General features: G+C 42.9%; 1 long non-coding RNA gene across 1 annotated transcript; it reads left to right on the top strand.

The window, feature by feature from the left end:
- The first annotated feature begins 39509 nt into the window (after window positions 1-39509).
- Window positions 39510-49381, top strand: LOC139678611 (uncharacterized). The gene is made up of 3 exons (XR_011699053.1): window positions 39510-39615; window positions 46387-46587; window positions 48435-49381. It is a non-coding gene; the product is annotated as an uncharacterized lncRNA (long non-coding RNA).
- The last annotated feature ends 22708 nt before the right edge of the window (window positions 49382-72089 follow it).

Below are 72089 nucleotides of genomic sequence, written 5' to 3'. Positions count from 1 at the left end.
AATGCATCCTGAAGGACCAGAGAGCCACCTGTATAATGCGGATGCCTTGTACCCAGTAGAATCTCTCCATGTATGTGAGGTGAACTACTGACCAATAGTGTACTGTTATGTTATATGTAGGAGTAGATAAAAGTGAAGCTGTTACTAAAAATAAAGTCCTTTGTCTTCGGTGAGCCTTCTGATCACGCTGCAGCCTGAGTGTCTCTGCCTCCTCGACTGCCGCAAAGCTGATCTACATTACCCCAAGAAAGGGTGATCACAATAGTTTTGCAGAGGGAGTATTTTAAGGAGCCACTGTCTTTAGATACCATCTTTCTTTAAATAAGAAACACAGAACCTGGACTGTCAGGGAGAAAAATAAGCAGAAGAGATGACCAAGAATTAACTGCCTCAGATGGAGAAAAGCAGGACCAGAGGCACAGCTCTCAACAGGAGTCGTGAAAGCCTGTGGATCCGAGGGGAGATGAGCGGTTCCACTCATCAGGTTGTGTTAGTGCCATCGGGTTGCACTTTGCTGCTAAGTATCCTGCTGATGGAGCAGAGAGGTCCTGAAGTCCTCTAACTTTATTTTCTGGTTCATCCTCAGGAATAGTTGTGAAAAGAGAATGATTTATCATGACTGTTATGGTGATCTACCTTGATTTAGTGGTGAAATTACAATGATGGATCATACTTAATTATGATCATTAAAAGACATCAAAAATGTAATCGGCTGTTCATCATATGCCTTATAAAGGAAAAAATACCTCAGGATTTTAAAGACTGAGACTCTAGGTGTTGATAAAATTAGAATATGTTTTATTCATGCTGTGACACAGCGTTCTTTCTCCACTGATCTCCTTGTCCAGGCGTTTCTCTTCAGAGTCATTGGGGAAGGATTTGAATAAGACTTTAATGAAGTATAAACAACTGTGGGTCCCGGTTTTCCACGGGCCCGTTGGGGTGCAGGTCATGCCCCATGTTAAGGAAATCAGTGGGTCTCCATCCACAGGGAGGGGTCATGCAACAACACAGACAGCAGATCAGCACCCAGGCATGAGCTGTTTGGATTCTGGAAATGCAGATTTGCCCCCATTTGACCTTGATTAAAGTCTAGCACAGTTTAATGAGGCAACATAAAATGCAAGTCAAATGCTCAATAGGGAAAATCTTGTCAGACATAAGGAACAATTGGGATCAAGTCAGTCAGGGCTTCCTTGGGCTTTTAATGACCTGTTAGATTCAGCTTTACTGAGGGTTTTGTAAAAAAAATCAGTGATAATGACTGAAGGGAGCATCATTAGTATTGGAGTGAAATGGCTAATGGCTCCAGATTGCTCACAGGTGTCAGAGAAGAAAAGTTTCTCCCTAGGCAGCAAGCTCTGTGATCACCACAAGCGTTATTATTTGCACTGCAGGAGTGCCTATCAAGGTTAATAGAGACAAGGCCCCCTTTTTGCTGGGGAACCACTGGAATGTGTGTAGAAGAGAGGAAAAGGGAAGAGCAAGCTCAGTGCTGGCAACCCTATTTTGGTGCAAAACCCAGTGAGGGGAGTTTGGCAAGATCCGTGGAGGAACCAGATGGCTGAAGGCAGGGACTGGAACGTTTGATAAATATTACTATTAGAGTGTGTTACTAGCATAATTCAGTGCCATAATAGAAAAGTAAGGTGTTCTTTGATCTGGTGTGTAGCTGTCTGAGCAGCAAACCTTTTTGTTGGACTCCACTACTCAGCAAAGTATGGGAGTCCATCCAGGGAGCTGAACACAGACATATCTGTCTGTGATGGTAATTAACGTTGGCACCATTTACCACATTTCCTTTGGATCCTCAGAGTCTAGCTTTGAGCAAATCAAAGCAGGATACATTTTCCAAGAGGTTTGCTTTGATTGAAAAGAGAATTCAGGGAAGTCCAGTGGCCTCTATTATACAGCACTCCAACTCAGATGATTGCTTATCCTATTTGGCTTTAAAACCTGTAACACATTATCATGCCCCAGTTAACAGATGGCAAACTGAAGACCAGAGAAGATGTGCCCAAGGTCGTACAAGGTTGGGAGACTCAGAGGGTATGGAAAACATCTGGTAATTGCATGTTGGAGTGAAATAATGCCACAGAGAATCTCTGCCAGTGGTCAGCAGGAGATGCAGAGAGGGTCCTTGTGAGGTCTTCACGCTCTTTTGCTCACACAGGAGACAGCTGAGTACCATGTAAAGGCATTTCTGCCTTTGTTGAAAAACAGATACAGGTCAAACAGAGTGGGACATCGCTGGTTCACTTTTTGCCCTTATTCAGGGTGAGACTGTGGCTGGAGCTGGAGTGTGAATGCACTTGGTGCAGGGCTGGACTAACTGCTGGGTTGGTTGCGTGTGAGGAGAAGCAACCTCTCTTCCTCTTCTTGCCCACCTGAGACAGCTCTAAGTCTTGGGCTGGAGCCTGAGGTGGGGCGTTCCCAGGGAAGCTGTCATGGAGGAAGGACCATCACGGTGTGCTGAGGCTGACTCAGATATCTCCTTTCTGGAGGTGAGAGGGGTTGGACTCTAATCTGCTCTCTGCAGAAATCCAAGTCCTAGACAGTGGATGTACAGTAGGATTTTGACCTTTTTTTGTTTAGAAAAGCTTCCCTTCTTGCCAAAAGGGCAAATACTTGAAAGTGTGCTTCCTTCCCTCCTGTGGGCCCAATATGCACGTAACACACCTTTCATCCTAAGAGCAAAGTGTTTTTGCAGAGACAATTGAAAGAAATTAAGAATGGCACATCGTGATCATTTATATCATGTGTATCTCAGAAAGTTCATCAATTCATATTACATTAGGGAATATGTAAACTAAATGTGCACTCATTTGGCATAGTCCTCAGAGCAATTATTCTTCAGTTGATTTAGTACACTTGATAAAAATAAAGGTTAAGGAGGATGTTAATTTGGGATTTTATTTTTTTTGCTGGTTCTTATAAAGTATTAGAATGCAGATTAATTCCAGAATTTATAATACTGCATCCAAGTCACTATCATACAAAAATAACTTGCATAAATCAGAAGAGCAGGCCTGATCCTTGTGCTCTAACACTCACAGGGAATTTTGACATTGACTTCTATAGGAGTAGGCCCAATGTCAAAACCGAGATATAACATGAATCTGTGCCAGACACGTTAGAGCTCTGTTAGGAACATCCTCATTGGAGCATAATAATTTGTGAGAGAGAGAGAAACACTGTGAGCACTCCTGGGATTGGGGGCCCTGGGCAAAATGTTGGTGGCAGAACTAATTCTAGTCTAAGGAAATGAGAAAGCCAGTGTTGTAAAATGTTGTGGCTTCCAAATCTTGGCCCACCAGACTACCAAAGACCCACATTTTTCTGTCCGATTTTGGGGGTGGGGAAGTGTTGGCAGGACATCCTCTGGAGACGGTGAAAAGAGATAAAACTACTGAAGCTTTCTTTTTTCCCCCCCTAGTTCAAGAGAGAGAAGTTAAAAACCTGCCAGAGCTGCCCTAAAATTGCTAATGAAAGAGAGTGAGAGAGGCATTTGCTTCAATATGCTCAGCCAAAATGGGATTTTCAAAGGAGTCTGGATAAAGACATCAGACACAAAGAAATCAGTACCTAATAAAAGAACTTACCTGAGTCAATCCTGCTGATTGGCTTCAATAGCAGACATGTGGGTGTTGAAGCAGAATTCACTGCAGAATTTAAAAAAAATAAGAGAATGAAAAGGCAAAAGAAAAATAACATGTAAGTAGTAGGGAATGCTAATAACATGAGTAGGAAAGTGTTCTTCCTCTGCAGGGTTAAAGGACTGCTTCATAGCAGCTGGGAGGAGTGGTGGTAGTCTCCCTCAGGAGTAAATCAAACCTATGTCCTGATGTGGATCTGGGGGCAGAAAAAGAGAAGGAAATCTCCCCAGAAGAAAAATGGGATTATAGAAGTATTAAATAAGGAATTACATGGGAGTTATATATGGAAAATTTCACTAGAAAAACGGGGTTACATATATAAACCTGTGGCTTAGTTCAGAAAACTCTTATCCATGGCTTTCTGACTGAGGAATTGGATGTCTTCATTCTTTTTTTATTGCCAGTCCCTGTAACCAGTGCTGTGGGAACAGACTTTGCATCCCGAGAGTTGCCTCCACCCATTGCAGCTGTGGGAAAAGTCTCTGTGAATTTTTGCCCTAGCACTGATGCTGCACCCCTGGGGCATTTGGGGTTTGCAGAGACCCATTCCCCCTGGCGAATCCCAACAGCAGCCACACAGTTCCAGGACCAGTCAGGAACCCGCACACAGGGAGTGAGAGCTGCTCGTCATCCTTTCCCCATTTCTTGGCATCACTGTCCTGGGAAATCTGTTCCCAATGGTGCTCTTCACAACTGTGTTTTCAGAGGGGTGGGAAGTCAGCTCTTCATTTTATCCTTTATTCATCACCCTTCTGTTCTGTGCCCAGGTGGGTCCAGGTTCTTGCAGTCACATGCACAGAAGCAGGGAAGATTTTATTTTGCTCCTTTCACATAGACTTTATTTGGAGTTGTATATGTAGGAGACAGCTGGATTCATGAGACATGCCAAGTTTCAGACTTCCTTGGTCCAAATCCTGTTGAACCATGTGCATCCAATTCTCCTCCCTCCCCCCTGTCCGTAGGAGCGGGGGAAGCACTGGAAAGCCCCGCGTGTGCATCACCGCTGAAAAGAGCCTTGTCTTGGCTCAGGAAACAGGCCCTATAATTAGGCACAGATCTTCTGTCCTAAACACAATGTTCTGAGGGTTTATTTCTATTATTTGTGCATCCTTCGGTGTTTTTCAGTAGTGGTCTCCAAGTACAGGCGTAAGGGATTCCAGTGGGGGTGGTTGGGAGCTCCGGTCTACACAGGGGCTTTGCTTCATATTATCGGGAAGCACAGGCAGGACGTGGTGTCTTATTTCCATTAAGCTCATTTTTTGGACCAATGAGTAAAACTACACATTTCTACATTTCTGTAATAAGAGAAGCATGCTGAGCTGGAGTTCTTGAGATGCCAAATGTGATTTCACAGCCACTATCCAGATAGAATTGCCCTTTAACATCATCCAAGAAGATCTTATACACCAAAATTATTCTGTCATACATAAAATAGCCCAAGTAATTTGGAGCAAGTTATTTAATAAACTTTGCCTTGCTGTAATCCATGAACAATTTATGATGTTCTTGAATTTCCTCATAATTCAGTTATTTCTTGCTAGATAAGTTGGATGAATGAGTTGTGGCCTGTCGACTGCATGCAAGTGATTAATTAATTGCACATTTCTGGTTGCTGGAGTTTAAGTGTATTGGTCAGTTTAATCGGATCAGTAGGTCACATGGTGTACTTCTATTCTCAGGTTGGATGAATTCTTCTCCTTGAAAGACTCCTCCAAGAATAAAAATTCCTGATCAAGCATTTAAAGCAGGCATCCTGGCTGAAATGCCAGGATGCAGGCAACCACAAACTCAATCAATTACGTGAGTGCTATTGGCATCCCGGAAAGAAAAGTGCTGCATTGTGCAAGCCTTTTTCTAAGAGAATTTCAGCTCTAGAAAATATTCATAGAAGTATTACCTAATATTCACTTTGCCAAGTTTGCTCCTGCCAGTATGTTCAGTTGTTAAAACACGTGTAAAGTACAAGCTCAACTAAAGGAAATTTCTATGAAAATTATGTACAGCACATGCTTTCATCCGCTCTCCTGAGCTCTCGCAGTGCTGATATTAAAGGGATCAGCAACATCCTCTCTTTGCACCATGTTTATTGCAGTTTTCTATAACCTGAATGCAATGTACATTCTGGTTCTGTCATTAATTTTAAGCTAGGTCAAATTCATACATATTGGATAATAAGCATTTTTAGTCCCCAAATGTGTGCGTTAATTAATTTTATTTCATTCAGTGTAATTGTCCTTATAGCTCTGTGCTCATTAAAAGAAGAGGTTGAGTATCCTCCTTTGTGTTAGGTTTAATTTGGGTGGAAATCACTGAAGCTGCATTACGACTTCTCTGTCAGTGTAGATGAGTTCTGACTTGCAGGCAACCCCCCTTCCCCCCCACTATTACTGACTCAGGAGTCATTTTCAATTCCTCCGTGTAAGCACACATCACTCGAAGGAGACAGAAATTACATCCAAAGGAGTAGAAATAGCCAGGAAGACCTAGTTTTGTGTATTTTCCTTTTGAAAGATCTGAGCACATTGTACTGAATGGAAATAACTACAATGAAGGAGGTGCTAGAGGGCCACGTGTCCATCTCCCTGTCATCAATTTAACTTGTCCAGAGGATAAACACTGGCAAAACTGTCCTCTCTGGTGGGCACTGAGGGTCTCTCACAGTGCATGTGCCCCATTCAGTAGGTTTCTAAGTTGTGGTTAACAACAAGTATAGATACATGTGCACTGATAGACTGATAGATTATAGTTTATAAGCAGCTCGTGGGTGATGAGGTAGACCTTACAAGTATTTTTTTAAATTAATTTTATTATAATCTAGTGTTTATTAGCAGGGTTTGTGTGCCCTAGGCTTGTCTTTTCCCTTCTGCCCTGTCAACAACTTGAGCCTTGAGACTGCTGCTGTGGTTGCTGTTCATTAAAGAACCTATTTGTCATTCATTAGGAATTTATAAGTGAATCCTGAACAGACTGGTCTCTAAGTACATCCTCCAGTGCTGGTAGTGCTGGTCCTCTTGTGTTTATGACTCATTTTCACTATGAGAGAAGGGCTCTTCAATGGTTTTGGTATGGAGACAGCAGTTGAAATGATGGATTTATGCAGGAGGTGTAGGTCACACTCAGCTCTCACAGATCACAGAGAAGATGAAGGTGTTCAGCACCTGCTTGGTTGGTGAACATCCATCCCCTGGTGAAAGGCTGCCCACAGCTTCTATCTCCTGTCCCCCCACTTTTCACTTGCATTTGACATCTTTCCTGAGTTGACCAGACACGTAAAACTGAATAACACATTTTAGCTCTGAGTTAGCTACTTTGAGGTGTGTCTAAAAAATGTATGAAGCTCTGGCATGGGTCTTGGCTTCTTCAGTGACCTTCTGAAGATGTGATCAGCATGGAAGTATTTGAGGAGGAAGCAATCCCAAAGGGCATGTGTCCCTCTCAGAAGGTGATCCTTAGGGAATATAAAAACTCAATCTCTCCTATAAATACACCGTTTCTCCTCATCTGAAGATGGCAATGAGATGTGCAGTGTGTCCTGGTGATGTGCACAATTCCATAACCAGAGGGGAAAAAGCAGTCTAAAACCAGAGGGCTTGTGGAGACTTCTCTTCCAGATAATAGACTTTCACAGAAAGTGCCTCTGATGGCACCGCACAGAAGAACCCGCCTTTCTCCAGCCCTCTTGAGTTTTTTTTTTTTTTTTGCACTGTTTTTGCAATGCTGATCTTCTGAGCTAATGCCTTGAATTCCTCTGTCTGGTAATGCAGTGTGGTCCTCTGAGACCCCTGGGCCTATTTAATTTCATGCATGTGTAAGATACCTTTTCCCTTTTGGCACCATGATACCAGCTGCAGTCACTTTAAACACTGCCAGTCAATCCTAGTTATCAGAATCTGTACAGGGGACAGGAGGAGGGAGAAGATAATGGATTTGCCTTGAAAGCTCATCTTGAAATCCAGCCCTACACAGCAGACTGCCTATGTAATGTATTACTTTTTAATAATGTAAATATATTAACATTAGAGCGGTCTTCTCAATCTTCAGTACCTAAACATTACATCACTATCAGGAGCAAATGTAATTAGATATCATAAATATGAAAAATATTGGGACATTAACATAGAGAGCACCAATAAGTTGCTTTGCTTGTCATGTAATTGAAAAGCATTAAGGGTGCACTCTGCTGTGCGCGTGGTGAGCAGAGATCAAGCCTAATGCGAAGGGACAGCTCCGGTATGCAGAGCCTCACCCGAAATAACTTCACAGGGACACTATCAAGGGTTTTTTAGGTCTGAAAGTTAACATTTCTGTGAAGTTGATTAGTGCTTGCAAATGCTCTGTGCTATTTTCTAATCAGTGACATTCGCTCTCTTGGTTATTTAATGGTATTAGCAGCAGCAGAAGTGGAACCATTTGTTTCAGGCCAAGCAATCATAATCCTGCGCACTCTGGATGCTGGTATTTAAATATGCGTGGGATGCTGTTTTCATCCCACACTCCTATTCTGTAAGATTTTTGCTTTGCAAAGTTTTCCAGTCCCTTGGTCTTCTGCTTAGCACCCTCCAGGTAAGCCTGGAATTGAAGAAATGTCAACCATTTTAAATAAGGTACAATGCCAAAATGACAGATGAAGATTTTAAACTTCCAGAGCAAAAAGGAATTATTTAGCATGGCTCTACTGGGAGTAGACTCATGCTGAGAAAAAATGGGATGCTTTGAATGACTTCTTGGCAATGAAATCTGTGGAATAGCCAAGAGGGAAATGTTGAGTCCTTGTTTCTGGGATAGATTAGATCCACACTAGAAGATACCTAATCTTGACTGAAAGACAAGTCAGTGGTGCTTACCCATTGGCCATATAAGGGATTTTCTGGGTTGGTCCTGAGCTCCTTGGAGCACCCAGTTTCACATTATCCAGGTGCAGGGGAAAGGCTTGGCTCAACACTCTCTCAGCAAGGACAGGACTTGGAACCAAGAGTGACATCCTCATGACACAGAGAGGAAACGGAGCAGTACAGCGTGACTGTGTGCACCCAGGAACAGCATCTGGCCTTAGATAAGGTTGTCCCTCCTTCCCTCTGCCCTGTGCCAGGTTTCTGAGGCATCCACCATTTCCCTGGTGTGCAGAGTTAGCACCCACTGTGCTGGGATGAGCGGGGTGCTGGGATTTTCCTGATATGGAACACCCCTGAGCTCAAGCCTTGTCCTGAGCTGCTCAGTGCAAGCAAACCCAGCCAATGGAGTGTCTGATGGGCCTGGACTTACCTGGGCTTGGAGAGTCAGAGGTGCTCTGTCAGGGGGGGCTTCTTTGGGTGTAGGGTGGCAGAGGAGCCCCCCAAGACCAGTGGCAATGGCTGAGCTGGCTGCTCTGAAGAAGTCTGTCACTGTCATTTCTTTGTGTTTTGTCTCCTGGAATTATGCTTGTTGTAGGTTTTGATGACAAATCCTCTTTCACCTTCCTCTGTTTCTGTACACACCTTGTTCTCTAATTAGCTGGATTTCTCTCTCTGCTTTGCTTCTCCCTTAGTCCTTTTCCCAGCTCTGCTCTTATCTCTTGCTTTTCTTTACTTTTTGTCTGCCCTCTCATGGCTGGATATTTATTTGCTTATTTTAATTTCTCCTGTGGGAAAGCCTTTTCCACACTACATCTTGTAGACATCAGAGGATTTTCTAGGCCCCTTTCTGTCCTCCCCATCCCTGTGCCGGCATTTTTCCTTTGCTCTCTCCCCCTCTGTGAGTTGTGCTGTTGCTCTGCTCTCACTGCCATGGTAACTTCAAAAAGACACGGCCATTTGATATACCAGAAGAAGTCCGCAGGAGTGAGTGCATGTGTGTGTGTCAGGGGAGGGAAGAGAACACCCTTTTTCTTTCTCTTTTCATTTTTAGGTTCAAAGCATTTCATTACAGCTGCTGGAAGGAGGCAGTCCAGCTCACTGTGGGACAGGAGCCATGCACCCCATCCTGCTGCCTATCTTGGGGCTGGGCATGCTCAGCTTCTCCCCAAGCCCTGCTCCAGGCACTGTAGCAATGGGAGGGGAAAAAAAGAGGCGGCAACATCTTAAAAGTCTAAAGCATAGTAAGGAATAGCTCTGCTCCTGAGGGGAAACATATGGGGCATTAGGAACACTATCCCCAGCTTGCACATCTATACTTGAAAGTTAACAGTGAAAGAAAACAAGCACAACAGCTTCAAACCAAACAAGCTGTAGGGGATCCTGGGCTGCAGCAGCTGCCGGGGTGAAGCCAGCAGCACATTGTGGTAGGGAGTGGGGACCCACTGGAGCGGCTCGGCAGTACATGAGCCACGCCCCAAGGGTGAGGTGTGGTGGAGCTTTCACCAAGCATTTGGACTGGAAGGGGTAGCAGTGAGGCCAGCCCTGTGCAGGTGGGAGTTTCTCAGTGCTATTGTCCCAGGCGAACCTGCTAATTCCAGCTGGGGGTGCTGCACCCCACAGCCAGACCTTGAGGCTGAAGAAGCATTGGTGAAGGCTATCACTGCAGCTTTCATTCCCATCCATGCAGAATGGGTAGCATCATTAACCCATGGAATCATAAAATCATGGAATCATAGGATCATAGAATCATATGATCTATGGATCTGTGAATCACAGAATGGTTAGGGCTGGAAGGAACCTTTGAAGATTACCTCATTCCAGCCTCCCTTCCATGAACAGGGACACCTTCCACTAAACCAGGGTGCTCACAGCTCCATCTAACCTGGCTTTAAATACTTCCATGGACTTCCCCCCTCTACCTTGCCCCACAGCAGGCAGTGGCACCCTGGGTACTGATGTGCTGTGTGCCCAGAGACAGCTGTGGATGAGGAACTGGAGCTGGATTCCTCACATCTCTGGCAGTAAAGGGCCCCATCCAGCACTGGGAAATACAATTACTGTTTTGGACTTAGTGTATATTTTCTCCACAGTCTCATTTTACAAACAATAATGATCTTTTCCTCTCCCCTGGGTGCCGGGAAGCAGCTTGGGAGTTAGTTGCTGAGAGGGGCTGTGGGGACCAGTCCTGCCTGGGAGGTGCCTGCAGTGAGGAGGAGGAGCAGACCTCTGCTTTTGACTTCCCTAGTTTGTTACCAAAAGTTAAAAAAAAAATAACTGCAGAAATAACTCTGTGTCAAGATGTTCGTCTGCCTTGCCCAGCAGGTGGGCAGAAATCAATCCCACAGGTCAGGGAGGGAGAGGTGCAGCTCAAGCATCCTGATGGGGTTACAGAGCCATGGGAATCCCATGTGCCACCAAAAACAGGACAGAGATATGCCCAGGGTGGAGGCAGTGCAGTCATGTCTTTGTCCCAGCTCAGGCAGGAGTGGGATCATCACTGCTAGGACTGGCACAGCTGTCTGCATGAGATTTTCTGCTGCATGGAGCTGGGGAAGAACAAACCAGATACTCCACAGAGACCAAGCAGGGGATTCTCTGCAAAGATTTCCTCATATAAATACCTTCCTGTGGCTTTTAATATGGCTGGGGAGGAGGGAAGAACAATCTGGGCCAGCACAGCTAAAACCTGGCTTTCTAATCTGTGAAAACCAGACAGAGAAAGAACAGAGGGAGGAAAAGAGCAGTGGTGACCTCAACGTGTATCTCAAAGGAGCAGAGAGGTCCCTGAAATGATGCTCTGTCCCGCTCACCTGTCCTTGTCCCCCTCACACATCTAAAGCTTTGTAGTACACCTTTAATGACTGCATGAGGGATGGGGCAGCTGCTAATGAAGCAGGATGTGGTTGAAGCCTGCTCCCTAATGCAGAGAGAACTCACTCGGGTCTGTTATCTTTATTGTAATAACATTGTGGCCAAGCTATATTAATGCAGAATACTTTTCATTTTCCTGGCATTATCAAGTTATTCATGAAACGTTTTGACCAGATGCACATATTCCTGCTCCCTGGCTTGGTGGAAGGGACAGTTTATTTTGTTCTTACATAGAAGATGCATCTTGAGACATGCTGGAAAGAAATGCAGACAACCTTCTTTGGCACTGGAGGGAGAGAAGGGAACACCTGGCCAGGCAGGGCTGCCCCCAGTACTGGCCATTCTGTGATGCTTGATGAAGGCTCTGAGTTCAACTTGAAGTAGTTCAGGTAGGAACAGAGCCATGTAAACTCCTTGGGCTTGGCTCTGTGTCCTTGAGCAGAGCAGCAGAGCTCCCTGGAGAGGTGAGAGCTGATGGGGACAGTCTCAGAGGGAAAATTCAGTGAAAAAAGAAATTGAAAGAGGAAAAGGGAAATGTCATTTGGGTTAATATTGGTTTGGTTTTCACCTGAAAGCATTAAAAACATTGGAGGAAACTTGCAAATGAATTGATGTTCTGAGCTGAAAAGACCTGAAAATCTCCCAGTGAAGGCTTTGACTTTTGTTTTTATTTTTTTTTTGTAAGCAAATAGCAGATATGTTTTGATGCTTAAGCTCATTTATTTCTGTTGGAATGGGTGTTTGGCTGTTTGGTTTTGTTTTCACTGGCTTTATATTGGAGAGAAAACATCCTGGATGCAAATGTGTGATCCAGGAGGGAATCTGTAAGTCTGCCACCATACACATCTTTTCAGTACAAAATGTCTCCAGCACCAGAATCCTGGGTTAATTTGCCATTCTTCCTGGGCTAAAGACAAACTGTTTAGCTGATTAGAGATATGCAAACACTTCCACTATCGTGTACACTGATGCTCATAAACTGATAAATAACAGCAAACCAGAGTCTGGTTTTTCCTCCCCAGAGCAATTTAGTTTTCTTCACCCCTGCCCAGCTTCAGTGCCTGGTGTAAATATCAGCCTGTCTTACTCAGAAATACCTTTATCTTTATGACCTCTTGCGTTCACTTTGTTTTCTTGCTGCCTTCACCTTTCCTGCCTGGTCTGAAGCTCCTCAGCCCCAAGCAATGTTCACTATGTGCCCAATGGCCTTAGGGCTTCTCTCCAGCTGTGGAGCAGTGAGGAGCTGGACCAGATTTGGGCTGGACATGAGGAGTTATGAGCCCCCCTTGGAAAAAGAGATTGGAAAAGATGGATTTGGCATGGCTGTTGGTGTGGTTTGGGCGGTGGCAAGGGAGAGCTGGTGCACATGCTCCATTACAAGCAGCCATGGGAAGATCTGCTATGTCTGTGAAATGGCAGGCTTAGGTAGGTTTCATTGTACTTCCCTTGTGGGTATGCATCTGGATGAAGAGTCCATATGGGTAAGCATGTGCATGGGAGAAGGTGGAGGGATACTTATGGTCTAGGGTGTCCAGAGAACTCATGCCCATGGGTAGGTAAGTGGAAGGACTCTCCAGATGGGATGTTGTAAGGGGATGCAGGTCTCTGAGTGCTGTGAGAGCAGGGCTGCTCCCAGCAGCACCCACCACAAACCCTCAAGTGCAAGAGGACCACAGCACTGACCCTCTCTGGTCCCCAGTTTTTTGGCCACCCCTTTACCCGTGGCTGTGGGATCCTGCTGGGGTTGTTCTCACAGGGGAAATCTTGCTGGCCACACAGATGAACTTCTTGTTGCTGGAGCAACGTAGAGCACTGTGAGCAGCCCTGAGTACCTGGTTCCTAAAATACTGCTTAGCATTAAAGCCCTATGGTATTTATGAGGCAGCATTACAGGGAGACACATGTATAGCCCTGCCTGCTCCCAGTCCTGCCCATCGCTCCTGCTCCTGCCCTGCGTGGAACAAACAGAACCCAACTTTTCCTCTTCAGGAAAATGATACCCCACATATCTTCTTGGTAAAAATAAGTTAAAAAAATATTTAAATAGAACTCATATTTTTAAAAAACTTCCTTTCTCTTTGTCCTTGAAGAAAGTCTCTTAGTTTCCTCTCTCTGGAACCTGCAAATGAATTTCCTAGCAGGGACACCTTGTCAGCTTTTTTTTCTTGGGCTTGAATTCAATGTTTCAAATGAAATGCCTCTTTTAGTCTCATCTACTTCATCTACAAGTAGATGGGTGAAAAAAAAAATCTATTTTCTTTCTTCTTCTTAAAAGATTTCTGTTTTCCCTCCAAGTGGCCTTATGGCTCCTTTTAAGAAATTATATAACAAATTGCAAAAATCTGGAAGGGAACTGGTAGTTTGATTTCTTTAAGACTCTCCCTTCTGCCACTAAGACAAAGAAAGGCAAAATAACATTTAGTAGCAAAAAAAAAATAAAAAAATCAAACTTACTGTTTTGCTTTTGAACAAGGTGCAAATTAGTGAATATTTGTTAAAATTTGAGACAGCAATTGTCTAAGAAAAATAGTTTCAAAGAGAAGAAGGTTGTTTTTTCTTCTTAAATAAAAAAGCCCCCAAACCTTTCTTTCTTTTAACTTCAAAAGGGAGCCAGATTGCAGAGGAAGAGAGAAAAGTCTTAAATCTCCTCTGAAGGGAAGCAAGTAACTTAGTCAAAGTGATCTTATTTTGGAGGGAATAATTTTCAGTTCACATTTTGGGTTTTTTTTTTAGATCATGATCAAGTGCCTCATAAATTTTAAACTGAGCTCTACCTGCAGAGGTGTCAAATGGTCATTTATTTGAGGATGACTGGATTATGCTGACCTGCTTGTTTCTGAAAACTCCATCAGCAGGCATGAAGCAGGAGTTTTCCTTTGGCTTTGGGTAGGTGTTTTCAGTGGTACAAGACTCCAGGAAAATGCTTCCAGCTCCCTATGATGGCGTTTTGCTCTTGGTTCTGCATTGATGCAGGTAGGGGCAACACAACCCTGCTGAAGGTTAGGCACGGATCCAGGGCTTGGTGGAAGATAAGTGGTGCCTGTCCTGCCTGGCACTTCTCACAGCCTCTGCATTTCCAAATAAATAGGAATGATAAAGAGGGGTTTTCAGATGTGACCCCATAGGTATTTCATGCTTATGCAAGTTATGATCTCTGGATAAAAGATGCCTGCTGAGGGATGTTCTTGTGATATTTTTATGAAAGCCAGAATCAGCCTTATCCAGAGTAATATTAACCTCCGTATGTGTCTGTATATGCAGCATCTGCTGAGTCTTTGGCTGGGCATGTAGATTTGACATTGAACTCCTCATTTCAATCTAAACTTTAATAACGTGCGAGTTGCCACATCGCAACAGAGCACCGATTCATCCCGTGGCTGGGTCTGCCAGTGGCCCGTGCCAGATGCTTCCGAGGAGATTGCAGAGCATCATCATACAGCTAATTGGTGGGAACATGTCCTCCTGCTGCCAGCTGGTGTTCATCAGCTATGTGTCCTGCAGCACTGGGGCCTGATGAAAATAGCCATGTGTAGTGCTTTGTGCCTGCCTTCAATCAGAGGAGCACAAACACCTCTGAATGAAGCCCTTGTATGTTGGGTATTGTGCTGGTGCTCTCTGTTGATTGCCTAAACTCAGAGGACTGAGAGCAGGTATCCTTGATGGAGGTTCAGCAGTTAATAGCATCAACACAGGACCTGACATATGAAGGGTTTTGTTCACTGGTGTTTGTGCTCTCCTAATTTCCCTTATGGTCCAGAGAAAGTCAGGCAGCTCCTGTGAGTACATGGGGAGCTGCCCCAGCAAGTGATGGGACCACAGTGTGCAGCATGGTGGGCACAGAGATGTTCCTGCATGTGTAAGTAGGTTTAAAAACCAGTAAAATTAAAACAATTAACACAAGACTGGGCAAAATGTGACAACAGCTGGAGCTCGTGGAGGAGCAGAATTACAAAACCTGTAGCTGAGAGCTGGGCTCTGGCTGGACCTGCTTGTCTGCAGGAGGTGAACACTTTCTCTGCTTTTGCAGAGTGGCAGAAGCTATTCTTGTAGCTGCCGAGTCCTTTTTTGAAAGTTAGGAAGGAATTTTTTTTGCCTCAATAACCTACAGCAGAGAGTCCTACGGCTAATTATATGTTTCATTTGAAATTCTTTAATTTTTTTGTAGTTTCAAATAGATAACTATGTTTTTCTCCCACATCTTTGATTCAGACAGATGATTTGCTTCATTAATTGATATGTGGAGGAGGGGGGCTAGAAATGAGCTATAGTCATGCTTCAAAAATAATCTTTTCTCAACTGTGTTTTATTTTTTTCCTGTGAATCCTCATATTTATTTCAAAATTATCCTAAAGTCACTGTCATCAACCTTTGTCCAGGAGTCTTTTGCTAGATTAATTAATCTATAATGAATCTACTTTTCATCCACTTTGATTTTGAACTTTCAGGTTGGCCTGGTGTCAGACTGCACCCAGAAATCTGCTTTCTCTCCTGAGCTGTCAAAGCAAGAAGGAGGGCAGGGCGCTGGGGCTGCCTGCAAAAAATGACAGCTTGGAAGAGCTGGGTTTTCAGTTGCTGAGGTGAGAATATATTTGGAAAGTGCTTCATTCCTGAACCTGTGAGCCCAGAATGCAACCATCCCAGAGCCCAGCCAGGCCCAGGTCCAGGCACTGTTGGATGGCATAAGTAACCCTGCTACAGTGATGAATTCACCTCCTAGAGATGAAGATTTTGTGTGGCCTTGTCCCTTTGTGATGATATTTCAGCTCCTTCTCTTCCTGGCCAGATGGAGAAACTTGTGAAGGTCCCAGCCCTACAAACCAGACACCAAAGCAAATCATACCATTACACTGTCATGCCACCAGCCAGGGTCTCATCTCCCCAGGGAGTTTTCCAGCACTGATTGCTTGCTTCTTTCTTCTTGGCTTTTTATTTTTCCTGTGGCTTTCAACACACTTTGGTGAAAAAATGGGTGTGAATCATTTTTCATGAGAAGCTTCCATTGCAAAAAGTGCTTTTTTTAGGAACTCAGCATCTTTAAAAGTGAAATGCCAGAAATCTCACAAGCTGAAGCTGAAATGTGCTGATTGCAACATTAGGTGCTAACAGTTGGCAAAGCTTGAGTCCCAGTGGCTAAAACACCAGGGAAAATGGCAGACAGTTCCTTGGCTTTTATATCTGGGCTGGCTTGCTTGTGTGACAGGAGGAGGCAGGGTAGGACTCGGCTCAGACTGGTTGGCTGTGATTGACACGTTTCATGGACAGCTTTTTATGGCACTCATCATGGTGACATTCTGATTGCCTCCCTTGTGCTAATGAAGATCTCCTGTAATGGGCCTGCAATGTAGGAAAAGATTATTATCTCTAATTTCCAGATGAGCCTGATCCACGTGGATCCATTTGCCTGACACTGCTGGCCTGTGTGACAGCGGTGATGACACGTCCCATGCAGGTGGTGCTGGTGCTTCTGTCCCCATGTTGCCAAGGTGGCTGTACAGGTGTGGGACTGGGCCCATGATGGGTCTCAGAGAGACTCCTGAAGCCACTAAGAAACGTCTTAGGATCAGCAATATTTTTTGCTGAGAAATGTGGAAAAAATGCTATGCCCACAGTTGGTTTTGTCTCGAAATCTTCAAACCAAACCAAACCAATTGGTAGGTTTTGGGGAGAATTCTCAGTGGTTTTGTCTAGCTATCTGATAATTTTTATAGGAATGTCTGTAAAAAAAATGTGCTTAACATGTTAGTAGCAGTCTCACGAAATTCTGGAAGAGAAGAATTTTCTAAAAAAAAAGAGTAGAAATGAATAAAATATTTTGTGAGATTAGAAATGTTTGATGCTGGCACTAGCTTGGGGTAAGGTGAGGAGAAATGTTTTTGAAAATCATTGTTTGGGACTAAACCTTTCATCTGACAGTTCAGGTCAGTCTTCAAGACACCACAATGGCTATGACTTCTGGCTGGGCAGTCTGGCTGCCTGCCAAAATTTCAGACCCTTCCACCTCTCCCACAGCTTGTTGGGGACATACTTGAGCACCAAGCTCAAGTGTGGGACCTCCGGCAGCGGCACCGTGCCAGCACTGCTTGCTGCTGCTTTCTTGCCTGTGAGTAGCTGCAAGCTGATGACAGACACAAGTGGTTTATAGGCAGATTTGTAGAAAGAAGTGTCTTGTAGGTCAGTGCCACGCTGGAAGTGATTCGGTGGCCAGCTACTGAGATGAAGGATGATGCCTCTGCCCTGGTCCCCTTTGACCCGAGCTGAGCAGCAAACTCAGCTTGCCCTCTGGCTGAAGAGGTGGCACATATGGATTTTGATAACTTTCTTCTGTTTAGAGGTCATTGTCCACTTTAAATATTCATGTTCTGAGGGACATTATAAAAATAATGCTGAATTTGTTAAGCTGGGTGGCTTGCAACTTTTGCATTTTGTGTCTTGTTTGCAGTCAAGAAGGGATGTGAGGCTGCTAAATGCAAACTGCCTTATAACTAGGAAACGTTTTGCTGTTCAGATCCTGTTATCTGCTTGCCGGGTTTGCAAAGCAGGACTGGACTGGTTTGCAGGCAACCTTCAAAACAACTGTCTTCAACTTCTACATGCTGGCTTCCATTTTTGGGGGGGAAAAAGGAAAAAAATGAGTGTTGGAAATAAACATTTTTGTTTTGATCCACCATCAGTGTCCAGTATGGATTGCTATATGAGGTGGTGGGCATTCTCTTTGGTCATCTGCTCTGGCCCTGCTGCAGTCCCAGTGCTCTTCCATGGCTCCTGACAGGAGTGTTGGGCACATCCCGTGGGCTTTCATTATGTGGATTCCAATGCATTGCCTTTGGGATGTGCAATAAATAACATTTTGGAAGAAATCCCTGTGGCATGAGATGGGAAATAAATGGCCATCACCTCATATTTTATTTTTTCATTTATTTGGTTGGTATCAGAACATCCCATAGTGTCTTGGGAATTGCAGTTCAATTCAGACACTCATATTTGCAAAAGATGGTTAATGAGTATGAAGTTTCAAGGTAGGAGCCTTTCAGTGACATGAGATTTATGTAGAGATAGTTATTATACTTCCCCCACCCTCCCGTCTGCTTCATAAAGAATATGAATCACCAGCTGAAGGCCTCCTGTTTTTGTAAATCAGCTGAAACATAACGGTGATGTTGGGAAGTTGTACTGAGTTAACTGAGCTACTTCTCAATCTCAGAGCTTTACATAACCCCTTCTTAACGCACTGTTATTTCCTTTATAGATAGACTCATAAATTACTCCTGGTACACAAAATGCGTGGGAGGCTGCCTGTTTGCACAGCATGGGCCCAAGACCTGCACATTCAAATATCGGCAGACAGCTGGAACGCAATCTGTGAAAAGGCACTCAGAGCCTCCAGGTCTATTAAATACAAACTTAGAACATCTACTGAGAATTTTATATCTTGCATTACATGTGTAATGCCAAAAAGAATAGGTGCAATACCCCTGGGACTTTGTCAATAAATGTCACAGCAGAGCATCCAAAAAATCTTTCTTCTGTGGGTAGGTGGATCGGTGTGCATGCAGAGGCTGGGGGGACATATGTGTGGTTATTCATGAATGTGTATTTGTGTATAACTACATACTTGAGTGAGGAGGATCAGCCTGTGATAGCTATATTTAATTTAGTATCCCATTTTGTGCTGAACTCTCTCCACATTGAGAGAATTAGGAAACATGTTGCTTTGGGTTCTGCAGTAGTTTTGCCGCAGTCCTATAAAACCACAATGTATACAGAACCCAAATTGTCCTTTATTGAAGTTATTTGCTTCCTAATGTGAGGAAAACCTCCATTATGAACAAAGTTGCCATATTTGCTTCCACCAGTATGTCCAATTTGCATCCACAGTTTTCAGCAGATGAGGCTGTGAGATGCAGCCATTAGACTGATGGGCACAAAGGGAGTCAGGACTGAGACTACAGAGCCTCTGGTTCCGCTTCCATTTCATCACCTTTTTTATCTTACTGCCTGAATTCTTCAAACATCTGATTTTGAAATGTAGTTCCAAAGGCCACCTCTTATCCTAAACCCTCCAGTGGTGTGTGATAACATTTATGCTGCTTTTACCTTGTGTAGCTGTGCAGGCTTTGCTAATATATTTCAGTTTCCTGTTACTCATATCCGGTAATCAAAATTTGGAAAGATTTGGAAAAGTTTTACTTTGGCTTTAATCTAAAAGCCACCTCTTGATTAAGCTGGTTTTGATACATTTTCAGCAGTGAATAAGGCCTAGGTATTCAGGCTAGTCATATGTCGGATTTGATTAGTAGCATAATCCACTGGGCATGGAAACAACTCACTAGCACTTCAAAGCCTTTCTGGATGCTAATGGCTTGTAGTTGTCTGCCATGCAGGAGATGGTTGGATATAACAGGATTTTGAAAACAGAAAATCCGATGATGAAAGAAGTAATGCATCCAGGTTTTATCATCTAATCATAGAATGGTTTGGGTTGAAAGGGACATTTAAAAGTCATCTAGTCCAACCTCCCTGCAGTAAGCAGGGACATCTTCAACTACATCAGGTTGCCCAGAGCCCTATCCTGACCATGACTGTTTCCAAGGATGGGGCATCCACAACTTCTCTGGGCAACCTGTGCCAGTATTTCACTACCCTTTTCATAAAAAATGTCTTCCTTGTATCTCATCTCAATCTATCCTCTTAGTTTTGTTGTTTCTTTTAGTTATGTTGAGATGCTGTCCAGAAGCTCATAGTAAGTGACATGGTCTGGGCTGCAGTTATTTGGGTGCTCAGGGAAGGGTTAGAGTCAGTTAAGTTTAGGCTGTTCAGAGAGAACCCAACTAATATAATTTTCCTGAGCATCCATGGGGCAGTGCCAGGACCTGCTGTAACAGTGGGAGGTCAGACCTGAGCCCATGACCAGAGCACAGGGGCAGCCCATTGTGCTCAACAGCAGGCATGGGCCTGAAAGCCATGGCATTGACACCATCCTTGGAGAACTGTCATAGAAAGAGCTGAGAAACAAATCAAGTTATTGGTACCATGCCCAAGAAATTCAGGGATCTTTTGGTTTCTTTCAGGAATAAGGTCTGGTCAGGAGGGAAGAGTAGAGACATAAAAACAAATAACACTCTTTCATGGCTGTTCCAAAGCAAAAAGCCTCTTGTGGGTTAGGTGAGGGCTGTGAGGAAAGCCTGTTCCCTTGCCAGCCTTGCTGCCTGCTCATGTGAAACATAATTTTGGTTGCACCAAGTTTTGTTACCTCAGTACATCCTTCAGTTGCTCAGGGATAAAGGCTTATGTCTACTAGGCCTACTAGATACAAGGAAAATGTTTTGGGAATTTGGAATAAGAAATGGATAAAAGACCAAATTACTATTTCTCATTGCACTGCTAAGGAATTTTAATAAAACTTGATTTAAGAGGCAGGTATTAGGTCTGCTGCTGTGCAAAACCATCAATTAGCAGAAGAACAACAAGCAGTCAGAGTCTGAGGTTTTTAGCAACTCTTGCTAGAAATATTTGGTGAAGAATTTCAGGGTCATAAGTTGCTATGTGACCTACAATTCTCTACGTGGTTCTATTGGTAGCTTTCTGTTTTTATAGCCATGGGGGGAAAATCCCCAAATATTAATGTATCTGCTTTTTAACAATCTATCCAGGGTGTGGAAAAAACCCAAAACCTTCTTACACTTTGGCTTTCAATTCTGCAATAGTAAATTAACTATCACAGTTTAAGATGCAATTGTTGTTCTTTTACTTCTCCAGACTAATGCATTGTGACACCTCGATTACAGGAAGTGTGGATGGCTCCTCCTACCCCCTCTCTTCTAGGTGAAAGCCTGTGATCACATCAAGGAAATGTTCACCAGCTGGCTGTGCTGGATCTGCCCCATTTCTACACCAGCAGCTACGCTCATGGTCCCCAGCTGTCCCTTGTATCAGTGGCAGGAAAGACAAAGGGTACACATCCCCACGCTGCTGTCAGACCTCCTTACTGACATCTTTGAAGGTAAAATGCTTCTATTTGTGCTCCTGTGTACCTGCTGTCCTTAACATTTTAAAAAATAATAAGAGGGAAATTGCAAAGCCACTGGACCGAAACACAGTGCTGCTCAGTCAGAATTCGGTGCATCCATGTGCTGCTGCCACGGATGCTGCATAAGAGAATGGGAGAACACAACCCACAACCATAGTGAGAGTAATGAAATGTTTTGTGACTGAGGCTGCCTGGCCTGGTATCTGCAATAATCAAATCCTGGTAAGGCAATTTAGCAAATTGTGGGGTTTTTTTCCAAGAGAAAATGGTTGTTTTTTTATTCCATCATCTGGGCTGTGCATTCCACTCACTCCCCTCTGGCTGCTCTGCCTCGGCTGGGTTCTGCTCTCCGAAGTGCCAGCTCACCACAGCTGGACAAGCAGGTCTGGACTGTCACTGATGCCATCCTGAGACTCATGACTATCTAAGTCTAAGTCCCTGAGCAGAACTGTTGAGTTTGGACACTCCCAGACTCAGGCAAAATTCCTTAGCCCATCTCCATGAAAACATGATTATTGTCATTAAATACACACTGTGATACACAATGTCTCTGCAATGCTCCCTGATGAGTCCATGCACCGAACCTAATGGCTTCTACTGTAGCCACACACTGCACTCGGCTGTAGAGGCACCACCGCAAGCTCAGCTCCCACCACTGATGAGCAGTCTGTGAAGCAGCCTAATGATTTTCTAAGGGTCTGAGATCATGGTAACACCATGAGAGTCACACAAACAAAGAGATATCTCCTTTCCTTCCCTCCCACTCCCTGCAAGCCTCATTTTGCAAACTGCAGCTGCTGCTAAAACAGTATCGCTCTGACGGTGTTACGGAACTGGGATGCTACAACAGAAATCCGCAGGTGGAGGATGAACATGCTGAGCTTCCAAAGCACTGTGTTTTGATGGACTTTTTCTCCCATTTGTGAGACAATAGACTGAGGAGCTGGTGGCACTGCTGGTGCATGGATATGGTGACAGTGCCCTGTCTCCTGTCAGCACCACCAGGAGCACGTGTGGCCACGTCCTGCCAGTGCAGGTGATGGCTGCTTCCCTGAAGCACCCTGGCTGTGTCAGTCCCCAGGCTTGGCTCAAGACCAGGTGAGTAGCTTGTGGCCCTGGTCATTGGGTCAGCATGCAAATCCCCTCCTACTCCATCCCACCACTGCCACTTCCTTTGTTGTTTGGCCTCTTAGGAATCTTAATGTAACCCATAATATTTAATGGGTTTGCTAGTGATAATGTAATTTTAAGTGACATAGACGTGATAAATCGCTTCCACACGTCACTGAATTCTGTTTCTAAATTTTTATGTATTTTTGATAGGCCAATTTATCCCTGCTGCAGCTCCAGCCCATGCAGTCAATGACATTCCACTGGGGGTGAATTTTGTCTGCTATTTACAGTGTGTGCTTTTAAGCAGTGATTGGTGTGACAGTGTGATCTGTACAGCTGTCTCTCTGTATTTATTCTTTTGCCTATAAGTTTGATTTATACTAGCTTCAAAAAAGAAAAAAAAAGCTCATAGCTTTTCATGTGAATGACTTTAAATAACTGATTAACGATTATTATTAGCATGGCTATAATGGAACGGGGATTGCCAGGTTTATGGGCTTGGCTGAGCAATTGCAGGTAAAGCTGTTGTGTGCCCCTCTCCAATTCTAAACCTTTTCTGATGGTTCCTCTATAATTGGACAGTGCCCTCTAGGTTCAATCTGACTTGACATGTCTGACATGAGGTTCACGATGGAGCTGCCTGTGAGGAGGATGTCTGATGTTTGATGGCATTGCACGGGTACCCGCTGGGAGCAAGGGGTGCTCTGCACCAGCCTGCTGTTTCTGGGGGGAGGAAAATCCACACCCCCAGATGACAGTGGTGACTTGCAGGCAGGCAGGCAGTGTTCAAGTGCTCTGCTTGAACTTGTGTTGTGCTCGTCAGATTTGTTTCCGTGAATTCTTAGATCTTAAAATGGTGACTCTCCAAGGCAGAATCCTTTCAGGCTTGTGTCACACGAAGCTCTGTTTATAAAGCCAGCTCTCTGTGTGTGACTCTTTGGCTGCAGAGAGTTGTCTCCTGCCCCTTTGGGTGCTGATTCTGCCTTGATCCTAATTTATTTGGTGCTGTCCCAGGAATCTACTGGAGATTTCTGGAGGAATGCAGAGATGAGTTAACCCCCTCTGCTTGGCTTTGTGTTTCTTCTCTCCTCCTGGATTGACAATAGCAGGTTTCTGGTGGCTCTGCTTCCATGTGTCTGTGTGTCCTGAGGATGGCACAGGGATGGGCTCCTCACTGCTGAGCCTTGTCATGGAGAGCAGCACAACAAGCATTCCCTTACACTAACCTGCTCAAGGTGTCAATCAGCATCATTAAACTGTCTCTCAATAGAGCAGCTACTGCACAGTTAATATTTTCCAGAACTGAGCCTTCTGAGATGTTTATTCCAGTGTTATCCTGCTTGAGCTACCACCTGTGGTCCCAAATAGGAGAAAGGATGGCTATGACAATGAGATGTTCATGTCCTGAAAGAAGAAAGAACTTGCAAGCCAGGAAATGTTGTGTGTGTTTTCCTGAAGTTTTAAGTCCTGAGTGTGTTGTTTTGATGTGTTTGCAAGAGGGGAACCAGAAGCAGGCAGAGGTGTTCGATTTTCCCCAACATCACACCGTGCATCCATCCTGTTAGGAGCACCCTGGCTATTTAGTTGGCAGATTTGTCGCTGTCAAACTCCTAGGAAGAGAATAGTACAGGATTTGTTTGTTTGTTTTTAGTAAGATGGCAGTGCTTCAAAAGTAGTAGAGGATAAGGCAAAGTCTGAGAATACAAAATATTTTTATTGTTGTTATTATTAATCACAGCTCAAGCAGACCTACCTGAGAATCACTTTTGTTATTTTATCTGCTTTCCTATGGTTTATGTTCCCTGAGTAGAATTTGATTAAAAACTTTTGCATCTCATTTTGCTCACAAGGGTTGAGGTGCTGTGTCGTTGTCACCTGTCTGCAGCCAAAATTATATGACACATCATGGAAGATGTTGAATATTTGCCACTGGTTTTGATCTTCTTCAAAATATCATTTTCACTTTGTGTAGCTAGAGAATAGCCGGCCTCCTGCCGTTCCCATTCACTTCTTAACCCTGAATAATGAGAAGAAAATCTGCCTGCAGTAAATGTTCAGTTTATGTTGGGAAATTTTTCCAATACAGGATGAGAAAGGGAAATAAAGCAGCTTTATGAAATAATGGTGCCATTCTCAGATAAACAGATATTTTTGCTGTTAAGTTCATGAATAAGGGGTAGCAAGGAGGTCAGCTTTAGCTGAACTCATGCCAGAACTACTTGGCCATTCAAAGCCTTTGGACTTTTAGAGTTTTTTGTTGGCTGGTGGTTTGGTATTTTTTTTTTAATACTTTAAACTCACACGGATTTTAACTTCTTATGTCTAGAAAGAGCAGATTTATTACAGATGTAACAATGTTTCTGTGGTGTTTCAATAAATGTGGGTTCCTCAGGACTGATGTATTCCATGTCCCTGCACTCAGTAGCACAAGAGTGGGCAGCATGTGCCAGGAGAGGCAAATGCAGGTGGGAGGGTCAGTGTGGATCTCAGTGCTATGGAATTATTCAGTGGTGCAGTCTCAGTAGTGCACAGGGAATTTTGCTGTTGAGTAGTTTGGCTCTTTCCAGCCCTGGGACGCTTTTCTTCTCCCGTCTGCCCTGGGAATGATGATGTGCCAGCCCAGCACTGCCTCTGTGGAAATGGGGAGGCCGAGCAGGTTGCTCATGAGTACCACAGCTGTATGAAACACACACATTTGCTAGCGTGACTCTGCAACCAAACATCAGCTCAACTACTTTTTATTATTAATTTCAAGCTCCAGCTGCTGCCTTGAAGCATTTTGTTTTGTCATTCTGAGAGCTGCTGCTCAGAACAAACAAAAGGGAAAGAAAAATGAAAGCAAAGCCCCTAAAACTCACTAGTAATGTAAAGTCTAGCAAGGATGGCTAACTGTGTCTAATAATCCATCAGGGTGGCTCATCTGTCAGCTATAAAAATGTCATTCCTAGAAGTTTACTAAAGCTTTTTAAGGTCTAAGCAGAGTTTACTGCTTGTGGCAGCAGCACTGTGATGGCAGTGTGTGATGATGGCAGTGTGTGATGATGGCAGTGTGCAGGAGCCAAGAGAAACAGAGTCCATACCATGTAGGAGCATAGACCAAATGTGTATCAGCCCAAAGGACTGGGCCTCCTATAGTCCTGGCTGTAGAGAACAAAGGCAGTCAGTGTCTGAGTATATTAACTGCTCTTACCAGAGGAAATAAAAAAATCCAGCATTATGGGGGACTGTCATCTGGTCTAAGAGTAGAACCTGCTGTGGGAAGGTCCTTGTGTCTGCTTTCACACAGCATGGCTTGTTAGTCTCTTATTCTTCATAAAGCTTTACTTTACTGTCTCTGCAGCATCAGTGTCATAGTGGAGAAGATGAAGTACTGGTTGGGAATGGGGTCCCTCTGGCTCGCATTGTTCTTGCTAAAAGGCAGTGCAGGACATGCAGCTCTTCTCCCAATAGGGCTCTGCCTGGCCAAAGCAGGACAGCTGTGGTGTGGCTCCAGGGGAGATGGGGATGAGTATGTGGAGGGCATGAGGGTTCTGAAGGCCTCCACTGAGGCCAGGAGATGCTGAGGTTGGTCCATCTAAAGTAAACTCATACTAAGGTCTTAACGAGCAGTACATGTTTATCACCAGCAGATACTTGCTCTGTGCCTCCTGCAATGTCTCAGTCACCTTCTCCGCTCTCCCTTCTAGCGGCTTTCTGTTTGCCCTCAACTAATCCATCATTTGGAATCAGCCTGTGGTGTATTTGCTGCTTTAAACTGCTGACCTTCAGACTTTGCTCCCATGACAGCTCCCAGTCTGTGTTGATCCCTTTTCCCTTTGGAGACTGTCGGCACATTCTGGTTTTGAAACAGCTTTATATAAAACTGGAGGGAGGTCTGAAATCCAGATCAAGCTTAACATCCACAGCCGATCCCCCACATACTCAGCCTCTTCCCTCCTGCAAATTTTAAGTCATTCTTTTCACTCTGCTGCTTTGTGGGGCTAATGAATTTGCTGCTGCTATTCCCTCTGATGAGGGGATAGGAACAGTCACACAATTGCTGTGAAAGGCCCAGAAATATATGTAAGTGGTTTGGATTTCTCTGTGAAATCTGAATTCAAATCCCCACTCTCAGTTAAGAAAAAAAAAAAGGAAAAAAAAAGGGAGAAACACCAACACGGAAGAGCAACAACTAAAAAAAAATGTTCATAGGGAGTCTGAGGTTTTGCTGCCTTTATCTCTAGATCGGAATGTTGTAGCATTGCCTACAGAGCCTTTCTTCTCTGCATTAGGCGAGCGAGGAGATTTCATTTCATACATCATTTACAATGGAGTGCATCAAGAGCAGAGTTGGTGCATATTAACAGGGATGTGGGGAGAGAGTTGGATTCTTTGAAAGTTTCAAAGCATCTCCACTGAGGAGGGGAGCCTGGGCTGCTGATTCCCTTTCACTCTGTTGTAGAAACTGTGTGAACCAAAAGCCCATGAAATAGAAGGAGGAGAACAAAGGCACTGAAAGGCCTATAATGTGCCAGCATTAGTGGAAGTGGAGTAGCATGGGGATGGTGTAGCTCTTCTATCCCTTCTAACTCTCCTAAATGGCTCCTGCTTCCTGTATATCCACACTGGAGTCAGTAGAGGGTCCTATCCATACTTGGAAAGGGTAGTCAGTGGTTGGGAGAACATGATCAAGACGTTTTCCTCCTTTCTCCCCAGCCCATCTGACCAGCAGCTTCCCATAATTAAGCTTTCTTCATTGTCTTGTGCTGTACTTTAAGCCAGGTCTTCACTGCAGATTGGCCACCTCGTGTTTTAATGGCCACCCATTAAAAAGTGTTTTAGACAATGACTTGGTTTAAGAATTGATGTTCTTCATTGTTAAATATATTTGGAATGTTAAATGGCCATGTGTTCTCCTTTCCCTTGCCATCATGCCGCTTCCTTCTTTGAAAGGAGCTACACAGGCCATCCTGTGAGAGGGAACACGAAAGTCCCCAAGGCGTTGTGACACCTGTGCCAACATCTCGCCACCTTCCTTGTGGCTGGAAAGAGGCTTTGCGCAATGAAGCATGGGACCTTTCTTTGTGCATAAAAAATCTCTGCGTGCTATCCCTTTCCTTTTCATGGAAGACCACCTAAGGGGTCTTGAATTTTGTTTAGAAGCATCTGGCAGAGGGCCTTAGGAATAACACCAGGATCAAGGGCATCTTCCAGGATTGCTGCACTGAGAATACAATGATTACCTTATCTGCCTGATGCTGCACTTCCACGTACACAGTTGCAGGTCAAGGGATTGGGAAGAGATTTAAATAGGCGTTCCCATGGCTCCTGAAATTAATACAAAGTCTTACTTGGCTGACATTAATATAAAGGCTTTCATGGCTGTTATAATATTCACTGCATTCCATTCTGGTGGGTCACCTTAGTGTTATACGTTATGAGGGAGGACAGAAACAGCAGCAAAAATGTTTGGGAATGTCTACCTGGACTCAAACACCTTCAGGTTTGTTCAGCAATTCATACTGAACTGAGATGTTTCCTTGGATTTACAAAGTTTATTTTCAATTAAACTGTTGACTGGTACTTGCTCAGAGTCTGTTTCTACAACTCGTGGTGGATTTAAGTCACTCAGGAGACATTCAGCTTGCTCCAGGTGACTTCTACAAGGTTACAGGAGAAAAAACCCAACCATGCCGAGCTTCTGTCAGGTGCAATTTTTGCCCTGTTAGAGTTAGGAAATGGAAACTTTTCCCGTCTCTCCCCCATGACTATGCTCAAACCTCCACAATCCATTTTCTCTCACTTTTCACCTCTTCTCCTTTATATTGGCTGCTTTGCACCAAAAGCCCCATAGATACATGCACTTTGACACTTGCATTTCAAAATGCCTGATTGTGGAGTTCTGCCAATACCAGCAATTGATCTGGTGCCACAGACCAGCTTAATTATTCAAGGTCAGTCTCTCTCTGTCTCTTCTTGTCCAGGGAGCAGCAGCTATGGGGAATAAAACCTGAACAGTCTTTAAATTTTAATCATAAACTTTAGGAAGTCACAGATTTGTTTTGCTGTATGTGGGATTTTCTCTGTTGTACTTCCTGTAACTTTTTGAGCCTCCCTGCTCAGAGCATGGCTTTCCTCCTCAGTACAACACTGGGCTTTTGTAAAGCAAGGTATTTTACACTGCTATTTAAAATGCATAAGTTGTGTGATCTAAGCAGTTTCCAGTTCACTTCTGAGCTCCTGTAAAACGTATCCCTGAAGGCATTTCAGCTGAGCAACTAAGAAGGTGAGGGTATTAGAGGTTGTGAAATGGCTTGTCTGCTAATTCTTTCTATGTGCATCTCTTCAGATAAATCTCCTGTGACCTCCTACTACAAGCAGAACATTAGTTAAGTATCTTCTTGGTAATGGAGTGTCCTGGACCTGATCTTATGTTATACTAAGGACTCTTCACGCTGTCTGGGAAGATGTTTGCCTTCAGGGGGAATAGCAGAGGTGTCCCTGAAAGCACATATGGTGCAAGTAACTTCACTGAACAGTGCTGGCTGACTCAAAGACCCTGGTCCAGCCCTGCGGCCAGTCACAGGCACCGAGTCAGGCTTGAGCTTTCCTGGGCTGCACTGCCTTAGGTGAGCTCTTATCTGGCTCATGAAGGGGTAACAAGATCCATTTACAGCAGCCTTGGGCATGCCCTGGATTTTATCTGCCCCAAGCTATGGACAAACAAAGAAGCCTTTGAACCTCTTAGTCCATGCCTGAAGCAACTTGGGGAGATGTCAGAGTCCAAAGAGTTGTAATTTTAATAATAAATCCTCTTAATTATTCTGTATTTTAGAATAAGAATTATAAAGTAATAATAAATCTTGACAAAGAAAATCCAAATGTTTTTTAAAGTTAATAGGAATAATAAATCCTGTGTTTGGGGGGCAATATTGCAAAGATGTAGAAGGTCCAATCACCTTTGTCTTCTGGGATCATTAAAAGGAGAGTTGTGGGAAAGCAAGTTAACTGAAATAGTTACACAGGGTTCCAGTCATACTGATAATGAGAAAAGAAGCAGGCCCTGCCACAGCTCCTGTGCTTGGGAGAGGAACTGGAAGTTGTGAGTACAAGGACAGTGTCAGACCTGCCTGGGCAGATCTCTGCAGAGGTGAAGGTGGGCATTGAAGGCACGTGGCCCAAAGGCAGCCGTGAGGGTCAGGGCTGGGCTGGGGAATATCCAACTTGCCCACTGCCATGGATGCTGCCAGCTGGCAGGGCTGAGGGGTGGCACTTCTTACATATGTTTTGAGGGGAAATAAAGCCCAGAAATCTTTGTTAATTTTCAAACTCCCAGCATGACTACAGTATCTCTGTTTTACAGCACCCAGCTATTAGAGAAAAGCACTATGCAAGTCAATTAATGATAATGTCTCTTTCCTTGAGATAAAATAGTTCATTCTCACACCCGGCCGGGATGCACAGCAAGGCGAGCTGCGTGCTGCCCTTGATGGTGTGGGATGAATAGCAGCGCAGATCTGCTTTCTTCCGGTGCACTTGCTGGCTTTGTTGCAGATTTAAAGCAGCACTGTTTGAAGCTCTGCCTCTATAGCTCTGTTATGCTGTCCTCCTTTGTAATGAAAACTTCTCCTTTTTCATCATTTTTAATTTCAAAGCCTTCTGGGGTTGGTTCCTCAAGGCTACATCTCAGTCTGTGAAAAACAGGGTGTCTGGCTTTGCTCTTCCTCGCCAACTCAATGGCCAAGGCTAGTTGGCTTTCACCTTCTATAACAATAGTTTATAGCTCTTGGCTGGTGTGTACCCAGCACCTTGTCTTACTTTAAAATATATTTCTGGATGTGAAGCCATTTGTTCCCGAGCAGAAGCACTTGCTGCTAGTTTGGGGGAGGTTTGTTTACTGCAGTAACCAGCTTGCTCCGTATGTATTCCCATCACTCTCCCTTGCTATAACCTACAAATCTCTCCAACTTATTCAGCTCAATACTGGAGATGGTTTTTGAAGTCTTCTTTAAAGTACAGTGAGTGCCTTTAAAATTTTTCCTGACTTTGAAAGATTCTACCTGTTCTAATGCAATTCCCTATTTTAAAGATAGGGAATAAATATCTTGGGGATGGTTGGCTCACATACAGCTCCTATCTCTTAAAACATTAATGGTCCATGCTGTTTGATTCTTTTTGAAAGTACTCCATTCCTGCTTTGTTTATTTAAGTTCTTTTCTCTGCACTGGGACTTGCCAAATGGAGTTGTGTCCCCCCACCCCCACCCCCACCCTCCTGCTGCCACCCTTTCATTCACAGAAATCTGTGAGGTGTAAATACAGCTCATTTAGTATTAGCACTGCCAACTTTTGTTTCAAAAATCAGACATAAGGTCCCTTGAATTTTGAAATGGGTTTCTAAAACCTTTGTTGAAGAAGTAAATTCTGAATAATTTCTGGTTTTGCTTTCTGCATTTTGTGCCTTTGAAGGTTCACACTTCTGAGCCTTCATGCACAATCATAAGAGATTGAAACTTGCTTTACTGTTAATAACTGCTGCATCCCCTGCAATCACACAGCTCCAAAAGGGAGCCACTGTAGGAAATGAGCCAAGTCAAATACTGCAGCTTAACAAACTCCTAAGACTTGACAACAACAAATTTTCTCCTGAAAATTGCCCATCAGTTTGCCTACAGCAGCTATGAATGCTGGGAAAACAGTGGAACAGAGAAGGGCTCAGGGCTACACAATGAAATAAATCAGGCTGAGGGACAGGGGCATTGCCTCCCGCACAGTGGGACTGGGGCTTACAGACAGCGAGTTTGGAGATAGCAATGAATTTGTGCCCTGAGGGGTATGTTGGCCCTTAAGGGGTTTATCAAAGCTCCACACTACTTTGTATTAGAGCTGGTCTTTTAGCCCTGAGGCTGAGCTTGGGCTGCTTGAGCCTCCAGCAACACCCCTCCAGTTTGCCCACGACTGTAAATCATTGGGCTTATTAGTTGGAGCTGTCTCTCTTATATTAGTGTCATTTTAGCTTGTCCTGTCCTGTGGCAGGTATCCACGGTTGTTTGGCTGAGTATGACTGATGTCTTCTCTAATTCATGTCATATGTCAAGAAGAGAAAAGCTGGAGGAAGAGGGAGCTGCCCTTGGCCAGCACAGAAGCTGGAGCTGGTTTGCTGCTGGTGCCGCAGGCTTGGGAGAGAAGGGCTGGGACCCATACCTGAGCACCTCTGAGGTGAGCACAGCAGTAAAACTTCTGTTGGTCATATATTGATGGTATAGTTTTGCTGTGGGTTTTGTTTTTAGCAGCTTGTGCAGAAGGTGAGCGGGAGCTGAACATGAAATGAAGATGATTTGGTCTGTCAGAAATATGGACTGTTTTTTTCTCTGCTGTTGGGATATGTTGTTGACATTTCACAGATGGTCAGGAGACAAAGCTTGGGATGGCTGTGGCTGGTCATCTCTGCCCCATGCCTGGGTGACGTTGACAAAATCTTCGCCAGCGAAATCTTCCAGCACATACGGACCAGCACTGACAACATCAAGTGAGAGAGACCGAAAGCATATGTGCAGAGACTTGGCAGTTTGTAACTGAAGCATGTACAGGCAAGTATTTAATTAATCAGACATGTTTTCTGGGCAGCCAGGACTGGCAGGAGGGTCACCTAACCCCCCAAACTTCAGTCCTAAATCCCCTTTTCTTTTCTGCCTTTCAAGTCTTTTATCTTTTCATTCTGAAAGATGTGAGATTGCAGCACAGCCTTTATGCTTTCTTCCTTTTTTTCCTTACACACAAGATATATATAAAAATATATATAATTTATAGATAACGTATACATAAAATAATATTCTGTCTAAATACACGCAGACACACACAAAGCATGTTGCAGAGCCTGTGGGAAATACTGTCTGCAATGGAGTTTGCTAATTATAGGAGCTCTAATGGTAGCCTCCCCCCACCCTTCCCGATAGTAACAGAGATCAAAACCTTTTTTGTTTAAAATATTTACTGTACAGCTTGCAAAGCTTTAATCAACGTAACATGACGTTTCCTTGCAGCAGCCGAGTAATAAATATGCAATTAATAGGGAATTGAAATACACCCATTAGCTGTTTGCAGAGGCTCCACTTCCCCACTATAAAAATGCTTTCAGAGCATTTAATGCTCTGCCTACAGTCAGCTGTGCCACCAGAGCACGGAGAGCCAGGCAATCCCCCTGCCTTTCAGTGGGGAGTAGGATGAAGGGTTTCAGAGCAGCTTTGCAAAGTTTGCTGTGGGAATCACTCTTGCTTCTGCTTTGGCGGCTGTGACAAACCTGGGTGACATGGGTGGACAGTGAGGCGACAGCTCCACTCACGATTTAACTCTCTCCCACTTCGGAATTGGGCTTTTGAGGCTGTTGGTTTTGCTTCAGTAAGTGTGATTCTGCACGACTCACAGGTCCAGGAATGTTCTTTTCCAGTGACTTTGTACTTGCCTAGTGCAGGGCCAGCAGCAGGGAGCAGGATTCTGTACATTCTGGAGCCACAGCAGGGCTTCTCTTGAGCTGGGGTACCCCTTGGACAGCCCAGCTCCATGGGCTGTAGCTCCATGGGCTGTAGCTGCGACAGTGTTCATTCTGCAATGGCCCACTGACCAAGTTAGTTTGTGTTTTCTGCAATTTATAAGCTGCTTTTTAAAAAGTTAGCTTTCCACCATAGTTGTACCACTTTCCTGGCTCTGTCTTGGGCAGCAGGAGACAGCACAGAGGTGGCTTGAAGACCATTGATACAAAGTGGCAAAATGTACACAGCATAACCACCCACTTAAGGGTTTTCTCCAAACTCTTGTCCCACAACTAAAGCCACAGTGTGAGACGAAGGATTGAGATGAAGCAACAGCCCAGCTTTGCTCAACAAGCTTCTCCTCACTGTGGCTGACCATGTCCCCTGTGGCCACCTTGCTCAGCACTGCTCCAGATTGGGTTGAGTGATGCCCAGGAGGGTGTTGGGGCACTGGAGCTCATGGAGCTGCTCTGTACACAGCCAGAGCACCAGCCAGATGCCGCTTCCCAGCAAAGCCTCCCCATCGCATGGGGAGGAGGCGGCGCAGAGCCTTGTGCCTCCCAGCTAAGCATTAGTGAAGCTTTTTAATCTCTCACTGTGGGATTTCTTTTTTGCTTCAGCATCGCACCATAAAGTATTTCAGACAAGGTGACATTTTCCATCTGCATAAAGTGCTTGCAAACAGTGTGAATTTAACTTTTATTGGCCTGATTTAGGGGTATGGGACTGTGCATAAGTCATGGTCTCTCAACCTATAGCCCTGCACTTTAAGTGATGAATTAGTCAGTAAAATAAACAGGGCATTATCTAGCTGTACACACGTCTGCATCTTCCAAGGAAAATTAAACCGGGTTTGAACGTACAAAAGCTAATGATGGTGAAATCAGCTTGGCTATAAATTAACCAAAACTCAAAAGTAATCCCAAACTTTCTGAGAGTTTGAAATTGCTCTGCTCCTGGAGCAGAAAGCTTAATAGGTATGGGGTCAGTGGGTGACCATGCTGAATGGCTGCATGGCTGTCTCTGTGCCACTCTGTCTGTCCATCTGTCTGTCACGGTGTTCATCACTCCCCATGAGGTTTGAGCAGTGACAGGGGGAGATACTGATGTTACAGCAGTTCCCATTCCCATCCCCATGTGCTGAGGGAAAGAGTGATCCATCAGTTACCATCTGCAGCGATCGACAGATGTTGATGTCTTAATGGCAACCACCATACCTGCAGCTGGGGTGTGATGGAATACTGATAGAGACATTAGTACCCAGGCTGGCAATGTGATTTTATATTTCATTTAACCCAGAACACAACACACTGCAATGTATACATTTGTAACTGCTCCCTTGATGGTCTCTCTGGAGTATTATAAAGATTTATCATGTAGTGTTTGGTCAATACTAAATACCATGAAATGTCAGTAGAGCAGTTCTTGGGATTGCTTGAGCAGTAAATAACAGAATCCTACAATATCCAAAAAGAAATGAGCAGGTGAGCAAGTAACCTTAGAGAAACAAAATGAAAAAACCACAATCCCTAACCTTTAGGAAAAAAACAAAGCAGGAAGGATTTTATTAAGTCATCCTGACTTTTAATAAGGTATATGAATATTTGTCATTTAGATGTGTTGAAAAGCCATTTAGATCTAGAAATGCTGCACCATAGATATTTGGAGTCAGGCACCACATCAAGTTTTCTCTCTTTCTACCCCCATGAAATCCCTGCACCTCCTGCTTTGTGACCCTGTGGCAGCAGCTGTCTTAGGGTTAGTGAGATGGCATGAGTATCCTCTGCATCCTCCTCTCCAGAAACCTGCCTGAAAAATTAGCAGCTGTTTCGTGGGAAGTGGGGTGGCCACCCCTTCCCAGTGCTGACAGGTTCCCGTCTAATCCCTCCTCAGCTAATGATGGGGATTGTTCTGAGAAAACCTTCCAGGATTTTTTTTTACAGGTCAGAAATTGGCTACTACTTAAACATATGTTCCTCTTTCCCTGTCTCTGACTTGCAGAATAGCTGCTAACTAACCAAAAGACAACATGGTGAGCCAAGGCTATTAGTGAATAATAATGCCATTTGCAGGCAGCAAAGGCTGAGAGGCTTCCAGAGCAGTTAGCAGTCTGCAGGCATCTCCCAGAAATGCATGAGCAGAGCTCCTGTGCATCAGCCAAAGAGCAATTATTCTTGGAAAGCACGTCTGCCTCATGCTTTAAAACCTTTTCTAGTGTCTTGACTTTAAAAAAATAAATGTGCTGAAAGAAAGCAGAGAAACTAGAGAAAAGGACTTTATATGCTATGAATGAACATGCCTGCAAGTGTGGGCACCCTCCAGCTCCATGCTGGGTGCCCCACAGCAGTGACAGCCAGATGGGGTGAATCCAGGATGAGCAGCCCGCTCTGGCCTTCCCAACAGAAGAGACAGAGGCAGCAGGCAAAGGTCCTCAAAAACGGCATTTTTACAATGAACTTCAGTCAAGCAGTTTTGTTTGTTGTGGACTTTTTTATTTTCTTTTTCCTTTTGGCTTTCGTGTGTTTTTTTCCCCCAAACACCTCATTTGTAGCAGAAGATTATATTCCTAACGGGGTCTTTTTGAGTGCAGTATTGTACACAGTTCTGCTCTTTAAAGAACTAGCATGGATCCTAACAGCTCTCCAGGCAGGAAATCTGGTGGGAACTCTGCTTTCCTGCTTACTGATCTATCGCTGAATCCAGTGATCCCACTGAGCCCATCAGTGCAGTGCCTTGGTAGCAAGTAATGACACAGGGAGCCACCAAAGGACTGTTTTATGGTCCAAACTTGTTAACTTCAGAGAATTGTTCTTTTGCAACATTATTATATTTTTTGGCAAATCACCGAAATGTTTGCTAGTTTATGCCACAATTTTATTTAACCGCTGTGGTGCTATATTTTCCCTTTAAATTACATATTTCTGTTCCTACATGAGACTTATTGTCAACATTTGTGTATGTATGCTGTTACATCTTCTATTTTTTTTTGGTTCACTTATTTTAATTATGCATTTTAAGTACATTGTTTTATGACATCACTTGTTAATTGTTCTATTATTACTCTATTCCTCTGCTGCTCTGCAGAGTGCAGTAACCTTGAAGTGCTGTAGGAGCATCCCACAGTGGAGAGAAAAATGGTCTAAAGACCTAAAGTTGCATTACAGACAGTTCTGTGCTATTTTATTACATCTTGTTTGACAAATAATTGGTAAGAAATTATCTTTTTTCTCAGTATTGCAAGAGCTATTGCAGTTTGCCACTGAGCCCTGCCAGGTGATGCCCGCTGCTTCTGAATGGACTGAGCCCATGGCACAGCCACCAGCCCAGGAGCAGGTGACACTGTGATTTCCATGGATCATGAATGGCAGAACACGTGGGGTTACTTGGTGTCATGGCATTCTTGTAACTTCCAGGACTTCATGGCACCACAGACATCAGCGTGGGGACTGCACTAGCAGTCAGCTGGTCTGAGAAGGTGCAGGTTAATGGAGGTGCATTTAGCCATCATTTCTTAGCTTCCTAAGCAGACCTGCTGTAAGAAGTCCATGCTCCTCTTTAATTTACTACTACACCAACTTACTTACCACAATCTTGCTTCCCACTTCATCTTGGCTTTAGGATGTCAGCTCCCCATTACCTTTGGCATCTTCAAGGAGGAGTTAGAGCCTGTGGGCTGCATCTCCTGCCGTCAGCCCCACCTGAATTTCAGAAGACATAATTAAAACCAGCCCAAACTCCAAGTGATGCAGCTGCAGTTAGTTACAGGTGTGATGCTGACCACTTATCTGTGGATGCAGAAGCAGTCAGGTGCACACATTTTGACAGATGGATGAAAGGTGTCTTGTGGTCTGCAGATGCAGATCTATCGAGTGGCTCACTTTCAGCTTGGAAAGATAATGTCCCGTGTCCTCTTTGGCAGGAAAAGGACTGGCACTCACCCTGTGTTGCCTGAGCAGCTGGCCAGTGCAGACAAAGGCAGCACTGCCCAGCAGTGTGTGCAGGTTGATGTTAGGGCAGTTGGATTTTAAGTAACTCCCATTCATTTTTGGGAGACTAAAAAGAGTGATGAGAAATTCCTCTCATATGCTGAGCACAAAGCTGTGTGAGACACGTCCTCCATGTAGCTGTACAAATCTTCTATCATCATTTTTATCAAACAAAGCCAAAGACAGCCTGGAAGCTGGTTTATAACACTAAACTGTTCATTAGGTAGCTCAGACAAAGCATGCCAGGTGCTCCACGGCATGTCCAGGTACAAAACAGTTTCATCTGCAAGTCCATACTGTTTACTAATTTGTAAGGGATGTGTGAGTTGGTGGCTCATGTTTCTGTTAGGAATGCAACAGTTTGCGATGCATTTATAACAAAAACCTGGAAAAGAACTGAAGATGCTGAGATTCCCCATATATCGCTGCAGTTTTTCACTTGTTTTACAGTAATTTGATGCTGCCTGAACACAGTAGTCGACCTTTTTTTTAACTCCTGCTTGCAGGGTAGAACAGCAGGGATGATAAACCTTATGCTTTAGTTCAGAAATAGCACACATCAGTGAGAGCGACCAGGGTTGCACCACAGGAGAGAGGGGGTTGTGGCAGCTCAAAGCAGTACTGATTACTGAGGTTTATTATATATACAAGAAAACCATATTGCCTGCCAGAAAAATTGCATGTTGGCCAAAAGGACTGTTTAGGCTTTGTTTGCTTTCAAACTCTGGCTCATATCTAGTTGTATCTCCTTTTTCTCCTGCAAAGTGTGTTCATTTTAGAGCTCTGAATTACTCAGAGTCCTCAGAACCTGAAATGGAGACTTTCATGATGATTGTGATGGTCCTGCTCTATCTGGAGTTGTCCGTGGCTGGAGTCTGTGTCAGTTGAACACATGTTTAGGTTACTGTTCCCTCCTAAAGGCAAAACTGACGTCTCACAATACCCCGAGTATAAAGAAACCAGTGAAATAACTGCTTGAGGTGGAAAGGGGAACACATTGAGTGTGTGAAGGGGAAATCTCACTCTGGCCAACTGGAAACTGCATTTGTGCCCTAAGCTGAGGAACAAAGAATCAAGAGTAGCAGTGACCTTGCATCCTGTGCAGCCTTGCGGTGCTTGGGCTGTTAAGGACCAGCTTTGTTCTTGGGACAACATAGTTGTGGGGAAAGGTAAAAATAAACTACAGAGAAAAATAATACAGAAAAACTAGCACAGGATGAAAGCAGTACTCAAAGTCATCTGGGTGCTGAATAGCATCTGCTTTTGTGTATACAGGAGGAAACACAGCATGAGAAATGGCTCTGAAGCCACGCTGGATGTTTATTGCACAGATAGGACTGGGGCAAATGAGAACATCACTTTTTCAGCAGGCTATGTGCAATGTGGGTGACTTGTGGTGACCACAGACCTCAAGAACAGTGGGCAAGCACCTTCCTTCAAGTAAATCGTTATAATCTCTTTCCAAAACCGTGAAGCCCAACCTTAGAGATCACAGGGATTTTGCCTGATTAAAGACCAGAATAAATTTAGAGGCCAGGTTGTCTGGCTGTTGTAGCAGCAAATGTGGGAAGAAGAGCCTTGGGCTATTTTCCTTGACATGGGAAAGTTACATGACAGATCATTTGATGTGTTGATTCTATTTTTTAAACATTGCCTAGCACAGACGCCATTGCTGGCTGCAGCTCAGGCAGCCATCAGCTCTGCCCTGCACAGTCCAACACTTCTGCCTTCTAGGGCAGGAGCTGTGCCCAGATCCTGTGTGCTGGCAAGGACTGTGCTCTCACATGGGCAGGAGTATCTTCTCTCAGGTGTATTCCCCACATTCAGCACAAGCCAATAATAATCCCTGTGCTCCTCCATAAACTATTTACATGAGCACAGTCAGCCTTTGGCACAGCTTCCTGCTAGTGCTGTAACAGCAATGGCCCTCCCATGATGACTGCGCTGCCATCAGCTAAAGCTGCTCCACAAATTATCTCACCTGGCTCACAGTCTTCAACTCATCTACTTAGGGGTCAGCAGTGAATAGTCCTTCAAGACACATGGCCCCAGATGGCCCTGAAATCCTTATGTCATGTTCTAGAGGAAATATCAAATTCCTTTTGCTTGTCACATTAAATGGAAGATTCCCCCGGAGCATCACTGGCTCTGGGACTCATTGGCATGGGTGACACCTTGGAGGGCACCTTTCATGCTGGGGATCTTTACTGAGCTCTTGGTGCATTTCATACGCATGAAAGGAGACACTCTGAGGAAGGAGTTTCTTGGGAGACTTGAAGTGGCATTTGGCTGGTGGGATCTCTCTTACTTGTGCTAGTGTGTGAGAACAAAAATGAACCCAACTCTCAGGTCCTGGGAAGAAGTATGCTCAGGAACAGGAAAAAAGAGAAAATTGTACTTTCTGCTTTGTTTTTGATTTTTCAAACAGTTTTAAAAGCAAAAGCAATCCTAAACCTTCAAGGCTGAATCTTTTGTTTTGTCAGATTTTCAACACCAGCACATCGGAGCTGTGGACAGACCTTTAAAATTACACAAAAGGGTAGCAGAGACAGCTGAGAATCTTCCACTTGGAAGAATTCTCCAATCTGAACTTCCTGACAGAGACAATGGGAGACGGCAGATGGTAGGTGGCATTTTGTTTATCAAAACAAGGACTCTGGGATCTCTTGAGGTACTGGAAAAACTATACAGCTGCAGTGAGAAATGGTGTGCACTTACCAGCTACTTCCTCTGAACTAAAAACTTCTGTTTGGTGCAGTTTGGAGAAAATATGAATTTATCCAAGGAGAATGAATAGGAAAGGCATCAGTCTTATTCTGGGTTTGGAGGTGAGGTCACCAGGGCTACTCTTACCATCACCAGGAAGCCCAGAGTTCGGAGCCCAGAAACCAGCACTGAGGGTTGAAAAGGCATCCATGCCAGGAGGTGGCATCAGCCCCACTGAGAACTTCAGTTCCAGTCATTTTAGACCCCACTTCTTGATGTGCTTTCCTTCCATTTAAGCCTGTGGCATCCAGAAAGTGATTGGTATGCTCTCATATTCTGTCTTTATTATCTAAAATATTCAGAGACTATTTGACTGGAGAGGCTGTAGGCCTGTTGGGTTGTTTTTTTCCACACCTGAATATTGCCTGGTTTGATAAGAAATGTATGTTTTCTAGCATTTCTAAATGCCTAAAACTATCCCAGTTATGGCACAGAAAGGGCAATTAATCCAATTTATTCCTTGCATGCTTCAAACTCCCAAATAACTGGGGTAGCCACAGCAGAAAGATGAGGTGCAGAAGATGCAATACAGGTGTAGCACCCTCATGAGAGCTACCTAAAAACTGGAGGTAAATGCCTGTCACAAAGAGTAGTTGAATTAACAGGGGCTTCCCTTACAGTCATGCAGTTTTTGGCTGGTTTCCTCAGTGGAAAGCACTGATATTGTTAGGTAAATACCAAATTACTCTACATACCAAATCAGATATGTACCCAAACAGGTGTGGTCATTATGCCACTGGGGCAAAGCCAGAGCAGCTTTTGGTATGAAAGTGGAGATAAATTGGAATAAAAAAAGGTATGGGAAGAGAACTGGAACCTTAATGTTGCTTTTTCTTTCAAACTGATCTGTACACATGTCACACAGTTGGATGTATGAATAGTAAATTATTCTATTCATTTCTTACTCTTGATGAACAGTAAATTAGTCTAATAACATTTACTGTTCAATTCATTGATTGTCAGAGGGAGATTAGAGGCAAATAGCTTTTAAGTCTTTCCAGCTGCAAACATTAGAGTTGTCTAAAGTTATGAATTTTGACTGTAATTAGCTGCAGCTCTGCAGCATCCCCACCCCAGCTCCATCCCCACTGTGCAGGCACACCCCCAGCCCCTGCCCAGCCCTGCTTCTGCCAGCCCGTGCTGTTTCTCTGGTAGCAGGGATTCCAAAGGATCAATTCAGCTAGGTGAGCTCTTGCAGCAACTTTGAAAAAGCAGGTAGCAAAAATAAGGGTTTTTTTTAAAAATACATTTACTGAAATGGCTTAACAGTGCTGCACAGCAAGAATGCTGGAGAGTGAATAAACCTGAGAGCTGTGAGGCTGAGGGGGTGTAGGGGAATGTGTGTGTAAAGTCAGGCTCTGCCACGGCATGAAAAGCCTCACTGTTCTGTGTCTGGAGGGTCTGAAGTGCTCTTACACAGGAGGACTTCACTGAAGTTGCCGTACCGACACCAGTGGAATACAAGTGTGTGAGGGAGGAGAACAAGGCCCATAAACCAGCAGACGAGTCAAGTGAATTTAAGACGGATGCCTGCCTTGTACCCGGTGTGCCTCCTCTTTGTCATCCTCCTGCCTGTGGCACCAGCGCGGCTCTGGGATTCAGTCCTATCAGTAAGAAGGTGCTGCTGGCTATTTAACAGACATAGAATTACTTGTAGCCAAAGGAAACCATAAACAGTAGAATCACTTCAAACCCTGCCACAGCTTGGAGATGTTTATTACCTTTATCTACACCCTCACCCCCCTTTTCTTTCACAAGACTAAAGAAGTAAATAAAAGTAGCATTTTCTTGGTATGCTAGTGAGGTTTTACCTCTGTTAAAGACATGTTGGGCTCACTGCAAGCTGCAGGTAGGCTGAGACACAGGTGCTTTGGGGCAATCATCCTCCTGCCAGCACCAGAGCCTTGCTCAATCATAGAATCCTAGAATGATTTGGATTGAAAGGGACCTTAAAGATTATCTTGTTCCAACTCCCCTTCCATGGGCCGGGACATCTTTCATTAGGCCAGGTTGCTCGAAGCTTCGTCCAACCTGTCCTTGAACACTTCCAGGGATGGGACATCCACAACTTCTCTGGGCAACCTGTGCCTGAGCCTCACCATCCTCACAAGGAAGAATTTCTGGCTAATATCTAATTTAAACCTCCTCTCTTTCAGTTAAAGAGGGTTATTCCTTGTATGACCTCCCAAGGGAGTAATTCCCCCTGGTCCTGTCACTCTAGGTCCTTGTAAAAAGTCCACCTCCAGCTGTTTTGTAGCCCCCTTAGGTACAGAGATGGGCTTTAAGGTCTCTCTAAGGGATTAGCCTGTGTATCCAGCACTGCTGCTGTATGCTCGAGCAGAACGAGATGCTGCTGGGGAAAGCTCAGGTGAGGTTCCTGGCAGAGCAGCTCCTGGATCCTGGCACAGTGGGGCTGACATGGATATCCATCCAGCCCTGGTGCAGGGATAGGTGGGTCAGCTGAGGGCACGAACAGCCGCTGGGGCCGCTGGGGCTGGTTCGGCTGCTGAAGCTTCTACTTTCTAAAAATGTGGGCTGTAACAGCAATAAAATGCCACTCACCATATTTCAGGGAAATTTGTTTCCATCAGGAAATGGAAATCTGTTAAAACTCCCTGTGTGCAAATAGTGGATTTTTGGTGGAATATTCCACTGGGAAATCTGAAAAGGCATTTCATTGACTTGGAACACGTCAGGTTTGGTCTATATTTAGTTCCAGGCTCACCTAGGCTGTCGGTGTTTTCTGTGAGCATTCTCCATTTCCAGGGGCATGGTGTTGGCCTTGCTGAGGCTGACTCATTGCAAGGGTTTGGGAATGATGGAAGGGGAGTACAGGGTGAGGAAGCTGAGAAGAATAGGACCACGACTCCTGCAAAAGCAAACAATACCTCAGCTGCAGACAGGGATTAATGTCAAAGCAAGATCTTATTAAAGACAAGGCTTCTAATTTAAATTTCCCTGAGTATTTGCTCATTTCTTTTTTTGCTTCCTCTCCTTCCCGTAGAACGACCCACAGTAATGACAAAATATCAGAACTTGGGGGAACTAGAGTTGTGATTGTTTGGATGGGGTTGATTTTAAAAGCTTTACTGTTTATGCCTTTCTTATCCTGAGGTTTTCAAATAGAAATATACACACACCTTAACAACAAAAGGCTGTAATTACTGCATCGTCACCAGATAAAACTGTACTAAAAATAAATAAATGCTGCAGTTTAGCATGATTCAGTAGGCAGGGTCCTTATTATTCTTCTGCCATTGAAAGGAAGATTCAATTTTAGCATAATACACTCCATCTCTGTAGCCTCCCTCATTTGTTTGGGGCTTCTTTCAGAGCTTCTATCTGCTCACAAATGCAAAGGGTTAAGAGTAACCATGGGTATGAGTGTTGTGGTCACTGATGCATGTTTTTAAGTAGCAGGACACAGTGAAGAATCTTGGTTTAAGTGTAATAGAAGTGAGGTCCCGATTTGTTAATGAGGAGCATTGTCTGCTGCAGACACTAATTTCACTACAGGGTGCAGTCTTCAAACTTTTCATTCTAATTAGAATGCATTTCCATATTCTTTATCAATTTCTTCCCTTATTGAAATCTGCTCAAATGACCTTTTTTTCTTCACTTATGACTCATCCAAAGATTTTTATTTTTCCCAAAACAATCATTCAGATGCAACCGCATTTTTCCAGTAAACACGTTAAAAAATAAATGACCTTGCCAACTCATGCCTACACAGTGGGAGAAGGGCATTAGCAGTGCAGAGGCAGCTACTAATAATACATGGGAAAATTAAGTGTGGAAGAAGACCATCTTCTTCTAATTCCTTGAGCATTTAATTTCCAAATGCCCTGCAGTGGAATGTGTCTCAAGTAGGAGCTTAACAGCTACCAATGGAGTTCCAGCAGTGGGAAAACAAGTCCCAACAGAAACAGGGGCATTTTACGCACAGAGGAAAATAGGTTATCTGCTAAGGAGGCTTTTTTTTATCATTATTTCCTTCAGTCCTACACAGCTGTGTCCAGTTCCAATTTCTATAATAAAGTAAATTATTAACTCAAGTTGACGAATTGGTTGGTGTTGGTAATAGGCTTTCAAAATGATTAGTGATATATACTCATTACCCAAATTAAAAAGCCATATTAAAAATAAAGAGAGGAAATGTAGCAGCATTATCAAAGTAATAATTTCTATTTAGTGAATATCTTTCCTGAACTTTGGCAAATGTTGAATTATGCAAGACAAACACTAATCTGAAAGCATTCTAATTAATGATGGTATTTCTTTGCTATCAAATTAAAACCAACATGTTCACAGTGCATCTGACTTAAATGTTATCACAAGTCTTTCACACTTTGAGGAAAATTGTTGATGTGTTTGAAAATATTACACCTATACCCAAGTTACCATGCTTGAGCCATGGTCTTCCCTTGAAGAATGATTGCTAATGAGAAACACTTATATAATTCAACTTTCACCCAAATACTTGTTTTGTTATTCAACCATCTCAGGGATAATAATAATAATAACAACTATAATAACAATCAAAACAAAACCCAGAGATGAGTATCTTGACTTCAATTAATCACAGTGCTTTGTAATCCAGGGCTTTCTATGGTTTTCACCAACTAGCAGAATCAAACAGTTGCTTTCACTTTAAAGATGCTTTATAGATGAAAACACATTTACAAAACTTCTTTCAGAATAAAACAATAATCAGTCAGCTAATTAAGCACATTGTAACTGCTGAGCTTTTGAGTTAAAGACCTGTCCAGGCTGCAAAATCATTTTTACTTTGTTATTATATGCAGGAAGCTAATAAAAATATAATTTTGAAAAAAATCACATTAGTGATTTGCCAGAGTGAATGTAGATGTCAAAAATGCTAATGCAGAGAAGCTGTCAGGAGTTTAAATAGATTTTTCAGTGACTTGCCGTTCTTAATTATAGCTCAGCACCCTGTACAGGTTAAAAATGCCGGGTTCCTTCGAAACAAACTATGAGCTCCTTACCATCTCATCAAATTCTCCTTCTCCTCCTTTCAAATGGATCAATCAGATGCCAACACATAACATTTTTCATTTACATCTTTTCTTAAGCTTCCTTATCCACTGCAATTATATTTTTACCCAAACCTATCCTGAAGGGGATAGAAAAGATTTCATGGAGGAAGCATAATTGGCAATTGAGCTTGCTCTTTCGTGGGCTTCCTTTTATGAGAAAAGATAACGTTTTGTGTGGTAGAAATTCAGCACTTAAATTAGGGTGTATGCTGGCTACTTAGTTAAATAATCTAGAATAATCAGGTCAGGAGGGAATAGCATATAGCTTTCACTTAACATTTTGTATTAATTTTTCAGATAATGTAATTCCACATACTAACCAGGCATTCAAGAGTGCATCAAAAAAGTGCTACGAACTGGAGGATTGACAAGTTGCTAATCCAATCCTCTGACAGACACAGGGCATCATGTAAAAGAGATCCTTTGTTCTTTAAGAGCTGATTGAGTTCCATTAGTATCCATATTCAGAGCCCTGGGCACAATATTAATGCTAATACTGTTGTTACGGAGACGGAAAGCCGTTAAGAATGAACAATAATCAGCTCACAATATCATTGGACATATTTATGCAGCTTGTAGAGGGGTGAGATCCGATAGCTCTAAACCTTTCTAAAGAGAAAACGAAAATCCAATTAACATCTTCTGTGTAAACCTCTTCGGCTACTTTCACTGGAGATGACCTTGGGCAGCTGGGTTGCAATTTTGCCAAAACCTCAATTATGTCTTTCATTCAGTGATGTTGTTGGGTTTTGCCCAAACAGAAGGCCTGGCCCTGCAGCCCGCCCCTCATGCTGGGTGAGAGTTGCTCACACAAGTTACCTCAGCAGCCTTTGGCAGGTTCTGCGCCAAGCCACGACACAGACAGGCAGCAACCAGGCTTTGGGATTTACACGTCTGTGGGGATGTTCAAGCCAACTGGCAAAAAAATCTCCTTTTCTCTCCCTCTCTCTCTCACCTCCTATAAAAAACCCAGATTGGAGTGTAGAATAGTTTAGATTAGCAGGGATTTAAAGATCATCTGGTTCCAAGCCCCAGCCATGGGCTGGGATGCCACCTGACATGGCTGTTCTGGGTAAGATTGATGGTGAGACCTGGCAAGTGGTTAATCATATTGTGCTGATGGAGGATATGGTGAGGGGAGGAGATGCTCCATGTGCCCCTGTGCAGGACTCCTCTCCAGCCCAAGGTGGAATGGCAGAGCAGACATTGCAGCCCAGTTCCCTGGACTCGGTAACCTAGCCTATGTTCAAAGGAAAATCTGCTCATTTGGAACAAAATTTCCTACAGTCAGTTTGAATCAAACCTAGAAAAGCCCTAATTATGAACAAAATTTAGCCTGAAGGGAAAAAAATGTTTTTCTTTGGGGCAGGATATGAATTTACCTGCAATCATTGTCCAAGGTAGGGTGATGAAGCACCTGCCATGATAGAACTCTCAAAGAATTATTTTTATGTATTTTACTGTACTGTCCATTTAATGTTGTTCATTAAGCCAGTAAGCAAGCATGTTTTCACAGCCTGCCTTCCCTATCTCTTTTGTTTTTGACAAACAACCTACAATTAAACTAGAAGATATTGCATGACAGTGAACCCTCATCCTGGTGGTCACAAGGCTTGAGGCTTCCATAGGCAACATCCTCCATCACAAGGCCTGGTCCTAATCACACTAGCAGGACTCTGAAAGGAGAGAGGATCTCGATGGAAAGAAGGACATTCCAGCTTCTGGACATAAAGCTTTTCCTTCTTGTGACTGTGCAATCCACCAGAAAAGAGGTAAAAGGCTTGTTATGTACTAATGCCACTGAGATGTTCAACATGAGTGTAAGTTGTCTCCAACCCGAATCTTTGTTGCAGCTGCTGTCAACACCACAAGTGAAGATCCCAAAATATAAAGCATTTTGAACTCTTTCTTTTCATTTTCTTTTCATTATACCAGGACGATACTGCCTTATCTCAAAGACACACTTGCATATTTGCACTCTATAATGGAGAAACAGCACTACATACAGGTCCCTAAAAGTAAACACCAAACTTTCTAAATCTTGCATATAATTAGGAAGATTCCTTTGGATTTATTATTTTTTTCCTAAAGCTGTTACTGCTTGATTTGGCTGTCATCTGTGTCATTTCTATGGAAAGATTTTCTGTGTTAAAAAGGGAAAATCAGAGCAGCAAGCTAATAACTTGTTACAACAGGAAGGTTTAAGGAAGAAACTAATGAAGCAGAGCTGCTGACAGCAGTGTGAGGGCTTTACCTCTTCCTTAAATGCAACCAGACAGGATCACCCTTAGTTTTAGAGGGTCTGTCTTGGAACGAACGAGCACAAACCTTGGACCTGATGGACACAAACATCCTTCAGACTGCAAAGGAAACAGCTTCCCCATAAACATTCCCAGCCCAAGACCAACAAAATAAATTTGGTCTCAACTTTATAATTTTGATTTGATTTCCTAGTATATTAATTTTGGCCATTCAATCTCACTGATTTGTCCATCTCAGCTGTGACCTTGATTTGATTGCTTAATTGGCTTAATAAAGCCTAGATGCATTAGCTCTGTAATGCACTTGCTTATTCTTTCTTGTAAGATCTATAAAAATAAGAAGAAATTATTTTACAATAAATGGTAGCGACGCTTAGAAATCCCAGGGCAAAGATAATTTCAGGTGTGTGGACCTCAATCTTGCCTTTTTCAGATCTGTCAATGTTTGAACGTTGACGTGTGCCCTTCAGTGCAACTTTCTAGTTTGAGATCACTGTCCAGTAACTGCTTGGCTGAGGCATGAGTTCTCATTTTTTTCTCAGATGACTGCTGTGGGGGCTGTTTCTTCTGGTAGAAGCAGAGTAAGGAGCAGCTGGTGGCAATACCCTCTGCAGAGAATGTAAAACTTTTTCACATGGTTCACTATCATCATTATACCTGACTGAACCCAGCCTTTGGTGCTGCTGTGATTTTAAGAATGCTGATGCAATGCAGTGGCATTTCTGAGTTTGCTTCATTTGCATTTAAACAATCAAGAGTTTTAATTAAAATGCATAAATGAATCATGCACTAGAAGCCCTATCTCCCATGTTATTTATTTTTTATATTAAACCTTCAATTTGATGGATAAGTACTGCCATTGGTCATTTCTGCTAAAATGATCCCATCAGAAGTGAAATATTTGACAAATCTGATGTTAAATTTTTCATCCCTAGCTTTCAGCACTTGTGGCCCACGAGATAAATAGTATGTCTCACACTTTTGATCTATTCTTTGAAGCTCTCTGGGACCAGTACTCTGTTAAAGAGGGAGAGGTATAGGTCAAAGGATGGTTTGAGATCCAAACAGTGCTCTCCTTATGGCTTTTTTATACTGGCCAGCACATCCACAGCAACGATTGCCCTTTACTACTTCCATGTCTTCCATCTGTAACAACTATCACTTCTTTCTCTAAAGTGACAGAATGTGGGGGTTTGGCACTGACCTGTTGATGAAACAGAAAGAAATGTGGACTTTCTCCCAAGTAAAACCCATTTTTAAATGCTTTATCATCATCATCATCATCATCATCAATCATCATCATCATCATCATCATTATTAACATTATTATAATTATTACTATTTTTACCCTATGACAGTGGTATCACAGTAGTTCCTGCTACTTCCAGAACACACTACTTTGCAGCATGGCACTGAAATTTAACTTCAAGGAAAGTGATTTGTCCCAAGAACTGCATCCTATAGAGAATAAAGCAAAAAACACACTCTGCTGGTAGCTTCTCTCAGAGGATTACTGTAAAACTAAGCTAATAACAATGCAACATTCCTTCAAAAACTGAAATCTCGCTCACATGCTAAGAAGCTATAAGAGTAACAGCATCATCTGGTGGCTTCTGACACAAAGAATGGATTAATTGATTTTTATTTTGTTCTACTTTCATTTAAATTCCGCATCTCTCAGGTGAGGCCGGGTCCTGAAGGAATGTGTGAGAGCAAAAACAGACGGAAAAGGATAAAAATGAGAGAAGGCAATAATGAAATCCTCAGTTACACTGAAACATTAAACTACATCTGAATATCTCAGATCTTTTTAAAAGGATTTTTTAAAGAACACTGAAAAACACCATCCTCATTGAAGTCAAGCTTCATTTACGGCAATGCCAGATGGGTTGGGATTTTCGAAGCATACATTAAGAAGAGGAACAATGCTGCTAAAGGCCTTGAACCTTAGATAAGGATTGGTGTAAACCTCCACAAAATCTTAAGACAATTCTTTTTCATCATTTCTTTTGTAAGTGCCAAATCAAACCCTTCCAACTCCTTGTGCATCTTCCTTTTGGAGTTCTTATTAATGATCCTCTTAACACTTGGAGAGGCAGTATGTAAAAATGAGATGAACATATATTAGTTTGTAAAAGAATTTCTGCTGTGAACAAGTGCTATTGTGATTGTGACTGTAAAACAAGCTAATCCACCAAAGCCTACATCTATGGTTAGTGTAGTACTAGAGGCTGAACCAGCCTGCCTGAGGTATTAAACCTCCCTGACCTAAACGGGCTGAAGTATTCCCAGAAGTGTCCAAGGTCCCCTGTAAGAAGTTTATCACAATCCAGATGAAGCATAAGGGCCACACTAGCCCTTAGAACCCAAAGTCTTCAGGATTAGTTGTTGCAAAAGCTTATTAAAAAGGCAATAAAATGAAAATTATTCCTTCTGGCTTTATTGGTGTGCAATGTCTGTTTTACATTCATACAGTTTCTGTCCTATCCTTGGCAGTTGTCTTCTTTGTTGTATTCTTACAAAGAGAGAAATATCAAAACATTAATTTAAGCTGTCACAATGGAAAGGGCTGACAGTCATATAAAGAATTATCATTGTGGCAGAGAATGGAGACAAGTTAGCTAAGGAAAATTAAAGTGACTAGCTAAACAGAACCAAACTTCTTGAAAAATCTAGGATATTGCCATGACAATTCGAATTGCTCCAACTTTTTCTTTTTGTGTTTTTCAGCACTTTCCTACACAGTCTATTATCAGTCTGATGGAGAAAAAGAAAAAGAAAGCACTTCTCACATAGTCTAGTTTTAGAGAAATATGTATTTCAAAAGAGAAGATTCATCCTGCACCAGTTTGTCCAATAAGATAAATTGCAACTAACATCAATCTTTGTAATTTCCATAATTGTAGAAGTCAGACTGACCAAGATTATAGCCTGTCTAATCCTTCTTGCTAATGCATACAATATAGAAATGCTTCTTTGTCCTCTCCAGGTCTTTTTTGCAAAACAAAAATGATTCCTTTCTAACAAACAATAAGATTCCTGTAGGTGGTGGATCAGGGTCCCAAATTGCTTTGTATATTCCTAAAAATAATTTTAAATACTTTACAAGTTAGAAAAGGAAGTGAGTGGCTACAAGAAGAAAGTAACCACTTCAGTCTTGTGTTATGCTTTTCAACTATAGCTCTCAGGACATTTTACTCTGGCTCTGATGAAAGTGAGAGCATGAGAGAAAGTCTGAAGGTGCATGTCCCTGCCCAGTAAGCCAGACCACTCCAGCCTAATTTCCTTTCTCCAGAAAAGAAAATCAACAGAATCTTTGTCATAGGACAAGTTTTCAATGCTTAGTCTAGTGCTCTGGCCTCTATCTTATGCTACCTGGGTAAGAGGGGGATGCTAAGGATTTAACATAAAGAGTTGGTGAAACTCAACATCTCATCTTTCACACAAATGTCCACTGCCTTCTAGCTGTGGTATCTGCAGTGAAAATTAAGTCAGTCAGCATTGCAGTGGCTAACAGATCAGATTACTAATGAAGCATGAGTCCACAAGATTGCTTTATATAGTCAAAATTCATAATTAATTCCCATACACATAAGCAATCACTGAGTTCGCTCAGCTAGCACATCAAAACCTGATGAAAACACCAAAGGCTGAGCAAATCAGTCTTCCCAAGGTAAATGAATGAGAGGCTTACATGACTAATGCCAGCAGGACAGAGGCACAAAACTCCCTGTGGATGTAAGGACATAAGATCCTTTCTACTTGTTCATCATCCTTACCTGTCTTTAAGCACTGTAATCCTGGAATTAGAAAAGCAGACTGTTTAGAAACCCCACAGTAGGTTGTGGATATATTCAGCTGCAGTAGGCACTCAGTTCAATCAACGCCAAGACCAATCTGCTGGGACTGCCTGCCAGAGTGGGCTGGCCAAGCCCTGGTGTGTCCTTGCAGGGTTGGACCCTCTACACGGTGAAGTCACACTTAAAACATTGGCGTAGATCATGAGACAGAAAAAAATTACCAGGGAAGGACTTCAATTGCTATTATTCTCCAAATAAATCAGATGTACATTATGAGTTGGGAAAGCAGACAAGAAAACACTTAGAAATGTAATAAATGTGAATTGCTGCAGTCACACCAAACATAGCTTCATTCCCCTAATTGTATCAATTATTTTTTATGATTGTGATCTCAAAGATGTTAAGTTTTGGTAAGAGGATGTATTTGCAAATCACTTTGATTACTATCTGTGAATAGTGTGAATGCATTTAAAAGCTTCTACATATTTGCTTTGGCCCTCTGATCCCCTGTTGCAGCATTCTGAATCAGATGGCAGAACATTAGGCACTTTAAACACTTCTACTTGAAGGATTCTGACAATCCTGGAATTACTGGGGCTAGTCAAATGAAGAGTCTTTGTCTAAACTGTCCTTTCACTGATCCCAGGGCTCTTATGACTGACTTTGCTTTTCATATTTCTGCCTCTCTCTTTCATTTTTTAATCAGATATGTTTTACTGTGAGGAAGAATTTGACCATTTACTATTGTATTCTAAGAAATAAGCCTACTAGACCAAGCATTCAAGGTAATTTCATTTCTGCAATAGGAGGTATAATTGAAGAATCATATTTTCAATGTAAGACACTATCTAAAACTAGTCCTTGGTATGAACCCTGGTCAACTATATACAATCCTCTTTAATATGGCCTTTGATAACATTCATTTAACACTCTAGTGCAAAGCCTCCAAAAGGGCATTGAATGAAATTAGTTTCCAAAAGAAACAGAATAGTAACAGAAGTCTCTTTCTCTGAATTAATGGCAATCTTAAAATCTCAACTGCTTTGAAACAGCACATTAATCCACAATGAAAATGTTTGCATAGCATTTAAAAAAAACACAAACAGGATTAACAAAGAACTTTCCAAGGACAAGATATATTCAATTTGATTTTAAGAGTGAAAGGAAATTAAAGTGCCTTGACTTTGTTTTTCTTAAAAAAAACCAACAAAAACTAGAGAGAGTTCCTATAACTAGATGGGGGAAAAAACAACCCTCCCCTCCTCTTCCCAAAACACTGACTCGAATACTGCAAAGTTTATTTAGTAACCATCCATTACCATTACAAATATAAATCTATCTGCTTATTGATGCAGCGTGCCTGGCAATGAGTCTGTAACACACTAGCCATGAATATGCTCCCCAGCCAGCGCTGTAAGGCAGCCTGAGTCTGTAAGAGCCTCCTGAATCCCAGAACTCCCTGGTGCTCATACCAAGATCAGTAAAAGCAACTTCACTGGCTCAGGAAGTAAGATCTGTGAGCAAGGTTTAAGGTCTGTGAGCAAGTTGTTTTGGATCTTTTTAGTCATGCAGCTCTGTAAAGGAGCTGTAAAGGAAAGCACCCAGCTCATCATTGAGATAATTAAGTGCCAAAGGAAGGGGAGGTACTTCCAGAGCAGGAAGTTGGCCCCTCTCAGACTGAAGAAGGAGATTAAGCAACAAGCTTTGACTAGATAATAAAGATTCAGAAGGCTAAAATTAGATTGGGGGAATCCTACCCAAAACATTTCTGGGCTTGGTGTTCAGCTAACCTAGGTACAGATAGTCCATTCCCCTAATGAAGTGTGTGCTGGTTTCTGCCAGCAAAAGTTTTGGCCTTTATAATACACACAGTTTCTGGATCCAGAAAGCAATGAGCAAAAATCTTCTTGCAAGAGAGAATGAAAGCCTACGAGAAGAGAAGCCAATTGCCTTGACTGCACCTCCGTGAGGACACTGGTCCCGCCTGGAGAGCATGTTTCTTCTTGACACTTTCCACCAGCTGCTCATTTCTCCTTTGTGTTCCCTTCTGGGCTGAGCAGAGATGTAGCACCAGATCTACTCCTACCATCACTGATCAAAGAGCAGTTGCAGTGCTGTGTAGGATGAGCAAAGGACAAAGACAGCCTGGAGTGGAGGTGAGCCTCTGGAAGATGTAATGACATCATCTACAAATTATCTACCTGAAAGGTATGGACTTAGGAAGGCTCATCCTCCTAGAGCAGAAACAAGTTCTTACCATGGTCCCGTCTCTGGCTTGATTTCTGCATCAAGTCAGGTCTGGCCTGGTGACCACTCTGCTGAATGTGAGATGAAGCCTTCCTGCCCTCTCTGTCCTGTTTCTCACTTTTGAACTTGCACATCTACACACACATCTCAGCACCTGCACCAGGGCACCTTGTTTCTAAAAGTGAATTTAGAATGAGATGAACAGGAATTGTTTTGGGAGCAAAGAACAAACCTCTGCTAGGCTTTAAAACCTGTTCTTAGTAGATTTTTTGATTGCTCCAGGGTGTATATGCTCACATGTATGTACTTCTGCAATAAGAAAAAGTGCAACAAAAATGATTAAACACTTGAGGAAAGAGGCTTCCAACTAAAAAGTGATTAAAAAGACTAGCATTGTTTAGTTTACAAAACACAAGAGTAAAAGATGATACAACAGAGGCAGGGAGAAGGGACTATTTATTCTGTTTTCTCTGAAGCACAAATATGCATGGAAAGGTGAAGGAAAAATGACGAAAATATTTGTGCAGTCTATAATCAACCCTGCAACTCATTGCTGCAGGATATTAGGCAAATTTTTCAGAAATATTTCTAAATGTGTTTGATGCTATGAATAATAAGCCTTAGTTCCTGAGGTGAAGGAAAAACAGAAAGAAACCATCTCCCCAGACTGGATGGTTAGTCGCTGTCCTTGTGCTTAGATTGGTTAGAGATGGAATTTTTGTCTCCAGAGGGATGGCATTATTTATTTATCAAGTGCATGATATGAAAGTGCTCATTTCCTTCAAACAGGAGGTTCTGTAGAGGGCAATTGGAAGGGTCAGTATATGCAGCTGTATGAAGTCATTGCCAAGACATTTGTCCCACAAGACATAGACTTAGCAATGGTGAAGTGGCTCAGGTTTAGTTACTTTGTTCTCAGCTGATTCTTTTCCTCGAAGAACTTCAACTACAACCAGGTAACAGCCAAGGCTGTGAATGAAAATGGAATTAAATATATTCATGTCCTTGGAAAGTTCTTCACTAATCCTTCTTGTTTCCACACACTCGTACATGCCAAGTAAACATTTTCACTGCAGATACAGCCTATTTTGGGTACAAAAGGGAAAATGTTCTACCTCCAAAAGCACTCCAAATCCAGCAGAGTCTGGATTTTAATGGTCTCATCTGCACCAGCCAGTGTAGAGAGTAGCCTGGGAGGGAGCAGATCTGGGTGCTGATGTGACATGGCAGCCCAGTGCCGCGCTGCTGGGGCTGCTGGCGGCTGCTCTCCTGCATCCCACGCGGCTGCAGTTGGTGCTGTCAGACTGGGAACACGCTGGGAAGCAGAGAAGGTGCTGCTGTGAACGGAATTAGTACCTGCTTAAAATGTATATGGAGAACAAACTGTCTTTTAAAAAAAATTTTAAATGCTACTTCTGGCTTATGAATAGTTTTCTTGCAACTGTCAGGCCATCTGCTTGGAGAGGGGTCTGTGCAGTCATGAAAAGGATCTTAAAATATACTCTCCTCATAAACATCTTTTGTTTGGAAAATCCACATGCATCACATAATGCAGTAAATGGCAGCACAGGCTGAAGTGAAACATTTTTAAATGCCGAGGATGCAACCTTGGATACAGCTCCCCCCGCCCCCTGCCTCCCCTCTATTAATAAGCACGCTTTAAATGCACCCTCAGACACATTCTCTTACAGCCTCAGATTGGCAGCACCCACCTGCTGGGAAACATACTAAGATAACTTCCTTGGGTACATCCAAAATACCAAACTGGGTTGTGGGCAGAAAAGAAACAGGCTCCTGCAAAGCAGCTCTCTCAGAGATTACATCATTCTCACAGCCAATTTTCTGCCTACACTGCACCATTTTCTATGGGGCGTGTGTGTGTGTGTGAAAAAATAGCATACGTTCATGTGTACACAATCAAAAAGGCCAAATTAGGGGTGTGCAAGCACATCTATTTCTAGCATTTCCTAACTTTTGGGAGCTTAGATTTTCAAAACTGCATGGGACGTGAATATATACAAAACATACATATGCACATAAACATTTATTTGGTTTGCATGCTCAGAATATGAAATTGTGTGTATGAGAAGAATGTTGTGCTTTCCTTACATTTTTTTCTGTTTATTTTCATAATTCTTTGGTCATTTTTTGTTTACCCGCTTTTTCTTATTCTAATGTAAGTTCAAATACAAAAAATGCTAATTTTCCTTTACATAAAAATGTAATAAAACTTTCTGGCTTTCTTTATAAACAAATTTCAGCAGGAATGTTGATGGGATGCTGTATACCAAGTAAAGAAGAAATACTGTTTAATTATCTTCCATATAAAATCCAATAAAACGTTCTGGCTTTTCTTATTTTTCTGTACTGGGGATTAACATCAGCGTCTTTGTGATGAGAAATCTGCATTCATGGCTCCTCTATTTAGATTTAAATAGGAATTATAGTTCTTGGCAGAAAGGGATCTGTCAAATATCACAGCATTTGTGGCAGGTGGTCACTGCATTGCTTAGTACAGACACTGCCTGCTTAACCATAGCCTGAAGTAAACATCAAAAGTCAATTATTCTCTTTGTAAATATTTTATTTATATTTTGAGGCTAACAAACATCTTTTCAGTGCTTGGCTGAGACCTTCCTCCACAGATCATAATCCTACTGAACCTGCATTTGGGTGGTTAAGAATGTGTTTAGCTATCCAGGGAAACCAGCAAAGCTACCACTGTATATTTGGTTTCATAACCCAATTCTCTGCTTCAAAACCTTTAATGACTTGGCTGGGTTGAAGTGGACAGAGCTAAAACTTGTCATGGTTGTTACCGCTGCAGCTGCCAATTAGTATAACAACCATGTATTATTTTGCCTTTCCTCAGTTAAACTGTATTTTGAACATAAATACTGCAAAAGAGAAAAGAAAAACAAACAGAGACTATTTCCTTGGACTTAACACTTTGGGGGTGGGAAAGCAAGAGGTCTGGTTTAGTAGTAAGATAAGTGTGTGCATAGTGGCCCTGCAGTGGTAACTTGAATGCACATTGAGTAGCAAATATGGAACAAGAGCTGAACTCTGAGGGTCAAATGCCTTGAAGAAATGTCTTGTTGCAGGGTGAACCTACTAAAATAAAATGACAATATCTGGCAAGTTATGCATACATGGCAGAATCTCTCCCCAAAACACTATGGTGTGGAAAATGTCTAAAGATGCTGCAATACATTTTAGATCCTTATTTGAACTCTGTCTGAACTCTTTGGGCCATTAACTAATCAGATCATCTCATTTAAACAATGTTATAAAAATAATCAATTACTTCTGCCTACATAAATATACTTTGAATATATTTACCTTAAAGAACAGGGATTTCTTGGGTGTTTAATCCTGACATTCGGAAAACAGAAGGAGCACAAAATGTTGAGGAGGAGCAGAATTCTCTGAGATGGGGCTCTGGGTAATTTTCTCTGTAAGGCAGTTTGGTGGCAAGTTAATCGACTCCCACATTACTGAAACTGCAATGTACTAAAGCACTGGGTGCTCGTTTTGCTGCACTATTTGACTGGCAAAGGCCATCTGTTCTACCCCATCCATCCACATGCACAGTGTCTATTGTTGTCAACAGGATTCACATACACGTGGATCAAGGCAAGCATGTGCCTCTAACTGTTTTGATCCCTAGAACATGGATTTTTCATTTTCTTTGTTTCTTTGTGCTTGCCCAGTAATACTACTTGTCATCTGAGAATTCATATTGATCTTGTCATTGCCTTAAAATTGGATGACAATTACTATCTTTGTCAAAACTCGATCTGATGAAATGGCTCCAATTAGGAAGGAAAAAGAAGGAATCCATCACAGCAGGGAGCATTGTGTTTGGCATTAGAGTAGGGAAGCTTCTCTTAAAAGGGAACTGTTAGAACAAGCATGACAGAGATTAGGACACCAGGCTCAAAATCCACAGAAATTAGTCATACATATGAAATGAATAGCCATTTAATTTTTACAGTCCATATCTATCCGCAAATCTGAGTTGGAGCTCCTCTGACAATAAATGCCAGTAACTGTTGTTTTCAGTTTCTGATCTGGTCAGACACACAGTGGCAGTTGACGCCAGGCTTCCTACATTTTCAATTCCAGTTCTGATCACCAGTGTAATTATGATACATTATCAGAAGTAGATTTGCTGAAGTTCGTGAAATCATAACAGCATAAATTACATCATGTTTCCAGATACTGATCTTACCTTGAAACTAAATGGGATGAGGTAGTGCAAGAATTGAAAACAAAAGAGCAAGTGCACTTCCATTGCTACTGATATTGGCAGTAAAGAAAACAGCTTATCCCTGCCAATTACAAATAAAATTGTGCTAATTACAGATTTTTTGTTTTATAAACTAGCCCTAAAATTTTAGTCTGTGCATGTGTGTGTACAGGGGTGGGGGAAATCTTTTTCCAAACCAAAAATGTTTGTTTCATATCAAGTTAATGTTTTCTTCAATTAAAAAAACCTGACAGTGATTTGCTTCTGAGCAGGAATGAAGTGTCAGGTTCACCTGTAATTCTGGGTAGTCCCTCCCTGGGAGCTGAGAGAAGGATGTCAGTGCTCAGCTCTGCTCAAAGGACTGGAAGCCTCCACCCACCCAGTAGAATCATATCAGCTCAAGGCCATTCTTGCGTGGGCTTCTCTGAATTGGGGCAGTAAATGGTATTTCTTCACAAATAAAAGTGTGGCAGGAACTGGGCTTTTGGATGTGTTCAATTACTAAGCTTCTGAACATGAGACTGCACAGTTTACCTTCCTGGAAAATCATGTTTTCTTAACTATATGGAAGAGCTCTTCAAGACATTGAGGGAACCCAACCAAGAACACTATGCCTTTAGCAGGTGGTGACTTTCCAAGCTAAAATTGTAGGATTCGTGTGATGCAGAGATGAGTCACCACAGCTCATACAGCAGCAGCCTCTTTGATGGAAGAAGGTGGGTGAGCTGGTGCTCACAGGTCTTCCTCTAACAAGCTGGGCAGACATAATTTCCTTTGCCTCAAATCTTTCTTCCCCCACTTCTGTTTTTATTAGCTAAAAACCTACTTACTGACTCTGACCTACATTTGCAATAGTTCCAGAATGCAACAGAACTGTGTTTCTGGGGAATTTGTTGTTTGCTAAAAATTTTAATCCAACCCATTTTGAAATGTTATATGTTAACTGAGCAAACACAGCAATCAGAAAAGTATACAAACCCCAAGCAATTGTCCTGGACTTGTTTACGACACACTGCTATTAATGAGCATCTGGGATGAGTATGGGATCTTGTACTATGGATCTCATGATCTGTACAATAATGGCTGATTTTAATTGACTTTTGCTTCATATAGCTAATCCCAATTGGAGAAGTTCCAGGATGCTGCTAGTGAAGAACTGTGGGCGGGTGCATGTTTTGAAGTGATGGTAAACATTGTGACATATACTGTGTGTACCACATATTCTCATATGCACATTTTGACTTTTGTTGCCTTGGCTTTCACACAGCATTTCTAACATAGACATTCCTATTTGCCAGTTTGAGTGGAAATCTGTTAATATGTGAATACTGCTCGCCAGCATGTACCAGCATTGCTGGACTCTCAGTACTTCTCCCACAGAACGCCCAGCCCTGTGTGCTCAGAGGGGCTCCACAGGACCATGGCATCTGTGCGAGCAAGACTGGCAGAGCTGTGCAAACAAGGAGTGATGAGAGCTGCTATGAGAAACCATAACTTTGAGATCATGTAACTCAGCTCAGTATGATCCACTAATTTCCAATGTAAGTCACATCACCGAGGCCTCGCTCTTTTACTGCCATGAGTTCTATTTTCCTTTCAAGAGATGCTGGTAGCTAATGCCAAATCTGGTCAAGCTGTTTTAGCACTTGGAGTACTATGGGTATTAAAATACCTTTAAAGGTCTGGGACTATGCGCCAGATTACCTGTATAATGTATTTTAATGATTAGCCAACCCTTCTGCTTGAACTGAAATTTGTCCTGAATCCACAGTACCTCTTTGGGAACCTGGACTCAGCCAAGATTTGCACAGGTTTTTTAATCTGATGTGTTAAAAAGTCCCCTGCCACATATCCCATCCTGCCTGGCTGCAATATCATGGCCAATATTAGACTAGCAATTTGGTTTTAGGCTCTTTCTATAAAAACATTTGCATCACACTGAGAAAAGCTATGAGGTATTTATAGGCACTGAAGCTATGTGTATCCTCTTCCTAGCAATAAGGTGCTCCAAGCACTTGGGTGGTCTCTGCTCCTGCCCACACCACTGCCCATGTCTCCAGAGGGGTGGCCAGAGTGTCCCTGACACCTTTGCAGCAGCTCCTATACTTCAGCCTTAAAATATTTTTTTAAAAAGGAAGGAAAAAAAATAAAAGACTTAAATTTTCCTCAATGCAGGAGAACCACTTCTCACAGAGTCCACCTGGTTATTAGACAAGATTCATGCAAGAGAGATTTGCATGTGCAAGGAAGCCAGTGTGAAGTAGCTGCTCGAATCTACTGTGCTGCACACAATGAATTGAATGCTGGTGAATGGGTGTTTCTGTGAGGTAATACTTCCATCACATCCAATTCTCACGTTATCCAGCACATTGCCTTGCCAGGAGTCTTTTTGTATTGCAGGAAGCCATCTGTGATGGTAACTAAAATGGGAACGGAACAGGATTCACTATGGAGTGCCTGTCAAAAGTGCTCCCCTGCAGCATGTGCTGCCAGCAGCAGCATCTCTCCCAAGGTGAGGAAGGCACTTTCTGTGCATGCCCCAGGACTACCTCAAATGGATGTTGTGCCGCTCACCTGATATTTTCATGAGGGGTCCACACAATTTTCATGCCTTGAACCATGATGTGTCCTTGGCTGGGACCATTAATTGCTATGGAGATGGTGGGTGGGACGATGGATCATTTTGAACACGTTATCTAAAGCCTTGTTTTCAGTCTTTTCAACATATCTCCTGGCAGAAAGGGCTGATTGTTTTCATTGATCTCTGCTGCTTCCGGTTCAATTTTTCTTTATCTTCAAGTCTCTATCTTGGGTTCCTTTCTTTGCCCAACTACACATTTGCTGCTGGCTGCTCAAGGGTCTGTGTTTCAGAGATCTTCCAGTTCTGTCCATCTTTCCATTCTATTGCCCATATATTTTTTCTCCACAAATTTTTCCTTATTGTGCAGTGGCACGTGACTATCTGTTAATGCCAATATTACTCCTTAAGAATTCTTTTTTCTTGCATCATCAAGGGTTTAAGTGGAAAACCTTCAGCACAGTGCAAATTTCACTCCTGAGAAAATCCATCTTTTGAGGTAGCTGATTTTAATTAAAGAATACTCTCTCTCCCTCTCTCTCTCTGGATTATACTTTAATTTCAGTCTCTATCACAACAGTAGATACTTCTTAGATAAAATGTATTTTTGTCTCTTTTCATCCATGATTATCTGTAGTTTTTAAACACTTGGGGTCAGCAGCTGGTCCCCAGCTGATGTAGTTCAGGAATAATTCTATTCAAAGGAATTAATTCAGAACAAAATTGGTTTTAAGTTCAAAATCAGGAAAAATGTTCATACTATTTTGCCCTTATTACATATGTGAGTGCAACTCCCAGAAATATCAGTAATAACAATCATGGTAAAAAACAGTAATCTCAGAAATGTGTAACACCTTCCACCTGAGCATTTTAGACATCAATGCATTAAGCTGCTATCATATGAAGAAATATCATTATCCTAATTTTACACAAGGGGGAAAAAGGTGACAAGAAGTGAAGAACATCTTGTAACAAGAACTGAACCTACACGTCCTGATTTCCTGTTTCTAATGCCCTAAGCACAGAGCAAATCTGTTCCCAAGGGATATAAAATTGAGGCCTTGAGAGTTAATAGTTGTGAAAGAATCAACAGTATTCAAACACAAGTACAGTTTGAGTTTCTGCCTCCATCATCTTGCCAAATTATGATTGAAATAATATCACTATCATAACTTAAATTGTTTATGCACAATTAATTTGCACAGTTAAACCATTTCCAGATTTCTCACAGAAATTGCTGAAGTATAATCTGGGTGGAGAAAGTCTTGCTGCAGATTTAAAGCTTTGCTGATGCAAAGGAGTGAAACCCTGTCATTTTTGAAGCCAAAAGCAGAACTTCCCGTTATGGCGGAACCAGGATCCTGGCCAAGGTCCCTACGGCCACGAGGACCTCCCCAACCCCCCAGTCAGTGCTTCTTCATGTGAAACAGTAAGATATGGGTGTGTATATACATATGTGTATATGTGTGACAGAATGCAGGCAGATGCATATAAACCCACACAGAAATTATGGGCTGAGTTCAAGCTGGCAAGATAGGGTTGTTCTATTTTCTGTGTGCTGAGTGACATGAAGCAAGTTGTTAAGTCATTGCACAAGCTATTATAAGTTTTTTCCTCTTTCTCTTGTCTGCTTTTTGTTTGTTTGTTTTAATGCCCCCTCCAGCCTATACACAACACAGATATGTATCTCTGCTTAGTCATGCACTTCTGATCTGAGAAGAATTAAAGGAAAAAATATCCATGTAGGATAAGTGTAGGAATAAAATGTGCTTTGGCAAAGTGCTTTAAACTGTGTTTCTGCCAGTAAGCCATTAATTTGTGCTGCTTTGTTTTCTCCAAGCTCAGAATAATTCCCATCTGCCTTGACTCACTATCTAGCACAGAAAGGAAGAGGTCCTTTTCTGAGCATGGATGAAATAAGAAACTTCTTGTATAAATGAAGAATGGAGCTTGGAATTCTGGTGTTTCTACCACTGGGACTTAAAATAACTTGAGGTCCTGCTCTTTTAATTAATTTCATCATGATGAGCCAGCCTCTCCTGTTCGTGTATGTTTTTCCAGCTTTTGTGTTCCTGGCCTGCTTGCAATACATATGTATTCCCCTTCTTTACTCCTGCTGAAGCTGAAGATGCAATCACATCTTTGAACCATCTGGGTTTTAATTTATCATTTTCCCCCCTTGCATTAATGGGTCCTCTCATTTTTCTGTCAGGCTAACAACTTGGCTCCTGTTTATCCAAGATATGTTAACATGCTGTTCCTCTTCTGGGCACTCGCTCAGTCTATTGTATTTTCTGAAATTAAACACCAGAGAGTTTCTAATATTATTTTCTTCATCAGCCCAGGGAATATCCTCTACCTTTACAGCTCCTCTTCCTCCTTTTGTTGTTTCAGTGACCATTTAATGACTCTTGCTAAATTTAGGCTAATATCTTATTTTTCTGTCCTCTCTACATCATTCCCAAGATGATTGGTAGGAGCCTGCCTGGCCATGTTCCTGTGTGAGGAACTTGATGAGCAGCCTACTCATGTGAGGCCAGAGGTCATCCAGAATTCCCCGAAGGAGGCAGAGGAATCTCTGCAGTGCTCCTCATGTGTCCCTACGTGGCAAGACACAAGATCTGGGAAAAAAAACTTCCATGCACTGGCACTCTCACCCACAAAATGAACGGATTGGTGCAGTGGAGACCCTCACTTTGACAAAACCAGTTCTTGTCCCAGCCAGGTGAGGCTGTGCCAGGGAGAGCAGCCTGGCAATCCTGAGCCATAACAGGGAGCTGTACATCCCTAAGATGGCTTGAAAGTTCCAGGTAATCACAGTATGGAGCATAATGTGGATTTATATTTGTTACTTTACTTTTCTATAGTACCTCCCAAGAGCCTTCTGAGGCATTCCATTCTTTAATAAGCTGAAAGTGCTCTGAGATTTTTCTAATGAAAATGATATAGGAGCACACAGTGTTATTATTAAAACCTCTCTCTTTTTCTCTAGGAACTGCTAAAATACATTTACAGTTTATATCCTTTTTGGTGAGCATTAAACTTTCTAATTTAAAATAATAAAGCCTGGTTTGCTCACTTTCTTTCCCTTCTATTTCAAAAATATAAAAACCCGACAGTTTTCTAACTATTCTTATTTTGCTGAGTGATTTTTGGATTTCAATAAAAGTAACACTGTGGTTACAACACTTTGTGAGATAAGCAAAGAGATTTTTTTTTACAGCACAATTATGGAAATTTCAAAGAATCTTATAAATATCCTGCTATTTGCATATATGAGATAAGCATATTTTAGTAATGGTTATGACAGGCTAGCAAGGAAAACGTGTGGGACAGCTATATAGCAAATACATGCAAACGTGAGGGGGTGTTTGTGCACATGCAAACGAAGAGAGGGTGTCTGTGCACTTTTGCAGTGAAACCCATCCTCAGTGGGTGCAGGATCCCTGGGAATACATGGTGCTCCCCAAGGAAAGGGACCACCCCTATCCTACAACTCAGTTTTCCCCCTTACAGATGCAAGATTAGCGCTGTTTTTCTAACACAACAAGGCATTTTGGTCAATCCAGATGGTGAGCACTAGATAAGAGTCAATATGCCAGCTGTGAGTTTTGTTTCCACTTAGCAGGGTACAAAGGCTGGGATTTGCCAGGACCTCGGGGTGCAGCAGTGCCGTATCTCGGCCATCCAGGCTCAGGGCTGGGGGACATGGGGGTGCCTGTGGTGTGCATTGCCAGTCGCCCCACTCTGCTGCCACAGCCCTCACAGCTCGGAGGGACAAGGGCTGAGCCTCAGTGAGGCAGGTCAAAGCTGCCAGGGCTGCTGCTCAGCAGGCTCACAGCTACTCCAAGCTGCCTAAAAGGCTAACACAACCCTAAGTGCTCCTGAAAAACCCATAAGGCAGCAAAGGCTGGCTAGGTCTTCAATATGTACCCAAGCCTCTACTCAAACTTCCATGAGAATGGAGCCATAGCTGCTTAAGAGGCTTTCTGAACCCAACCATGCTTTTATTCTGTTGTTTGCCTTTATATTTTTAAGTCGGAAATTGTTCCTTGAGTTATTCCTCAGACCTACTGGAAAGTTCTGAGAATTAGTGTGGCAATTTTCTCAGTCCTCTGTTAAAAAGGAAGAGTCCACACAAAAAATGCACTGGTATTACAGCTGCATAAACAGTGTAAATTGCTGTCAAACAAAACAACGATTTAACTAAAATAAACCCCAAACAAACAATCCCCTCCACACACACTTTTCTGTCCCCGTTAGAACCACAGGTTTCCATTTTGTGGATCTCCCATCCATCTGCTTGGCCCTTGAAAGAGTCCTTGAGAAACTGAAAAATGAAAACCACTTACTTTCTGAAAACTAATCTTGGCTTCCCGGTGCCTGGCTTTCAGGGGAGTTCCACTTGAGGCTTGATTTCTGTAAGTGCAGATACTCAGTATGACCTAAACAATTAGATGCCTTTGAGGACGTTGAAAGCAAGACATAAAAAACCCCAAATCAATCATGAGTCTTCTTTGACAACTGACATTATTACTAATGCAAAAAAACACAACCACTAAATAAAACAATAATAAAACAAAACTCAGAAAGCTCAAAATTTAAAATAAAATCTACCAAATCAACCCTCACCTCTTTAGGTTTTAAACCATACATTTTTTGTACATAGTTTTCATTGGCCTGCCTAGAAAAAAATTAGAGGTACAGATCCATCTTTTTTCTCCCCTGCTGAGGCAGATGACCTTTTCCAGGAGCCAGAGTCCCCTGGCTTGTGCAGCACAGTCAGGGACCCTCAGGAATTTCACTGTGGGGGTGCTAATGGATTTCTTCTGACTTCTAGTGTTTGCAAGTCCTCCTTCCACACCACAAAATTGAAGGGAGATGGGGTGGCAGGATTACCCAGACCTTACAGGCCCTTGGGAGCCCACCAGCCTCTGGGCAGAAGATGACTTCCGGCAGGAGGAGTCCGAATGCAGCGAGTGGGACTGTAGCTGCCCAAACTGCAGGCAATTATGTTGTAATTTTTTTCCAAGCTCTCACAGAAGCCTGTCCCTTCAGTAATGGAGACAGAAAGGATTACAAGCAAACGCTGCCTCCCAAGCAGTTGATATTCACAAGAAAAATAGAAGAGCAAGGGAAGGGGCAGTTTTGCCTCGTCAGCTAATGATCCTTGACTCCTTTACTTTGTGTTTTTGGTAGCAACCACAGAGAGGTCACACATGAAACTGTGGAAGCGTGAGGTATCTTTATTAAATATATCAATGGAGTTTATTAAATGGAACAAGCAGTACTGGGTAGTGTAAGCCACTGTTGGATGGGCTCGGGGTCACGCAGGCCTCCTGCCTTGATGTCACCGGCTTTCGGATTAATACTATGAGCTCACAGCATGGGCCTGATTAGAAGGCCAGGTCCCAGGTGGTTTTACCTCTGCCCTCTGCCAAGGCTTTGTTTGCAGCGTGAGCGGTGAGCCTTTCAGCTCATCACCCAGGTGCCACGTTCAGAGCCGAGGCGGATCACGGAGGTCTTTTACCACCCCAGCAGATGCAGGGTTCTTAATTCCAGTCTGGTGGGAGGAGGGTGCAGAGGTGGAATCATTATTTCCTATTGTCTGATTGATTGTTTGGGCTCTGGAAAAGTCTTCCTTTTTGAAGATCTTTTTCTTTATTTTTTTTAATCTTCCCCCCCTCCCGCTTTTCTTCTCATTTTCAACGTGCACCAGGAGGGCAGAACAGAAAAGGCTGCTCAAAGACGTTTTTAGCTTGCTTTCTCTCAAGAGGTTCTAGTTCATGGCAGAAGAAACAAGTCCCTCTGATAGAAAAAGACTCGCCACCATAACAAGGCAGTATTCCCTTTTGGAGCCACTGGATTGCTCACACAGACTGGGGAGAGGAAAGGATGAAGAAAGAAAAGAAAAGACCAGGCTGCAGTGAGGACTGAGGGAGGAAGTGTAATCCAGAGGAATGCAGATGGGAGGAAGGGATTTAGTGTGATGGTGATCACTGTGTGATTAGAGATGACAGGAACAATAGTGTATGGCTGTGTCTACACTACTTGTTAGCAGCACATCGGCCTCTCAGGAAAGAGGAATGTCCCCTGTTAAATACAGTACTTTTAAATTAAAGTGGATGGGACTGCAGAATGGAGAAAAGAGCAAAGGAAACAAAACATAAGGACTTTCTAACTGTTGGGTGAGCCTGTGTTTTTCTTACAGCCACAGCAAAGCATGACTAGCACTGTGAAAGTGGGACTGATATAGTTCTAAGCCATCTTTGCGTGCATCCAGTTGTGGATGACCAGGGAGCTGCATGCTGCTGCTCAGTACCAAGTGCATCAAGATCTGCACACTGGTTTTATCCCACTGATCCCCCAAACTGCCCACAGAAGGTGCTTTGCTCAGACAGAGGGGGCAAAACAGTGAGGAGAATCTCTGCTCATTCCAGTCCTGTCTGCCCAATACAAAACACAGGCAACACCACCCTGCACACAGACCATGCACTGACACAACAGGGAGACCAGAATGAACCCAACACCATTCCATACTTCAGTAATATTGATGACCAATACAACAGCTGGAAGAGCTCTTCTTACACACAACAGCAGATCCATGTTTCTCTGCTGACCCAGGTCTGGTGGCTGGATAATACTCCTCCTTTCCGTCATCTGAAAAATAAAGACAACTTTTCATATAGCTTAGTGTTTTTCTCCTTTCCAAAGTTTTGGCTGTGATTGATGAAACTGCCTCACATTGTCAGAACTCACTTGAACTAATAAACAATAGAAATGCCTTTATAGATGCTAGTGCTAGGTCCATCCCACTCACAGCTCAAGTTTGCTCTTTCCCAGGAGCCCATGATGTACTACTTGCCATTCTTCATGTTGATTATTTAACATTTTCTACCTTTTATCCATTCTGTGAACGTTTTGCCCTAATTGCTCAGCTGTTTGTTGATTATCCTGCTGCAGTTTGTCAGATCCTTTTAGCCATTAATCTGTGAGACCCTTCAGCTGCTATTCATCTGATAAGGAAGTTTTTAACCACTGATTCTGTCAGAGTCATATCTCACTTCATGTCATGTCAAGGAATAAAATCATGGCTGACTGTAGTTTTTTGTGAGGTCATTTAAATGGGAACATCACATCCTAATGTTTGCCATTCACCTGTACTAACTTCCTTAAATCTTCCTTTAGAAGCTAAATTCTTCATACCCTGAGGTTTGTGGGCATTCTGCTCTGTGTAGTTCCTGCTTTATAACTAGATGGGCAAAAAACTTGTTCAGCAAAATGAAATCCTTCATCCTTGTTTGTTCAGTCCATGGGAAAGCACACCTAACAATGCCTATGGGATTTCTGCCACTTGTACTGAGGTGAGTCCTGCCCCACTGCCTCCTGCTCTTCTCTGCACGAACTGGAGCACATCTTATGCAAGCCTTACTCCATGGGAACCTGAACCACCTGTAAAGCAGATTTCTGGTTTATGGGGATGTATTTTGACAGAGGCAATTAAACCTGCACAGGCCACTGCACATCAGGAGGCTGCAATATCTGACTCATGTTCAGTACCCTCCACCACTAAGGTACAGAGGTGCTTGTGCCACGTGTCCTGTTCCAGCTCTAACTCTCTGAGTCATTCCTATCAGGGTCCATTTTGCCAATCCAGAGCTCAATATGCACCATCCTGTGCTTTATTGAACACATTGTATTTCAAGGAAGCATTACTGGTGTGTTGTGCCATTGGCCTTCCTCCAGAGAGATAATCCAATTTTTCTGATTTCCAGACTAAAGATACTCATTCCTTTTGACAAGGAGTTGTGGTGTCAATAAGATTTGAGATTCATATACAGTAGCCTGTAACACAGTATCTTTCTTTTTGTGCCAAATTAGCACTTTTTTCCTGGCTGACAGAGACAAACCATGCATGAGATTTCCTGGGTTCAGATAGCCCAGCACTGCAGTTTTGGGCTTGACTGAGCTGCCTCTGCTTTCCTGCACCCTGCTCCCACTGCCTGGTTTTCTCTAAAAGCTTAGCTGGAGGATGACTCACTTCAGTGAACATCAGAATAAAATCCTGCATACAATTAAATGTGCCATACAGTGGTCTTAGCTAGGCAGAGCAGTAGGGCTGGGTAGCTTTAGAATTAATTCCACACTCTGTTTATTGGGAGTGTGGCCTTCAATACCTAGTATTGCTCCTAAATATTTTACCTCTTGTTGCACTAATTGAACCTTTTGTCTGTTGACTTTCAATCCTTGCTCCTGGATTGCAGCCAAAACTTCCAGTCTGCTGACATGCTTCTTCTGCAAAATTCCCCAATTCAGGTGTAAGCCACATATGATGTCACACCCTTCCTGGACCTGCAAGCTAATTTCTCCCACATTTGGGTGATGTGTATGTGACAGATCACAGGCACTTTTAAAATCCTTGAAGAACTCATGAGAAACATTTTTTTTCTCCTGAACTATAAGAAATAAACTTTTACCAACATTTCTCTGCTAAAGGGATGGAGAAAAATGTGTTTGCTAGATCTATGACCAAAAACCACTTAGCTCCTTGTACTGCTGCAGCCGTAATTTCTGGCATTTTAACAAGAAGAGGTGATGTTTGCAGAGTTACAGCATTTAATGCTCTGAAATCCACAGTCAGATGCATCTTTCTATTTCCCTTTAATACCAGCCACACAGGGGAATTACACACACTGGGTCATTGCACTGGCACTCCTTGATCCACCAGGCTTTCTGGGCTCGCTTGGGTACTTACATCGTTTCTGCAGTCTTGGATCAAGCCCTGCTATTAAAGCAAAGGCATTAATCTTTCCATACTCCAACTTATCTCAAGCTTATACTTGCAGAAAGGTAACTGACCCTCATCCTGAGGTGTTCTGACTATTTCAGAAGCCTTTACAGGAGAACATCATTTTGGAGGTCAGGTAATTATGAGTCTTTCTATTTCTGTATTATGCTTCCACAGTTAGTCAGATCTAAAGTCACCTATTTTGTTTAAGGAATAGTCTGCTGAAAAGCCCATTTTTTATCCTGCAGATGATGCTGAATACCAAAAACTTCAAGCACACTCTCGAGTAAGTAGTTTGCACTGGGAGTGTGTAGGACCAGAGCTGAAACGTTCCCTGTACCAGAGGAGACCATTGTAGACTTGTGTCTGTATGGTGTACCTTATGGGCAGCCACACTCTTGCAAAATAGTAATTTCAGTAGTCATTGAGGCACCAGAATCTAATAACAGTTTGGGCTCCCAGTAGCTTGTTTTTCATTGCTGTTGTACAGTTCTGCCAATTTATGCATTAAGACACTAATGGGTTTTACATTCCATCTTGCCAGATCTCCCAGCCTCTAGTTCCCTCCAAACCCTATTTCATGTCTGCTTCAAATGCCATTTCCAAGATTTATCCAGTCCGGACAAAATATCCTCTGCCTTCCTGTGGGCAGAGAGCCACATACTGCAGGACTGCGAAGGTCCCTCTCATCCTCCATAGCTTCAGGTTTGTTTGTTTGTCCTCAGGAACCCTGATTAAGGTGAATATTGCTGGCATCAGTTGCTGTGGCTAGATTTGTTTCTAGTTCATTTTCTTTCCAGAAGATCCTTCCTGCCCTCTCAGCACGTCCTTCCATCCCTGCCCCTCACTGACATTAGCAGTGTTCACAGGTGCCTTAGTCATGCCTAACATCCAGCACTGTGATTCTGAATCCCAGTTGGTTACCACCCATAGGTCTTCAGTCTCCTCAATGGAGCAGCAGATATCTGAGGAGCTGTTTTTTAGCAATACATGACTCCAATACCTCATATGATTTTTTCTTTATTTCTTCTTTTTTTTTTTTTTCCTTTTTCAGTTTAGGTAATAAACCAATTTGAATTCTCAACGGTCATCACAACCACTGTAACTTAGTCTCTCTCCCCTTTTCTGGAGCTCAGTGTCAGGCAGAGTCCAGTTAATGGGCAGTCATCCAGCTTTATCTCCAGGATTTACCAGAATTGGTTTAACTGGGATGTTCTCCTAAAGCCACAATCTACTTGACACAAATATGCCTACTTAAAGGGTCAATTCCATAGTGAAATCTCAGTCTTAAGTGGTAACCAACTCCATTTAACTGAGTCTTTCAGTAGTCTCTCGTCCCCACTGGTCCCCATCTCCCTAAACTAACAACATTTCTTTGCCATGATGGGATCCTCCTATGCTTGTAGCTCATTATGGAAAGAAGCATAAATTTCTAGGGTATGTTCTGCGTGAACCAGGAGCATTCTGAATGTTTCCATTCCAGTCACTACTCTTCCTCCAGTTTGTACTGCAGTCAATATATCCAGTTTAGCTGACAACTTTTGTTTATTTTTCTCACTCACTTTCCCACTGGAGTCTCAGAATTCAAGTGTTCTTGTTCACTCTGTGTGGCAATGATTTGATTTCTGTTCCTGCTCTGCTCAGACTCTCACAGCCTCGCTCTCATGGACCTGACTGCTGGGTTACCACCAATCTGCCACATGTGAAATGCAGCCTGGTGATGCATTCAGACACCCCCTTACCCACCAGTGCAGAGCAGAATAAAAATGCCTTGGCTAATACATCTTTTACAAAACAAAACTGGAGAGGCTGACAAGTGCTAGTGCTGCCCTTGTATCAGATAATTTTGGGGCACTTACATGTGCATTGAGATGCCCAAATGCCAAGGAAAAGAAAAACCAAGCCTGGCAGTGGCAAGTCCTTGTTCAGATCCCTGGATGGTAGGTGGCATCTTCTGCCTACTGGTGAGAACTACAGTGTATTCTCCATAACAGCTTCCTTGCTTTCCCTTATATAGCCTAGTTTCAAAGAAAACCACTCCCAATCTGCCAGTTTAAGCTACTTTTTTCCAGGGTTAACTTTGCAAATATAGCAGTGGGTAATGTGACTATATTATGTACAACTAAATGATCATTCTGAGAAACAGATCCCAGTTTCCAACAGTTTTCCAGCCTACTCGCTTCAGATCTATTAAGTTACTTTGAGCAGTCAAACACAGTGTATGACTAAGGTGCTCTTGGAAGTTGTGTTGTAGCCAGTGTCACTCTCTGTATCATGACCCTTCTCAGGAATGATGTCCTCACCTTAACCTTTCCTTGTACATCCAAGCTGCACAGCTCCTTCAAAAATGTGCTGTTGAACAGGTGAAGCCCATGATAAATAGATCTCCCTGCCTTTCCATGGCATAGCCCAGAATCACGCTGCCTGTGCTTGTCTGTCAGCCAGGGTCTGGAGGCTGAAGGACCACACAGAGGAGCCTGTGAGGGCTTGTCTGCTACATGAGGGTCCTCATGCAGTTTGGGGATCCATGATGACACTGCTTACTCTGCAAATCTGAATTGTGAAGTTGTGATCTCCCATACTACACAGTGGCAGTGGTGCTGCATGTACAGTGAAGGACTCTGTGATTTGTGGTGCTATAAAATCTGAAAAACTCCATCATTGCCTTTTATATATAATTGAAAACACAATAATTGACTGCAGCATCAACTAAAGAAGGCAGCAGCACCCTTGGAAACACACACACTCGTTCGCACACACACGTGCACACACAGCCACCCGCTGCCAGCCAGGCAGTGCTGCGTGACTTGTCTTAATAGAATGCTTAAAATAAATCAGAATTATTTCCAGATTAGAGGGAAAAAAATCCTGTGAAGATGTTTCAGTCAAGCACAAAGAACACAAAGAGAGCAGTCTCTTTGCCAGTCAGCTCAGCATTTGCTTTACTCTGGTCCTTTGCTCTCTGTCCTCCTGTTCCCACAAACTGCCTTAACCTTTCTTCAGTCTAAAGCAGGTGAACACACAATTTGTAAAGCTGCTACATCCACACCAGTGTGTTTGCGAGCAAGTTATGTGTCTCCCAGACTTTCCTTTTTGCTTGTCTTCACAGAGGTCTCAGTTAAGCTCAGCAAACCAATGCGGTTCTTTTCTGAACTCAGTTTCAGCAGCTGAGTATAAAAAACCACAGTGTCCAAGATGATAAACTCAGTTTCTACTGGTATCACCCATGCAAATCCTAATCCTACAGAGCCCTTGATCCATGACCATGTCATCTGACAGAGTTCATTGCAGGGATCTTTGGCAGCTCCAGGATGCCAAATGCATCACAACATCGGATGGAGCTGGTGC

This window comes from Pithys albifrons, chromosome 14, assembly GCF_047495875.1.
Source record: "Pithys albifrons albifrons isolate INPA30051 chromosome 14, PitAlb_v1, whole genome shotgun sequence".
NCBI lineage: Eukaryota > Metazoa > Chordata > Aves > Passeriformes > Thamnophilidae > Pithys > Pithys albifrons.
This window is presented reverse-complemented; position numbering and strand designations above follow the sequence as displayed.